Here is a 72,089-nt window from a genome sequence, read left to right as displayed (position 1 = left end):
GTACTGGACTGGCAGAAAGAGGACTAGATGATTATTTTTCTCTTTCACACATGCATTTTACAAACAGACAATATACAATCACTGAATGGTATACTACCATACTCTCAGCAACCCAAAGAGTTCTGCAAACCCACGCTCCATGATAATTCAGCAGTTCTATGCATGACTCAGCGCTCATCACGATAAGTGTACTCCTTAATCCCCTTCACCTTTTTCACCCATTCTCCCACCCACTTATCCTCTGGTAACTATCAATTTGTTTTCTATAGTTAAGAGTCTATGTTTTGGTTTGTCTCTCTCTTTTTTCCTTTGTTTGTTTTGTTTCTTAAATTCTACATATGAATGAAATCATGTGGTATATGGCCTTCTCTGAAGGACTTATTTTGCTTAGCATTATACTCTCTAGATCCATCCATATTGTTGCAAATGGTGAGATCTCATTCTTTTTTATGGCTGAATAACATTCTATATATATATATATATATATGTGTGTGTGTGTGTGTGTGTGTGTGTGTGTGTATGTATATATATACCACTTCTTTTCCATTCATCTATCAATGGACACTTGGGCTGCTTCCATGGTTTGGCTATTATAAATAATGCTGCAATAAATATAGAGTTGCATGTATCGTTTTGAATTATGTTTTGAATTACACTTTGAATTGTTTTTGTATTCTTTGGGTAAATATCTAGTAGTGCAACTGCTGGATCATAGGGTAGTTCTATTTTCAATTTTTGAGGAAACTCCATACTGTTTTCCACAGTGGCTGCACCAGTTTGTATCCCCACCAACGGGGCATGGGGCACAAGGGTTCCTTTTTTTCTGCATCCTCACCCACACCCTTTGTTTTTTGTGTTTTTGATTTTAGCCATTCTGATGGGTGTGAGGTGATATTGTGGTTTTGATTTGCATTTCCCTGATGAAGGGTGAGGTTGAGCATCTTTTCATGTGCTGTTTACCATCTGGGTATCTTCTTTAGAGAAATGTCTGTTCATGCTTCTGTCCATTTTTTAAATTGCATTATTTTCTGGGGTGTTGAGTTTTATAAGTTCCTTATGTATTTTGGAAACTATCTCCTTATCAGATATGTCACTGCAAATACCTTCTCCCATTCAGTAGGTTGTCTTTTAGTTATGTTGATTGTTTTCTTTGTTGTGCAGAAGTTTTCGTTTTTTGTTTTTTTTTTTTTTAATTTAATGTAGTCCCAATAGTTGATTTTTGCTTTAATTTCCCTTGCCCCAGGAGACATCTAGAAAGAAGTTGCTACAGTTGATGTCAGAGAAATTACTACCTATGATCTCTTCTATGGTTTTTATGGTTTCAAGGCCTCACATTTAGGTCTCTCATCTATTTTGAATTTATTTTTGTGTATAGTATAAGAAAGCGGTCCAGTTTCATTCTTTTGCATTTTGCTGTTAGTTTTGGACATTTTGTTGTCCATTTCTTGAGGAGGCTGTGTTTTCCCATTGTATATTCTTGTCTCCTTTGTCGAAAATTAATTGACCATATAAGTGTGGGCTTATTTCTGGACTCTCTGTTCTGTTCAGTTGATGCACGTGTCTATTTTTGTGTTACACGTACCATACTGGTTTGATTACTACAGCTTTATAGCATATCTTTAAATGTGGGATTGTGATATCTCCAGTTTTGTTCTTTTTTAAGATTGCTTTAGCTATTCAGGATCTTTTGTGGTTTCATACACATTTTAGGAATATTAGTTCTAGTTCTGTGAAAAGTGCTGTTGGTGTTTTGATAGGGATTGCATTAAATCTTTAGATTGTTTTCTTCCCATTAACTCTTTATTCTGTAGAGCATGGAATTCTTGTCAAAGCTGTCACTTACTAGCTATTTAACTTCTGGTTTTTGAGTCTCAGTTTCTTCATCTGTACAATGAAGAGAAAAATTTCTGCCCCCAAAGGCCATGAAGATTAAATCAAATGACATAGATGAGAGAGATTTGCCATCTAGAAGACATTGTGAAAATATAAAATAAGCTTATTATTAATAAGAGGCCAGGTTGAGGAACCAGGGAAAGCTTTCAAGCAGATTTTCAACATGCTTTATTTAAAAAATTTTTTTTAAATAAATGTGATTCATTTACTTATTTTGAGAAAGAGAGTGTAAGAGAGAGAGAGCGAGAGAGAGCAGGGGAGGGGCAGAAGGAGAGAGAGAATCCCAAGCAGGCTCTATGCTGTCAGAGCAGAGCCCAATACAGGATTTGATTCCATGAACTGTGAGATTGTGACCTGAGCCAAAATCAAGAGTGGGATGCTTAACTGATGAAGCTACCCGGGCGGCCCTCAACATGCTTTAGAAAGAGCTCTCTGGTAGCACATAAAACATGCCCGAGAAAGGGAACGCTGGGATAGAGAGACCAATGTGGTTTGTTGGATCAGTGGAGGTGAATGGTCACAAAGGACATTGGCACTGGCTATGGACCAAAGGATTCTCCATGTGAGAGAGTGTGGAGAAGAAGGCAGAAATGGTGACCCTGAAATTGTAGTCTGAGTGGCTGGGAAGACAAGGATGACATTAACCACAGCGGGTAATTTGTGTATTTGTTTGTCAGTGTTTATTGAGTGCACGTTTCTTCGCAGGCATTGGTCTCGGGGCCTGGGGTATATCCATGAACACTGCACCAACGTTCCCTGTTCTCATGGGCGTACATTCTGGAGGGGTGTCGTGGATCTTTGCCAGCTGCTAAAATGAGGTATCCATAGCCCAATCCAAGGATGAGCTTGAGTCAACATGATCTGAAATGCAGACTGTGTGTCTGTCTATATGAAAGAGGCTTCATGTCTAGGAAAGGTCTCTGAAACTATAAGAAATTTTTTCTTTCTTACTTTTCATTACAGGACATTTCAAACATTGGCCCTGGGGATTAGTATAATGAACTCTCATGTACCTATCATTCAGGTTTAATAATTATCAACCTACAGCCAATTCATCAACTCTCATGCAATTTCCTTCCCCCATTGCTCTGCCCCGATTTATTTTAAAGTAATTTTCAGATATTGTTTCTTTTTATTCATAAATATTAAGTATTCTAATACGTATCTCCAAAAGATTAGGATTTTAAAGGGGCACCTGGGTGGCTCGGTTGATTGAGTGGCCGACTTTGGCTCAGGTCATGATCTCGTGGTCCATGGCTTCGAGCCCCGCATCAGGCTCTGCGCTGACAGCTCAGAGCCTGCTTCAGACTCTGTGTCTCCCTCTCTGTCTGCCCTTCCCCTGCTCACAGTGTGTCTGTCTCTCTCTCTCTCTCAAAAATAAACATTAAAGAAATTTTTTTAGAAAGACTTTAGATACATAATCACCATACCATTGTTATACAAAAAAAATGAACAATAATTCTTCAGTGTGCTAAGATGAACTACTCTGAGGTTGCTGATGTGAATATTTAGAGGAAAGAGTTTGTGTAATCGACTATACCTTTTAGGAGTCCTCCCACCAAAAGCAAGGATCAACTCAAAACAATGTAGCTGGAACCCTGTGTGCTGTTTATATCTTGCTGCAGGGAAGAGGCTGATCAACAAGTAAAGGAATAAGTGGGTAGATCATTGCAGTTACTAGTAAGTGCCAGGAGGAAAATGAAGCAGGGTGGTGTGGTGGTGCTCGCGGGAAGGGGTGTGCTCCTCTCCTAGGAATGTGGCATCCATTGATTCAGGGAGAAGGATCGGTGAGAGCAAAGACCCTGCCAATTAGAGGGCTGGTGAGGCTGGAATGTGGGAAGAGATGGGGATACTGGTAGGAAATGTGAGGTCAGATCATGCAGTCACGGGAAGGAGCGTGGGGTTTTTATCCTGGGTGGGAAAGACCCTGAGGGCTCTGAGTGAAGAGTTAGCTGATTTGTTAAGAAAATCTAGCCCAGGCCGTTGTATGGAAAACGGATTGGAAGCAGGCCATGGGGGCTGCCAGGTGGAAAAACGATGGCAGCAGGGAGACAAATCAAAGGCACCTGCAGCTGTCATCCTATATCTTGTAGGGTAGTAGAAACAAACGGAAGAATTGGATGAATATGGGAGAGATTCTTAGAAGGAGATGAAAGAGAACCAGCAGGTTTGGAGATGGCAAAGCTCATTTTTAAAGCATTCAGGATAAGGTGCCGATGCACTGGTTTGAGATATGGTGTGAAGATATTTGAGGGCACCCATCAGAATGGCTGGGTTCACCCTGCACAGTTGCACTCAGGGACCTGGCCTCCAGCCAGCCTTTCCGGTGAGCTCACACACACAGCACAATGTGCCAGGCAGTAATGATGCAGTGAGGCCCGTCCATCCCCCACCCCCTTCATAGAAAAAAAAAAAAAAAAAGAAAAAGAAAAAACTTCCTTCATGAAAAAAAAAAATCTGACCCAACTACTGCCTCAAGGAAGGTCTTCCTCCTCGATTTGGGGGGAAGTTTTTATGCATCTTGTAGATTTTGGATAAAATGAGCAGAAATAAAAGTGGGGAACACTGGAGGCAGGTTTGGTTCTAGTTTATTCCTTCCAATGTCCCCATCCTACCCAGAGTCTCCCTCGGTGTTGAGGAGGGGGCAGTGAGGGATGGCGATGAGACGAGAAGGGGAGCGTGATGGTAGCTGTTTCAGTATTTCACTGTAGTTAGTCATTTCCATTATGAGGTCAAATCATTGTCCTGGGTTCCATTTTTGTTCCTGCTGCCTCAGTTCTACTTGGTCTCAATTCCCTCTTCCTATCATTTGTTTATCTCCTAAAACACTAAAACAATTTTTTTTCTAATCTCTAGTTTCTCATTTCTGTGTTGTATAACACTTGTCCTTTTTAGAGTCGATATTCAACATTTTTCTTGACTTTGGTTCTGTATTCCTTGAAACAACTGTTAGTGTCAGGTGTTTTCGTTTAGAATATCCTAAAGCTGTACACTTAGACAAAAGATTGCATCTGTATCTACCATTCCAACTCTTTGCTCTATTAACAGTGACTAAGTGCAAAGCTGTATTGTGTTTTAGGAAAAAAAGATCCTCATAACTTCATCTTTAGGTTTCCTCACGTTTGAGGTAAACACACAGTAGATCATTTGTATATACCAGTTTCTTGAAGAACACAAAACATTTGTTTCCCCCCTAGGGAAACCATTTAAGAGCCAATTAAATTATGAAACAGTTATTTTTTAATGTAATTATATATTCTTAAGCAAATGTAAACTGATGTAGCTGTTGCACGCTCAATGTAATTTAATGATAAACAGTGCTAATTAGCACAGAGCCTGATGCAGGTCTCAAACCCACAAACCGGGAGATCATGACCCGAGCAGAAACCAAGAGTGGACAGACGCTCAACCGAGTGAGCCACCCAGGCACGTTCAAGGAGCAATTTAAACACTTACTGTATGTTCCATTCTAGTTAAGACACTAAAGGGGCTAAAAGAGGAAGAAGAAGGTACAGTCCATTATCAAACTGTTTCAGTCTAACAGAGGGAGAAAGTATGTATTTATTAGAAACTAATATGGAGCCAAAAAAGGTATAAAAGAAAGGTGGAGTGGAGTATAGAGAGAGGCAGATGTAAATGAGAAAGAAAGTCAACCCCCTGTAAGGACACTTGAGGAGTAGCCCCTTACTCCCCCAGCCCTAACATCTCACCTTCACCTTAGCCACAGGATTCTGTCTTTTTCAGGAAGCATCCGTTTTATTGGGAAAGGAGCGGTATAGTTTTAGCCACCATATTTCCTAAAGCAAAGAATTTGGACAGATGGTGTGACAATGAATGTTTTCTCCTGAATCCTTGAAAGTATTCATACAAAGGGGCGCCTGGGTGGCTCAGTCGGTTAAGTGTCCAGCTTCAGCTCAGGTCATGATCTCGCGGTCCGTGAGTTCAAGCCCTGCGTCGGTCTCTGTGCTGACAGCTCAGAGCCCAGAGCCTGTTTCGGATTCTGTGTCTCCCTCTCTCTCTGACCCTCCTCCATTCGAGCTCTGTCTCTCTCTGTCTCAAAAATAATTAAACGTTTAAAAAAATTTTTTTAAAGTATTCATACGAAAAGATTTACAAAGCCATAACAATTAGATCACATTTGAGTATCCAATTAACAAATTTTCTTTACTGACAAAAGATATAATTAGGTGTACTGGAAAATCTGGGACGGATGTTTTCTCATATATTTGCTGCATCCCTAATCCTAGGCCTTGGCAAGACTGGCAAAATTTGGCCTGTTCTCTTGAGAAAGGGGACCTAAACTGAGTCCCCTAAAAATTATCATTGGGGGTGCCTGGGTGGCTCAGTCCTCAGCCGTTTAAGCGTCCGACTCCTGATTTAGGCTCAAGCCATGGTCTCATGGTTTGTGAATTCGAGCCCCACATCAGGCTGTGCACTGATGGTGGAGAGCCTGTTTGGGATTCTCTCTCTCCCTCTCTCTCTGCCCCTGCCCCGCTGGCATGCTCTCTTAAAATAAGTAAACATAAACACTTAATTTTTTTTTTTAATTTGAAAATTATAAATGAGTTTCCGGACTAAATTGGCTGATTCACAGAACTGTGGGCTGTTCGTTTCTAACGTAGACTTGGCTTAGAACAACCTGTAATTGGGAACTCTCTGCCATGGTTTACTGATACAGACCTACTAAGGTATTTTTGAAATATTTCCTCTACTTTCATGGCCATTGGTATTTCAGAAGATTGAGGACCAGCCAGGGCCCCAGGAGGCCCTCCAGGATTTGTCCAGGCCTTGGGGAGGGGTTACTTCGCCTGGACAATAGCAGGGAATGGGGAGGGAAAGAGCATTAGAATGGACTTTAAACAGCGAGGCTTCCTATAGGATTTATTCCATTCATTCCAGTCCATTGGAATGAGGGGACACCTGCCCCACTTTGGCACCAGTGCCACCAAGAGCTAAGAAAGAAGAACTCAGTGAAGTGGGCTCCCAGATGCAAATGCTTACGGGGAGCAGGCAGATAAGACCCAGAATTCGTGGACAGGTGCAAGGAGCACATGACATCTTGTCTCTTTTACCTACCTTCGTTTGGGTGTTTAATTAATTAATTAATTAATTTCTGTTTTAAGGTTTATTTATTTTTGAGAGAAGCCGGGGGGAGGGTCAGAGAGAGAGGGAGACACAGAATCGGAAGCAGGCTCCAGGCTCAGAGCCGTCAGCACAGAGCCTGATGCGGGACTCAAACTCATGGACCGTGAGATCGTGACCTGAGCCCAAGTTGGACACTTAACCCACTGAGCCACCCAGGCACCCCTAATTTTATATTTATTATAAGGAAACAGTAACAAGAAGAGTTGCCGATGACACTTAGTTTACTTTGGTATCAAGAACACAAAAGACAGTGGTGATCCCCTGCAGAGAGCAGGCCTGATGTGAGGTACAACCAGGGTGGCGCCCCAATAAGCTCTCACCAGAGTCAGGCCAGGCAATGACGACTCTCCATTTTTTCAAGAGAAGTCGGACGTCAATATTTTTATTCATATTTCCAACTTCGGGCATTCCATTAAAATATTTAGAAAATACCTTCTGAGCCATAATTCTGCAGTCAGTTAAAACCGGTTTCATTCCGGGGCACCTGGGTGGCTCAGTTGGCGAAGCGGGGGACTGTAGCTCAGGTCATCATCTTGCAGTTTGTGGGTTTGAGCCCTGTGTCGCATTCTGTACTGACAGCATGGAGCCTGCTTTGGATTCTCTGTCTCCCCCTCTCTCTGCCCATCCCCTGCTCTCACTATCTCTCTCTCTCTCTCTCATTAATGATAATAATAATAATAATAATAATAATAAATACATTAAAAAAAATAATAAAATAAAATAATAATAATAAATACATTTATAAAAATAATAAAATTTATTATAAATTTTATTTATTATAAATTTATTATAAATATAATAAAAATAATATTAAAAAAATAATAATAAATACATTTTTAAAAAACCTGGTTTGGGGGTGCCTGGGTGGCTCAATCAGTTAAGTGTCTGACTTCGGCTCAGGTTGTGATCTCGCGGCTTGTGAGTTCGAGCCCCGCATCAGGCTCTGTGCTGACAGCTCAGAACCTGGAGCCTGCTTCGGATTCTGTGTCTTTCTCTCTTTGTCCCTTCCCAGCTCACACTCTGTCTCTCTCTCTCTAAAAAACAAATAAACATTAAAAAAATTAAAAAACAAAACAAACCTGGGTTCATTCCCTGAAGAAATGGACCCTACCTCTTAGTAAGCTGCCATATTCCTGGATGGATAAAACACACTAACTTGAGCATGAAATGAGAATATCTGTGGTATATAAAGGGTATTTAATATGTGTCCAACCCCTTCCTCTCCTTCCCATTATAAAACAATATTTGTGTGGTAGAAAAAAAAAAAAACCATGATAGGGTTTCCATCTCTTTCTTACTCCTTTCTGAGAAGGGTGAATCCCTTCCTCCAGTTGGAGAACAGGCAAGAAAAAAAAAAAACACTTGAGTCTTTGCTGATGAGGGGGATGGGAGGAAAGTGAGCAGAGGCCTACATCTCTGTGCTTCCAGAATGGACTCACAGACAGAAGAGTCTGGAGAAGAAGAGAAAGGTTGGAGCAAAGGGGAAAGAAAGACTATAGAGAGAGATTCAGGGCATTTGCTTAAGGGAAAGCAACTTTAGGAAAAGAGAAGGGAAGAATTTAAAGGAACCTTAAAATATTCCACCATGTAGTATATATATAACCCTCTGCTCTGTACACACGAGACCTAAAACAAAGACAAAAACATAAGTCAGAACCAAGAGTGCCCCTCAACGTATTTGTAGTCAGATCTGTGTTTGCTCTGAGAAGAGAATGAGGCAGTCAGGTTGGGTCACCTTAGGCTGTGCCACAAAGAACAGTCATGACTAAAGGTGACAAAGGTGTGCTGACCTCATTTTACCAACCGAGGACAGGTCTGACAACGGGGATAAGGTATTTTGACCATAAAGGAATGTCATGGAAAATCCAGATCTTAAGACCGGCTATTATGGCAAGAAAAAAAGGCTCACTGAAAAGTGGGGAGGTGAGGGCAGAGGCGGTGGCCAGTGGTGGGGGAGGAGGTAAGGGTGCATGGTGCCTCCAGGCCCAGGCCAGCAGGTGCATGGTGGGGGGGTCAGCAGAGGCTTTATGCCGGGAATATATCTTCTTTTCAAGTTAGAAGTGGGACCTGGGTTGTCATTAGCCGTAATTTATCTTTAGAGCTACTCGAGGCTACAAGCTTTTCCTTCACTCTTAGTGTGTCAAAGCAGGTAAGACCCTGAACATCACATCCAACATAATCGCTCCAAGGTTTGGAATTTAGAAGCATTTTTATGTGTGCAGTGGGCAGCATTTTTATGTGTACCAGTGAATTTGTAACTTCACTGGTTATCCTTTTTCGTGCTTGTAGAATGTGGGTCTGGACATTCAATGCAGGAGCTAGCCTGCTCTGCTGAGTCTGTTATCTTGTGAGCTTGGCTCATCCCAAACTCACAAGGTTGGATCCTGAGGAGATGTTTTTGAACTCGGGTTGGGTCACCTATCTCAGTGTGCTCATAAAGGTGAGGAAGGGGAGGAAGAGCGGAGGGCTCTGGAAATCTGGTTTCGCTCCTGGTGTCCCCACTGGCTCTCAATTCCTAATCTCCAGGGCAGGTCAACTAATCTTCAGGGACCTCAGTGTCAAATGAGAATGTTCCTGTCTTTGCATCTGAGGATAGAATGAGACATAGATGTAAAAGCCCTCGAAAATGTAATAATACCCCCAGTTTACTTAGTGCTAACTTACGAGCCAGGCACTATATTGCTTCATTTCATCCTCTGATGGAAGCAATATTAGCCCTATTTTACACATGAGGAAACTGAGTAACAGGGAGATTAAGCAGCTTGCCCAGGGCCACACGTCTGATAGTCTGACTTCAGAGTTAACTACCTCATGGTAGATCTCAGAGATATTATCCACAGGCAGACGGTCATGGTCAGGAGGAATCAGACTAACCTGGTTCTTAGCTCTCTGGCCTTGGCAAAGTTAGTTAATGTCTATGTGCCTCAGTTTCCTCATCTGTAAAATATGGATAATGAATTTCTCCACCTCAGAGGACTGTTTTTAGGTAATGCATAGGAAGTCATCACACATTATCCAGATATGTCCAACAAATAACTGTTATTAGATGAAGCCCTGGCCAGGGAACATGGATGCAGAGGGAAAAAGAAGAGGTGTGGTAGAGGGTGACCATGGGAGGTCTGGGGACCCCACAAAAGCGCCAAACTTGTCTTGATTTCTCCTAATGCCGAAGGTAGGTGCTGGGTGCCAGAAGGATCCTGTGTAAAGGAATGGAGTCCGGGACTGATGGGCCACAGGCATGTGTTAGATGAAAGAGCAGGCAATGAATTCTCAGGAACTTCAGCCAAGTGCTCATGTACTTCTCTGATGCCTGGGCCCTGGACGGAGAGTCCAGCCTCCTCCGAGGATAGACCATTTTGCACATCTAGCCGTCCATGCCCTCAGTGATGGAGTCTGAGGGAGTCAACTAATTGACTGGTGAGTGGCAGTCCTCTGTCTCCTGCTTTTGATGGAACAGGTGATGACAGGCCCTTACAAACAAGCTGGATATCCATGTTCAATCTGTATCTTCAGTGACTCACAAAGCTTGGCTGGGATGGGTGGCTTTGGGGCCAAAGATATAGACGTTCTCACAGGGCACTATTGAGAACTTCTTCTCCAAGCATAGAAACCGACTCTAATCCACAATAAAGAAGCTTCAGCATGGCTGTGGACATTAATTTAGGGACAAGTCCAAGCCAGGCCCTGGCAAATTAACTTGGGAGGAAAAAAAAAACAAAAAAAAACCTCAATTCTAGTTAAACGACCGTAAGAAGAACCTAGAATGGATCACTCATATTTAAAATTCTGCCCTAGGCTGAGATTACTACTCACTGGCATTGGAGACAAAAGTACAACATTACTGGCTGAGGCCCTTGTGGGCTGATAGCGGCCAGTCTCTGGGGAAGAGGCCTGGGCTGATAACATCATCTCTGCAGGGCAGAATATTCTTTGGTAATGAAAGTGCTCCCAGGACACAGGAGGCCGGTTACACATCCCAGCCAGCTGAGGCTCCGGGACCATCTGGTAGCACCTTTTCCCTGAGAGACAGAGTCGGCATTGGTCCCCGGGCCCTATTTTTCTTTCCAGTGTCCCCCTTCCCAAATAGCTTGTCTTTGGACTGATTTCCCTATGACTAGGTCCCCTTGTCCCCAGCTTTTAAGAACAAGCATGAAGATCCCCAAATAAATTTCCTTCTGTAACAGTTAAAACCATCAACATTGGTGTAGCTCTTCCCCTTGAAGCTTTCTGCTTATGATTTGTAGCTTATAGTTATTTATCTTTTCTAGGAAAGTAATACTGTTCTGGTAAACATTAATCCATAAACAAAGAACTTCTAATAGAGCCAAAAATTAAACAACTTTAACTCTATGTATTTTTCCCCATAAATAACCTATTCTGGACAGTGTACGATAATAGAGAGGCACTGACCTGGTGTTCAGCAGACTCTGAGGGAAGGGTCAGCCCCTTCTGCTTGAACATTGAACTGTTAGGTTAGATTCAAGTCTGAAATGACCAGGGCAATAACTCTCGCTCTGAGGTTTGCCCTGAAGGGAACAGAAAAGTCAGAAAAGGTAAAGATCATGCAACCATCAGTGGAGACAGAGCATTTGCATCTTTGACCCTGCCCTGCCCCACTAGGTCATTGGATCCCCCTACTGGTCTCTGCCGTGGGGGTGTGCTGGGTACCAGGAGGAAGACTGGCTGGAAGGTGGGGTTTTTTGTTGTTCGTTTTTACTCTTTTGTGGTACAATATCTCTCTTTCCAGACTATTCTTCACTTCAGGAAAAGAGTAGGACATCTTCCCATTGCTAGGCAGCGGTATATATATCTTGTAAGTGATCTATATAAAACCCATCTTTTTTAAAACTGACAGAACCATTTTCTCCCAGAGTTCACCCTGCGTGACATCATCAAGCTTTCCCATCCTTCTCTTGGGGTGGAGAAGGATTCAGAGGTTGTAATACTCCCTATGCCAGAGCAAGACCACCTGCACCAGGTGTTGGAATAAGCCTAGATTCTAATTTTAGCTCTGAGATCCACTAGCTGGGCAACATCAGGCAGATTTCTTAACCTCTCTGGATCTCAGTTCCTTCACCATGCACAGTAATAGTATCCATCTCATAGAGATGTGAGGGTTCAATGAAAAGTCCATATGTCTCATGTGTCTAGCACACAATAAACACTCACTTTTGGCTGTGGCTGCTGTTCTTGTTTACAGTAATATTAAAAGGGCAAGTGGCTGTTTCAGCCATGTTGCAAACTGATTACCTACAGAAAATTTTGATTATGTTCTTTGTATATTTCATACTGTGGGAGCAAAAACCGTTATGCATTCAATAAAAGAAATGGATTCTGTCAGACAGCTGGTTTACAGACGCATCTTGGCCACTCATCAGCCACCAACCTTGGCAAGTGACTTATCTCTGAGAGCCCGTTCCTGTCTTTTCCAGCTGGACCAATCATACCTGCCTCCCGGGCCTCACGGAGCTTTACAAAGGGGACATGAGATGGTGTTTGTAAAGTGGTTTGGAAAAGGTTTCAAGTACTATCCAGATTGAAAGGTATTATTGTTGGGATGTGAGATGCTGAGCTCCTGTGAGCATATTCTGATTTGCATTTGGACCTGGGGGCAAGTGTAGGGAACACCAGTCCTGCTCATTTTTGTCATACTAGGACTCTCGGTAGGTGTCAACATGTTGATTTATTTTGTTGAGAAACCAGCTAGGAATCTTGAACCTCTCTCCTTTGTTTCTCTCCCCTTCCTCCTCCAGGGTTTGATTTTTCTTCCCATATAGTTTCATTTCACTGTTGGCAGCCACTGTTGGTTTCACCTATTGTGAATCGAATCCTCTCACATTAAGAGGCCATCAGCGGGGCGCCTGGGTGGCTCAGTCGGTTAAGTGTCCGACTTCAGCTCAGGTCACGATCTCACGGTCCGTGAGTTTGAGCCCCGCGTCGGGCTCTGGGCTGATGGCCCAGAGCCTGGAGCCTGCTTCCGGTTCTGTGTCTCCCTCTCTCTCTGCCCCTCCCCTGTTCATGCTCTGTCTCTCTCTGTCTCAAAAATAAATAAACGTTAAAAAAAAATTAAAAAAAAAAAAAAAAGAGGCCATCAGCTTGGAACACCGAAGCCATCTCTTCTATGCTTGAAACAGTCAGCGTGGGAACTGCTTTCTGTGGCAGACATCCTCTCTGTATTAGAAGGGAAGCCTGCAAAGTAGGGCAGGGTGCAGATGTCCGACAAACCCCTCCATGGATTTCACCACATGGGGACAAGTCCAGAGTCCTCAAGGTGGCTTTGAGGCCTACCTAGACCAGTTCCTGCCCACTTCTCTGGCCCAGCCTAGCCTCCCAGCCCTGAGTTCACTCCTTCTGGGATGTCTTCTTAGTTTCTGGAATGTAATAACCCTCTCTCTCTTTTTTTTTTTTTTTTATTAATTTTTTTTAAGTTTATTTATTTTTGAGAGAGACAGCACTAGCAGGGGAGGGGAAGAGAGAGAGGAGGAGAGAGACGTAGAATCTGAAACAGGCTCCAGCCTCTGAGCTGTCAGCACAGAGCCTGACGTGGGGCTTGAACTCATGAGCTGTGAGATCATGACCTGAGCTGAGGTCAGAGATTTAACCGACTGAGCCACCCAGTTGCCCATAACCCTCTCTCTTAAATCAGGGACCCCACTCCATCCCTTGGGCGTCCTAGCTTCAACCTCTGCACCATCATGACCTCTCTCTCTAGATTTGCTGTAGTCTGTCTTGTTGATAGTGGGGTGGATTCTGTTTTGGCTGAGGATGTGTGAGTCCTGGGGCATTTTTACCCTCCCTGGCAACAACCCTCCTTCTTCCCTTTCCCTCCCCTTTTAAGTAGACTATTTTTAATTTTTATTTATTTATTTATTTATTTATTTATTTATTTATTATTTTAGAAGGTGGGGAAGAGGAGCAGAGGGAGAGAGAGAGAGAGAATCCTAAGCAAAATCTTCTTAGGGAAAATCCTTAGAGAATCCTAAGCCCCAACAAGGGGCTCCATCCAACAACCCTGGGAACATGACCTGAGCAGAAATCAAGAGTCAGACACTCAGCTGACTGAGCCACCCAGGCACCTCATAAGTAGACTATTTTTTAGACCAGTTTAAGTTTCACAGCAAAATTCAGGGGAAAGTACAAAGAGTTCCCATACATCTCCTGCACATACATAGCCTCCCTCGTTACCAATATCCCCTGCCCCCCAAAAGTGGTACATTTGTTGCAGTTGATGAACCGACATTGATACCTGATTATCACTCAAAGTCCATGCTTTACATTAGGGTTCACTCTTGGTGTTGTATGCGTTTGAGCAAAAGTGCAATGACACCAATTCACCACTGTAGTATCATACAGAATAGATTCACTGCCCTAAACATCCTTTGTGCTCTGCCTATTCTATCTCCCCGAATCCCTGGCAACCACTGATCTTTTTATTATTGCCATAGTTTTGCATTTTGCAGACTATAGAATATTCTATATTATATGGTTGGAATCAAATAGTATGTAACCTTGTTAGACTGACTTCTTTCACTTAGGAATATGCATTGAAGTTTCTTCCATGTCTTTTTGTGGCTTGATAACTCTTTTCTTTTTAGTGAGGAATAATATTCCATTGTCCCTATATAACGAAGCTTATTTATCCATTAAGCTACTGAAGGATACCTTGTTGCTTTCAATTTCTGAAATTATGAATAAAGCTGCTATAAATATCCATGCACAGGTTTTAGTATAGAGATAACTTTTCAACTCCTTTGGGTAAATACCTAACAGTGTGATTGCTTTATTGTATGGCAATAACGTGCTTAGTTTTGTAAGAAACCATCAAACTGTCTTCCAAAGTAGCAGTACCTTCCCCTGCCTTCTAAGTACCAGCCCGGTCAGCTGTGCCAGGATATAATACTGACTTCTTAAGCAGAGAGCACCCCAATTCCTGGTGCCCAGAGATCTCTGATACACTGTTGTGGATATGTGCATAATCACATCCCAGGGCAGTCCAGGGTCATTTCCCGTTTCAGACTCAATTAACCAAATGTGTGTTATTGATGTGCTGAACTGGGGCAGTTTATCTTGTATTCAACTCATCTATTGTCGTGAGGGCTGCTCAAAGCTGAAGTGCCACGTTATGTTTGCTCCCTATGCGTCTGTAAGAACAAGGAGAGCTTGGTTATCCTCTCTTTGGAAATGGCTGGTGACATTCACACCATCCGGCTGTCTCTTCTTTTTCCTCTTTCCCGCAGCTCTCTTGCCCACTGGTCATTCCTCTTCATTCACTGGGATTTGCTCCCTGACTCAGTTTCCCTTTTCTCTCACTGCCACAATACCCACCCTTGACCTTGCCATTTCCAGTGAACTTTCCCTCGCATTCTTCCAGCCACCAACTCCAATCATCACACTCGGAGCCCTCACTTCAAACAGAATCTGTACTCTTAAGAAATCTCAAGCAAGTGTCAGTCAAGCCCAACACCACAAGCTGTTTTCTTTTTCAGATTCACCTACAATTCTTTGAATTCCCTCCACTTCCTTGATCCCCTCTTTCTCAGCCTCCTCCTGTTTTCTCAGCATCTCTCATTTAATGTAGATCCTAGGCTTTGTCTTCCTGTCATGACTTGAACTTCCTTCAGTTATTTACTCTGGCTGGCCAACCCCAATCCCTGCTGAAATTCCCCCTGCCCCTTCCTTGCCTGTCCCCAGCAGATCCAGGTTGCTGATGGACAATCTACCCCACGAGGCTGACTGGCTTCATTTAAAGCCATGATCTTAAGCTGCACAGGAGTTTACTCTCTCTCCTGACACATTTGCCATGCTCCTAGTTAGTGTACCTATTTTCTGAAATGACATTTCATACCTTCTCCTGTCTTCAAACCTCTCATATTCTCCCCGCCCTCCCCCGGTCCTGCCTAATGAGGTAGCCTCATACTCCTTGAGATTAGAGCAGCCAGAGTGCAACTCCCTCACTTGCTCACAGCAGTCTAGAAACACTTGGGAACTTACCCCTGGCTTCTGCTTCCTTTCTACCACAGGGGAGGGGCCTCTCCATGCTAGCAAGAATATTCATTCATTCCTTGGGCTCTGGCTGTTCTCCAACTATCACATCCTTCTCCTGAATCATCATACCAGCACTGCCTCCCTCTTCACTGAATTCTCCCTTTTGTTTTTGGTTCTTGGAGGTCGGGACAGGATGCAAGTGGGAGAGTATGATTTACAGAAAATAACACATTTTTTTAAATTAAGGTTTTTTATTTATTTTTGGGACAGAGAGAGACAGACTGTGAGGAGGGGAAGGGCAGAGAGAGAGGGAGACACAGAATCCGAAGCAGGCTCCAGGCTCCGAGCTGACAGCACAGAGCCCGATGCGGGGCTCGAACCCATGAACCATGAGATCATGGCCTGAGCCGAAGTCGATGCTTAACCGACTGAGCCACCCAGGCGCCCCACAGAAAATAACACATATTGTATTCACATGAAATACCACGCACATGACATCCCAGAAATTTATTCTACGCTCTGTCCCAGTCGATCCTCACCCCCCACCCCGCCATAGGCAACCATTGCTCTAATTTCTATCACCATAGATTAATGTTTCCCATATTTTGACTTCATATAAATGAATTGTAGAGTGTGTACTCCTTTGTGTCTGGCTTCTTTTGCTTCATAGAGTATTTCTGAGATTAATCCATGTTGTGTATATCCGTAGTTTTTATTGCGGAGTGGTAGGCTATGTATGAATATACAATGTGTTGACCCATTCACGGGCATTTGGGCTGTTTCCAGGTTTGGGCTACTATAAATAAGGCTGCTCTGGACATTCTGGCACAAGTCTTTTTTGCGGACATATGTTTTATTCTCATTTCGTTTCTGGTCAGAGGATGGATTACGTCTAACTCCATAAGGAGCCACCAAACAGCTCTTCCAGGTGGCTGTACCATTTTGTATTCTCGTGGAAGCAGTGTGTCCAGGCACATCGCCTCCTCCTCATATTTAAAATTCTCATTTTGGTTTTAATGATTCTGACGATGTGAAAAGTGCTTAGGACAGCACTTGGCATAAAATGTACCCTCAGAGAGGGTACCGTTTCACTACTGTTATTATCAGAGTAAGTGCTCAAACGTTTTAAATAAAGAGCATCTAAGTTCCTTGTTTCCAGGAGTCACCTTTCACTCTATGTTGTCGTTGTTATTCTAAACCCTCCCAAACCACATAATAATAACCTCCAGTATTGACCATACATCCGTGTAAGTATTGCCATAATTAAATAAATGTTCATACATCAATAGATGTCTTGGTTTATAAAAAGGACAGGGCAGAGACATCATCAATATCTCCCAGGATAAACAACAAGTGCTCAATAAATAGCACAGGTTTGTTTTTCTCCTGTAGCTGCCTGGAGCAACCCTCTACCCTACTCTGTCCTGGGATCTGTCCCCATACGCTGGGGAGGGACTATGTTCTCTTTGGAGCTGTACAGCCCCATGGGGACTGCAAACCTTGCCCTTCTGACAACAGGTGGGCAGGTCCCCACCACCAGCACCTTCTCCAGTCTGCAAGCCTAGGTGTCCCTTCCTGGGCACAGCTTCTCTTGGGGGTTGAGGGAGGAAGGAATCTGGGATCTGGGAGTGGAGGTGCACTCAGGGACTGAGACCTGGGCTGGGCCAGGCACAGTTGGGCTCTGGGTCTCAGTTGCTCCGGAGCCAGCCACCGAGGAAGGCGCTCCTTTGGGCAAGCCTGCACCCTAAGTCGTCCTCCAGTTCCTACATTCTCTCCGCCCCCTGCCCACGCTTAATGATTTCCTCTGGGTCCCTCCCTAACAGGCCTCCTCCCTCGCCCGCGCAGCCTGGACACAGAGGGGAGGGCGAGAACTGCAGGCGCGGCACCGCGCTCCCTGAGGCGACGGCGGGTGGCGCGGTGGCTGGCGCGCGCGGCGCGGGAGGGTCCAGGATGCCTGAGAACGTCTCCTACGCCAACTGCTGCGAGGCGGGCGAGCTGGCCATGCGCCCGGACTGGCCGGGGACGGGCCGCGCGCGGCCCTCGGGGACCGCCCGTCCTCTCTGGGAGGCGCCCGCACTGTCTACCGTGCTCATCGTCACTACCGCGGTGGACGTTGTGGGCAACCTCCTGGTCATCCTCTCCGTGCTCAGGAACCGCAGGCTCCGGAACGCAGGTGAGCGCCACGCCCGCTGCTGGGGCTGGCGTCTGGTCTCGACCCTGACCCCGCCATCCGCCTCTTTGCGCGTCCTCAGTCCCGGGCGCCCCGTTCCCTATTCTCTAACCTAGTCCCCAAGTTTGCTCCTCGGCTCAAAAGTTAGGGTGAGTTCCTGCCCTTCCCCGACTCGAGGCGCTGGCGTCCGCCTCTCGCAGCTGCCGGAGGGCACTTGGCGGACCTGTGCCAGCGTGAATTGCACAAAGTTTTTCTGGCGCACTTGTTGGCACGGCGCCGGCGCTGTGGGAACGCACGTGTCTGGAGGCTGCTGTCATCCGGGGTGCTCCAATTTGTGCGGCTCCAGATGGTGCCCCTATCTGGCCACAGAAATCTCAGGATCTTTGACACCTCTCTCCCTCCCCTGCGGAGCACAGGGGTTCACAAAGCAGGTGCCAAGAAGATGAATGAATTCAGGGAAGCGCTCGGGTGAGCTTTGGGTTAGAAACTTCTCTCCAGTTCGCCGAAGACCCATTTCCAGCCAAGAGAGTGCAGATGCAGAAATCTGCAGGGTCTGCTTGGGTGGGAACTACTTTGCTTTTGAGATAATGGGGTCCTTTCTGAAGACAGAGAATTCGTGGGATTCGGTGAAGATTAAAACGATGATTTGGCAAAATAGGGTTGCAGTCCTGAAAGTATTTTTCCCTTCTACCCACTCTCATTTCAGTGTTTCCACTCCGGGGCTCTACAAGGGCAGGGGTGAGGGAGGGAGTCTCTGAACTCTGATCCTGAGAGATCATTGGAGCATGCTGAGCACCTCAGCCTACGAAGAAGTTCAAAGCCCTGTTTGTCAATTTGTAACTTCCTAGTTTGGGCTTAAGCACCTTCAAATATTAGAGTGAATTAAAATTAAAAAGCAACAGCAAGAAAGCCAAGTATGTAGTTTAACTGTGCTTTTCTAAGGAGCCAGACCATTCAGAAAGGCCAGTTGTAAATGGGTATATATATTTTGTGCGGATCTGTGACTCCAGTGTTTTTACCTAAAGAACAAACAAAAAATAAAATTAGGAGCTACTGTTCATAATATGGGAAACAACACAGTTAAGTAGAAACACGCTTTCTAACGCCATCATTTCAGTAGTGGTGGTTAGTATTATCTGGAATACCTTTTTCAAGACATTATTACGTGCTCTGAGTAAAAGCTATATATTATGAAAGGGCAGGTTGTGGTTAGAAAGTGGTATTTGAAATTTTTTGATCACATTGTCCCTTTGCGGGAACCACAAACATGCTTCCCCGGCACAGAGGGGCAGGAGGGAGGTGGGGCTGGGTCCTCCAGGTTCCGACACAGGCGACTTCTCTCCCTGACTAACCAGGTGTTTAGAGATAGCCTGGAGGGCTGTGCTTCCCTGGTGAATAATCTGCGGAAGCCCACTGAGGAAAAGGAGACTTGGGGGGGAGCGGGGGAACTGCTTTTTTTCTTAACCTGAAGCAGACAGGCATCTTCTCCCCTCCTCCATCCCGAGGGGCAGGGGTGGGGGGTGTGGGGGGGTGGGGGGGTGGGAGGGGGCGCTCCCAGAAGCCTTACTGATTTGGGAGTGTGGCCGGGGTGTGTAATGAGCTTGTGACTTGCTGGCACATCCCCTGTTCCTACTTCCTGTTGAGTTCACTACAGCCCAACACCAGGAACAAATTTTGACACTATAGCTAAATGACGTTAATTCCTGACACACTGGTGGCTGCTCTAGTCATGCAATTCAACCAGCTTTGATTTGACCATTGCATTTATTGATGAGGGTCATGAAAAAGCATACCATTGACTTCAGTTAAACCCTAGCAGGGTGAGATCTGAAAAGGTGCTTAAAGACTGTCAGCACTTGGGGCGCCTGGGTGGCTCAGTCGGTTGAGCATCCGACTTCGGCTCAGGTCATGATCTCACAGTTTGTGGGTTCAAGCCCCGCATCAGGCTCTGTGCTGACTGCTTGCTCAGAGCCTGGAGCCTGCTTCAGATTCTGTCTCCTTCTCTCTCTGCCCCTCCCCCACTCACGCTTTGTCTCACTCTGTTTCTCAAAAATAAATAAAATGTAAAAAAAAAAAAAAAAATCTTAAAAAAAACTGTCAGCACTTGGAATTTGCACTCATTCCACTAGGAATCAAGTCTCCTCTACTGAGAGTTTGGAGTGACCTTACGAAACACTCATGTCAGACCTTTCTGTAATTAAGTTTGGTTCCTTAATTCACTGGTGTTGAGAAGATAGGACTGTGGCAATGAGAACACTCAGAGGTCCCATAACCAAGGCACACAGCCCATATTAAGATCATAGAACCTTTCTTAGCAGACAGACGCCAGTATCCTTTACTTGACTATTACAGATGCAGTTACTCTTTCCATTCCTTTTGTAAAAAATGTTTATTTATTTATTTTTGAGAGAGCCAGAGAGAGAGCCTGAGTGGGGGAGGAGCAGAGAGAGGGGGACAGAGAATCCCAAGCAGACTTTGCACCATCAGCATCAGCGCAGAGCTGGGTTGTGGGGCTTGAACTCAGGAGTTGTGAGATCATGACTTGAGCTGAAACCATGAGTCGGATGCTTAACCGACTCAGCCACTCAGGTGCCCCAGTTCCTCTTGTCATTCCCAACAGGGATGATCCTGGTGGCAGGTAAGTGGTTAGATTAATTGTCCTTTTTTCCTGGAACTACCCTATCTGTGGCTTCTGTTGCTGCATGCATTGGGTCGATCTTTTCAGAGACAGCAGTAAAGAGAGGGAGGGATGGAGGGAAGATGGGAGACAGATGTGGGGCATAGACCCACCTTGGAAGGGAAGACCAGGTGTTTGGTTCACTCTTTTTTTTTTTTTTTTTTTTTTTTTACATGGCACTGGGTTGGCAGTTGACAATTCTCAGTGTGTGCTTCCTGGGGATCTACCATATTTGGGGCTTTCCTGACAGCATCTGAGGACATGTTCTGTGCCTGCCACGGCCATGCTTGCCCTGGTCTAGACTTAGCCAACAATAATCTCTGCATTTTTGATTTTTATCTCTTCCTTTCCCTGCTTTTCTGGAACCTTCCCCCATCAAGTTCTTTCTCTCTTATTTGTGTTTTCAATGTCTATCATAGACATACACACACACACACACACACACACACAGGCACACAGGTATACACACAAATAGGCACACATACCCAAGGGTCTCTGGTGTTTAAAAAAAAGTGGCTCCTGGGTGACTCAGTCAGTGAAGCATCTGACTCTTGATCTCAGCTCAGGTCATGATTTCACCGTTCATGAGATCAAGCCCCGTGTCCAGCTCTACACTGACGTGTAGAGCCTGCTTGGGATTCTCTCTCTCTCTCTCTCTCTCTCTCTCTCTCTCTCTCCCCCCCTCTGTCAAAATAAATAAATAAAATAATAAGATAAAACAGAATTTCCAAAAAAAGAAAAAGAAAAGAATCTTCCCTTGATTGTATGTCTGCTTCTAAGTTCATTGCTATTCTCTGTCCCGTCACAACCAGACATCAATTTCCACCCGCTGACTACCTCACTGCTCCCCATCTCCTCCTCAGTGTTCTGCAGCCTGGCCTCAGAAATGCCCCTCTGTGCAAATATCTGTCATCGAGGCCTACTGCCTCCTTGAAAACCTTCTTTCCTTGGCTTACCAGATGCCAGTGTTTGGACCTCCTTCTCTTCTCCCAGACACCTGATCCCTGGGAGTCATTCCTTCATTCCCCAAGTCCCCATGAGTTTTGCCTTATAATATCTCTCAATATTCCCCTTTCCTGCCCTCCCTACTCCTACTGCCCTACCTTACACACTCACCATCGCTTGAGGAAACTATATCCATAGGGTCCAGTCAACCTTCCCTGCTCAGTCCTGCAGTGGCTCTTGCCACCAGTGGAGTCACTGCCATCCGTTACTGCCTTGGGTCTATACCACAGGTGACTCGGGAGCGCGGCTCACACAGCCCTTCTCCAGGGGCTAGCCCCCGCTAATGCAACAGCCTCTTCTCTCCTCTCATCGCACTTGTGAACTACAACCATTCCCACACAGTCCACGCGTGCTATGCACTGCCTCATCTCGGGGAGCTCCCTGCCTCTTTCTGCTAGTGAATGTCCCGGTGCGGTTGTTGACGTTGCTTATTAATAGCAAGAAAGGCGTGGGGAGCAGACTCTGGACAAGGACCTGTGTGTTCGGCAACCAAGTCCTCCATGGAGAGGGAGTGGGGACTCTGTCTCCCTCTTCGGGCTTCCACGGGCCCTCCCCAGACAGCTCCTGCCTCGCTGTCCTGTTGTTGGTCTTTCTCTCTCCCTGTGGGACTATGAGTTTGTTGAAGGCTGAGACTTTTAGTCCATTTCTGTCCACAGAGCTGAGGGCATACTAAGGACTGACTACGGGTGTTGAAACAAGTTGAAAATGGACACGGCAACAGAAGGCAATGGGTCGGAAGGAATTAATCGTGCTTCACGAGGTGGGGCAGGCTCATTACGGCATTCAGAACTGCACATGCAATCAGTGGAATTCTTACGGAACTGAATTGCTTTGAACACTAAAAGGGTACAGTACACCTCACTCTTGTCCTTGAAAGCTGAGTGGCACCTCTACACAAAGGTGTGCCTGCTCCACTTGCTCCTGTGTGGCCGGCCGCCTCCAGCCATGCCTGGGCTGCCCCAAACTGTGCCTCAGTGGCTCCTTAGGGAGTTTGCCCCTTGCTGGTCTGGGCTGCCTGTGGAATGTGAGCCTCCTGCCGTTACCTTCACTGTCCAGTCGGCCACACGGAAGAGAGCTGAGAGACTCATGTCCTTAGTGTCATGTTAAGATGATCTCCATTAAGAGAGGTGAAAGCATGACAAGCATCAGTTACTCCTGGCCCGTAGGCACAGTAGCTGATTTCCCAGGTGACAGTCAGCAGCCGTGGGCTGACAATGGATTCTTGTGCTGCGTCTAAGTTAGAGGCTGTTGGGGAAGACAGTTTGGTGATATGTAAGGAGAAAGGATGTGAAATGTTTGACGTTGGGATTGCCCAGGAAAACATGGAGGACTTGGTTGCCGAACACACAGGTCCTTGTCCAGAGTCTGCTCTGTCCTCCAGGCACCCAGTGATGCTCAGCCTGTACCATCTTTTGTCCAGGGACAGAGACCGCATTGCAGGCTTCCTGATGGGAATTTCCAGCCCGGCAGGGGTTTTGCATGCCCAGTTAGAGCCCGCCTTCTCCTCCCACTTGTTGACTGAGGGTGTAAATGATGAATGAATAGATAGGCTGGCTTCACGCAAAGGCTCTTGGGAGGCTTGGAGGAAATGCTTAGTAGACCCACAGTCCCTGTGCACTCCAGGTGTTATAGGTGAGGTGGATTCCACTCGGTCCAGGCATCATCCTACCACCACCAACCACTCATGGAGACGCGCCACTTGGTGACAGGTGTCCTTTGACCTGCTCAGCCCGTGGGGTTTGCAGTGCTTATCCGCTGAAGACCAAACTGGGCTAGTTTGGACTCTCCCTGATGTTGCCTGAGCTCTCCAACTTCAGGTTTCTGCTCTGAATACTTTCTTATCTCTTCACCAAGCAAAGACAAACACATTTTAAATCCCATAATTATGTCTTTAGCTGAACAATCAAGAAAGCTCATAATCCTCTTTAATTCCCTCTCTGTAGCTCTCAGTAGCCCAGGGGCATGGAGACTTCTGTGTTTGACTGACTTTTTATTTTTTTCCCCGTAAGTTGGGTTCTGTGTTTAGCATGATATATCACAAAATTCTGAAGATACCAGTGCCACTATTAGGTCTTACAATTTAAAATACTTATTGCTGAAAGAGTAGAATTTGGGGAGTTGAGAAGTAGAGTCCCCAGTGCTGAGGGAGTTTTCATCCTGGGGTCAGTGTCCTACCTTCTATGCTGTCCTTCCTGAGCTGTGACTTCTCATATCTTATCTCCAGGAATTATAGTCCAAGATTGTAGTTGAGAATCTCTTTCTTGTTTTTTTCTATGCAACTAATAATAATATAAAACAACAGTAATAAATTAGAGCTAATATTACTGTGTGCTTATTATATGCCAGATAAAAGTCTCTCCCATTTAAAAGAGACAGAAAAGGAAAAAGACTCTGTACATCCCCCCATCAAGGGGATATCCCTTGGCAAGGACCCTTCCATTTCTTTCCTTGTGTTGAAGCCAGAGCTGATTGGGAGAGCCAGCTACAGTGCAAAAGTTTATTCTCCAACATTTGACAGAATTTGCCCTTGCTAATGTCACCTCCTAATGGCCAGGTTAAATGGGCACACTTTCCTGTTCTTTCTCACCTTGGTGGATGACCAAGAAACTACACCATTGCCCTTGACATTTCTTTTTCCTGATTCCCTCCAGTGCCCCTTCTTTGTCACTCTTTCTCTGTTAGGGCTATTGGCAGTTCACATAATCTTAGTGTCAGTTTCTTGAAATGGAAACCATGCTGTCAACTTTAAAGGATTCTTGTGATAGACAATTCAGCCAATTTATGTAAAGGCACATTATAAACTCCAAGGTGCTATACAAATTTTTGCTTTGTTGTTAGTATTAAGTGTAAGTGAAGTAATAAAATGGTACCATAAGAGTCTCCAGATATCTCTATTGATGATTATGGAAGAATATTTTGTAACAAGAATCTCATTTTTTAAAAAATAGATGTTTATGCTCTTGGCATAAGAAGAAAAGGAAAAAGAATACATTTTCTTCTTTTAAGTGGTTGAAGTACCCCCATCATGTTTTTGTTTACACTATTAGCTTGCCTAACAGTCCTTTTCTTTTTTAATTAAACCAAAGTTACATTTCAACTTAGCCCTTAGACGCATCCACACTCTCTAAGATTTTCGTAAATAATGTCATTTTAGTGGAAAACAATCTCTGCCACCAAAGAATTTGGGAACCAAATTAGGAGCTTACATTAATGTAAAAGCCATTTGTTTTAGTGTTTGTAAGGAAATCAAGTTTTTTGTTTTTTTTTTAAGATTTTATTTTTAAGTAATCTCTACACCCAATGAAGGGCATGAACCCACAACTCCTCGAGCAAGAGTCACATGCTTTACTGACTGAGCCAGCCAGGTGCCCGAGGAAATCAAGTTTTTGATAAATGATCTGCTCAGTGATTTCAGATGCTTATCCCCAGAAAGGAACTGATAAAAATAGTTCAGTTTAGTTTAGAGATGATTATTATTTCCTCTGCCCTTTCCCGTACAAATCCCATTGGAAGAAAACAGCCATTCTAGGAAGGAGGCAGGCCTGTTGCAAGGGTCTTTGTAATTTTATTCAACTCCTTGGTGAACTTTCCTTTCTGACCAGCCCCATCTCCTGCCACTGCCCCCGTCCTCAGGCCACCTGAGTACTTCCTCACTGCTCCCTTAGCCTGGCCTCCCTCCCAGCTCTCACCACACTGATTGGCTGCTGTTTTTGTGTCTGTTTCCCCAATAGCCCTGTTGGCCTCTCAACAGCAGGGGCCATGTCTTTGACCCACACACGGTAGTACTCAATAGACGTATTGTATGTTTGAATAAGTAAGGGATAGAAGATGACCCCGAGGCACAAAAGTTTAACCCTGTTAGAAATGATAGACGATCTGTTTATTTCCCTATTTTAACCTTTCTACGTCTCGGTTTTTTATTTATTTAATTGGCTTCTCTGAGACCATGAGCTTTGTGTGGGGAGGGAATGTGTCTCTCTTGTTCACCATGCCTCCCTCGGCCCTGGCAAAGGCAGAGCTGGTGCCTGGTAGATACTCAGAAATATTTACTGAGAAAATGATTCCATGACTATTTGTTTCTACATTGGCTTTTAGCTCAATGACCGAGGACAATTTAAATCCAACAAACTCTTTTTTCGGGCATGCAGGGTGGGCACAGGGAGGAGGGATGCAGGGGGCGCACAGGAGGAGGGGCAAGGGATGGAGATAGCTTTACCTTCTGGAATTTTCCTATCTGATGAAGACTAGATAGCTCGACGACGTCTGCTGGCTTTCTTTCCCCCCCCTGGATTACCAGATCCTTGTTAAGTAGATTTCCCAGAAAAAAGGACAGAGGAAGCGAGGAGGGAGGGGATTGTGGTGGTTGTGTGTGAGGGATGTGCTCTGTGTATGAATATGAAAAGGGAATCCCGTATTAGTGAGCAAAGCCCTGTTGTTGAAGGCTGTCTCCACTAATACACCCTGTCTGATGGAGCCAGATGGAAATAAATCACGCCAGGACTTGTGATGTAAATATTCATTAGAAGCCCGTGCACTGGGGGATGAGCAGTGTTGTGTGCACCCTGATTGATTTCTCACCTGTCTAGGGGAAAAAATGGATAGAGAACTAGATCTCCCTTGAGTATCCTCCAGAGAGGACCTGGCTTCCTACAGATGGGAGACAAAACAAGAATTTCATTTGCCTAATTTGGAATTGTGTCAAGAAATCTGGGAGATAGTCTGATGTCTGGGCAGATGAACCTACAGCGGGAACTGGTTGATTTCAGCCTTTTAGGAACAGCCGGAGCAATAGGGGAGAGTAATTGAATCACTGTCTACGTGGAGTTGAATGTGTTCTTCCCACTATTTACAAGCTGTTTGCCAGCCTCTGGGGCATTATTAGGGGATGAGCCACATTAACACGGCAGAGCTTCACTGGTTTTCGGGGAAAACAGCTGGCTGAGCTGGCACCAGCTCCCAGCAGCCCTTGACTTTCTCCGCACGTGCTTGCAAGTGCCAAAAGCTTGTTTGCTGCTCAATCAGGAGCCCAGAGGGCCCTGCAGAGACCAATATTCCTATGTTGGAAAGAAGTGATTTTCTTCACAGAAACAGCCAAGTGGAATGCATGGGAAGAGAAGGAAGGAGGGCCTCAGAAGAAAAGGAGAGAGCCCATGAAGGAACAGTCACGGAGAGAGAAATTCAGTAACTTGCCCAACCTCAAAGCGACAGAGCTGAAATTACCCATGTCATTCCGGCTTCCAGCACCACCTCCAAGTGTCAAAAAGACACTTAAAATTCTGGGAAGAGACAAGGGCTCCTGATTCAGCTGAGAACAAGAACTTTGAGAGAAGAAATACCTCGCCGTCTTGGAGCCAGGTGAGGTTTGAGCAGGAGAGCCAGAGACTGAAATCCACCAGTGGAGACAGCAAACATGACTGGGAATTGAATGGAAAAGCAGGAGACCCACTCCACACCTCAAGCAGGTCCTCAGATGTGCATTTCCTGCCTGGCCATACCCAGCAGGAAGAATGTGACAGGGTTTTATCCCAATTTTATCCCATTAAGATGCCTAATTGTCCAAACGATGTTACATCAGTTACATCCTATCTCCCTTGGGCCCTCACATAGGTCTGACTCAGGAGTGGTTAGGTCCTGACGAGTCCCAGGAAGCTAACAGGCTTCTTTTCTATTGGTTCTGAGTGAGGTTGACTACATGCCTCTAAGGCCAGAATAGGCACTTCAAGAAGACTGCCTGGGGGCACCTGGGTGACTCAGGCATCTGACTTCGGCTCAGGTCAAGATCTCACCATTCCTGAGTTTGAGCCCAGTGTCAGGCTCTGTGCTGACACCTCAGAGCCTGGAGCCTGTTTCAGATTCTGTCTCCCTCTCTCTCTGCCCCTCCCCCACTCGTGTTCTCTCTCTCTCTCTCTCTCTCTCTCTCTCTCAAAAATAAATAAACGTTAAAAAAATTAAAAAAAAAAAAGGCTGCCTGGGGGTCTTCTGTGTTCCCACCCCCATCTGGAGCGCATCCTGTGGAAACTTCTTTGAGACGTGGTAAATGTGCACGGGGAACGGGCTGGAAACAGCCCTTTCTCTACCTTGGGGGTTTGTAACTGTAATTGTGGAGTCTACCTTACCTGAGGGTCTGACTCATAAGGATCCCCAGCCAGATGACTCTGAGCCTCCCTTTTTCTGTACCCCCTTGAAGCCAGACCACAGCCAGACCTTTCTCTGATGGCTGCACCTTTTGGACCCTGCCTGATGCTTTGGACCCCTGAGGTGGTCACAGCAGCCTCTGCCACATACAGAACACATTCATGGTGGCACTGGAGCCAGTGTCCTTGCCTCCTTGGGGAGTCCCTCCTGCACACGTATTCCATCTGCCCTCTGTGTTCAGCTGCTCTAGGGCCGGCAGCTTGCACTCCACCATGTGGTAAGAGGCTAGAAGGCTTGAAAGATGACATCTAATGCCCACTGCATTCCCAAGGGTCTCTATGGCTGGAGAGGATATCATCTTCTGAGCATGTAGTTGGTGCTCCAACAGTGCACCCGGTGAATGAAACAAGTGGCATCAGGGATCGAGCCTCTCATGTTCTGAGCTTCATGTCGGCCCAACTTTCAGATTCTTGGTGTTTTATTCGTGAGTCAGTGTTTGTTTTAGAATGCAAATGTTTTAGCCATAGAAATGAGTTCTTTTGGATGTAGCCCCGTCTCTTCCCTAGGATTCTGGCCCAGAACACGTCCAAAGCATATTAATCAATGGCTGCTGTAGTTTCCAGAGGTTCTCTCTGGCTACGGAGCTTGGTGACGCCAGAGAACACTCCATTCAGCAAAGGGAGGCGGCTCAGGCTACTTTCTAAGTGTCTTTAATTCAGTTTTCTAAATGTGAACTGCATTTGGCAGGTGGGATAGAAGAAAGGTTGCAAGAGGAAGAACCATGTATTCTGGTATTCCCCTGTGTTGCCTCGCCTGGGGCCTACGCTCCCAGCCACGTGGCCATGTCGGCAGACGCCCGGCCTGGTGGCATGGAGTCCAGTCCTTTCTTCTTTTGCATATAAAAGCCAGGGAAGTGGATTCACTACCACCCCTCCCTGCCCACACGCCACCTTCCTATAAATCTCTCTGATAGTCTCCTTTTGCGTCTTCTCCCGACTGGTCAACAGGCTACTCTCTAAATGTCGTTAATTCAATTTTCCTGATGTTTGGATCCTCGTCCCTGGGAATCCTTGTTGGAGTTTAAACGATGCCAAGCCCCCGAGCATCTGTGCCTCTCATGAAAATTGTCATCGTTTGTGAGCACCCACTGTGTCCCCAAGCACTTGGCACCATTATTTAATTCTACAGCTATAGTGGAAAGTAGGTATCATTATTCCCATTCTGCGAATGAGAAAGATGAGGCCTGGAGCACCGGTGTAACTTGCCTCAGTCACACAGTGAGCAGCAGAGATGCTGTGTGAGCCCTGAACGCCGTGCCTCCAAAAGCCACTGTTCCATCCCCAGTACTAATAGTTAGCTCAGTAGCTTTTAAGTAACTGTTTAAGGTAACTGGATAAAGGGTAGGATATTCGACAGAAGAGAAATTGTGGGGTCTCTTGCTGACTCTTGCTCCCTATTTCCTGTTCCAGGTAATCTGTTCTTGGTGAGCCTGGCATCAGCTGACCTGGTGGTGGCCTTGTACCCCTACCCGCTAATCCTCGTGGCCATCTTCCATGACGGCTGGGCCCTGGGGGAGGTGCACTGCAAGGCCAGTGGCTTCGTGCTGGGCCTGAGTGTCATCGGCTCTGTCTTCAACATCACTGCCATCGCCATTAACCGCTACTGCTACATCTGTCACAGCATGGCCTACCACCGGATCTACCGGCACTGGCACACCGCCGTCTACATCTGCCTCATCTGGCTGCTCACTCTGGTGGCCTTGGTGCCCAACTTTTTCGTGGGGTCCCTGGAGTACGACCCACGCATCTACTCCTGCACCTTCATCCAGACGGCCAGCACACAGTACACAGTGGCAGTGGTAGTCATTCACTTCCTCCTTCCCATTGCTGTTGTGTCCTTCTGCTACCTGCGCATCTGGGTGCTGGTGCTCCAGTCCCACAGGAAGGCCAAGCTGGAGACCAAGCTGCGCCTGAGGCCCAGCGATGTCCGGAGCTTCCTAACCATGTTCGTGGTGTTTGTGATCTTTGCTATCTGCTGGGCCCCGCTGAACTGCATTGGCCTTGCTGTGGCCATCAACCCAGAAGGAATAGCTCCCCAGCTCCCAGAGGGGCTCTTTGTCACCAGCTACTACCTGGCTTACTTCAACAGCTGCCTTAATGCCATAGTCTACGGGCTCCTGAACCAGAACTTCCGTAGGGAATACAAGAAGATTGTCTCAGCCCTCTGGAACCCTGGGCGCTGCTTCCAGGATGCTTCCAAGGGCAGCCAGTCCACAGGGCCTCAGAGCCAAACTCCACCTGTCGTTAATGCCCAGCATCCTGTCCAGGTAGACACTCTCTAGACTGGATCACTGACCGGGCGACAGGTTCATTAAATGGTGGGAGTGGATCTGCTCCGTGGATGAGATCAGGCAGCCTGCTGGGCTATGCCGTCCTGTTCACGTGACAGCACATGGCTTGTGGAACTTCATCCTGTGGACAAGAAGACCATCGGCACCCTTGGTTCGGGCTAGTCAGAGGATGCCTATAGGCACTGGGGGCCACATCCAAGTGAGCTCGGCATCGGCCCTGGCAGACACTCTCACTGCACCGGAGGCTTGAGGCACACATCAACCAAGGAAGGGACAGAATGAGGATGGGCTTGGGACAGAAGAAGCCAATTGCTTCCTATGAGCTGTCCTCTTCTCCCACTTTGGCCTCCTTTCTGGTTTCTCTCTGTTCCCCAAAGGGCAGTAAGAATGGATACCTTCCTGTTGGCATTGAGGAGGGCACCTGTCGGGATGAGCACTAGGTGTTGTGTGGAAACCAGTTTGACAATAAATTATATATATATGCATGTGTATATATATATACACACACACACACATATATATGTGACATATATACTGATATATATACACACACAAACACACACACACACATATGGGAACATACCTCAACATAGTAAAGGCCATCTATGACCCACCCCCCCCCCCCCCGCAATAAAAAAGAAAAGAAAAAGCTCTGTAGTGCTAGGAGCTAGGTAGCTCTGCAGGGCTGCAGGGGGCTGGCGCGTCCAGGGGGCAAGTGTTCTGCACGCGCCCCCACTGACTCCCTGCGTATACGTGCACGTGCACACACACATACACACCACCGTGTATACACCGCACGCACCACCACCTCAGCCACACCATGCACATACCTCAAGCACACACACACCCCCTCCTCAGGCATCTGGAGCATGTAGCCGGCCTGGCTTCCTTTCCCGGTTCCACCGGGCTCAAGTTGTGTGACTTGGGGCAAGCTCCTGACCTCTGTATTCCTCGGTTTATTCACCGGACAATGGAGATCGTGCCAGTACCTGTCTCCCAGGGCTGTTGTGAGGGTTCCTTGGGATAATACAGCCAAAGAGCTGAGGACAGTGCCTGACGCATGGCGATCATTCAGTAAACACTAACTATTATTATTATTATTACTACTACTACTACCTGAAATGAAAGATAATCTTGAAGGAGAGGAGAGGAGACAAAGACCGGAAGTGGAGGCAAGTGAGTGGGGGAGGCGTGAATGGAGGTGGGGCAAGGGCTCCTCACTTCCTGTTTTAGCATGTCTGCCTACAGGCTTTGTATTTGCAGACACTTCAGGTCTTAGCACCAATTTGGCTTCCTTCCTTTGAATTTGGCCTCCTTCTTCGGTTCCACAAACATGACCGACTACTCTGGGGCCAGGTCCAGCAGGAGAAAAAAAAGGCGTGTTGCCTGCCCTCTTGGAGGTCACAGTCTGCTAATGAACAGTATCAGCTGGCACTTAGCGGGTGCTTGCTTTGTATCAGGCACTATATGCACTCTCTCACTGAATCCTTAGAAAATTCTTTGAGGACATATCATTATCTATATTTAGTAAGCGACTAAAAAAGAAGTGAAATGATTTCCTGAGTTTCCTTGGACAGAGTCCAAGTCTGTCTGACAGCAGTATCCCGTTTCCTTCCCCACCGCTGCCCATACCTTAGAAGGTGTGGCAGGAAAAAGTGGGGTAAGTACCCCAAGGACATAAGTTGCGCGGGGGGGTTCCAAGGAGAGAGAAAAGTTACCTCAACCAGCTGGCAGCTTTGCAGACCAAAGAGCCCAGAATGCTGACGTCTCAGCATTATTCTGGATGCTTTGCCTTCCCTTGTCATGTGAGGAATCAGTTTGGGTGCTGTGGCTACTCATCTAGTTACCTGGGAGCTTGTGAAACATTCAAGTGCTCTTAGCTCCACCAAAACCATTTTGAGTGTGGGGTGTGGGGAAGAGCCCCGTAATCTGATTCGGACCCGGGAGGTCCTCTACCAAACTGTTAGGAATGCAGGTGTTTCAGCCCCGGTTGCCTACCTATTGGGATCCCGTTGCTGGGTGCGGAGAGTCCTGTCCAGGGAGGCCTCCCAGTTCAGACCTCAGTCTGAGAGTGAAACACAAGGGACCTACGGCTTCTCGCTGAGCTGCAGCCACTCTTCTTGGTTCTGTGCAGAGCCTGAGCTCATCAGACCAGGCATGTGTTCTGTTCTCTCTGCCTCCTCTCCCCAGGCACCAACTATAGGGATTTGCCCTTCGCTCTTGACTTAGAGGCAATGGGTGTCCCCCACTGCTCCTCTTATTTCTATCTTTTAACTCTGAGCTGAATGCATGGTAAAGTCTCAATAAATACGGATTGAAGAAACAAAAGTTCTCTTCAGTTTTCTGGGCCCACAGATGTTACCTGATTTGCCAGTTCTGACAGTTTGCTAACCGGGACCTTTTCTTGTTTCCATAGGTTTTGGTGATGATCCAGGAACCAAGAGAATGAAAGGGTATAGAGAAAACCCAGGATACTGGGGCCATCTGTGTGCTCATGTGGAATGGCCTCAAGCTACACACCCTGATCTTAAATAAAGACAATTTTGCTGCAAAAGTGTGGGAACTCTATCCATCCTCCACCACCTTGCTGTAAATGTCTATTTAGGAACTTGGATTTATTTTTTAAAAAATCTTTCCATAAAGATAACTATTGGCCCACGTAATTTAACTTGTGAATTTTATCAAATATTTAATAAAGAAATAATACTAACCTTACATATACTCAGAAAATAGAGGAAGAAAAAACATTTCTCAGTGTATTTTGTGAAATCAGCATAACACTTCCTTATAGCATTGCAATTTCATTTAAACAAAAGAAAAATTACATACAAGAAAAGAAAAATTATGTCCCTCCTGAACAGAGATGCAAAAATTCGTAATGATATATTAGCAAATTGGTTCAAAAAATATACAAGAAGGATTCTGCATCATGACCAAGGTGGTCCCCCAAGAATATAAGGTTAATTTTACATTTGAAAATCAATGTAATTTGTAATTTTAACAGAATAAGAGAGAAAATTATGTCAATACATGCAAAAAAAATCATTTTACACAATTGAACATTCATTCATGACAAAAATTTTTTTTTTGGAAAACCAGGAATAGGAGTAAATTTCCTCAAGCTGGTAAAGAGTATCTTTGAAAAAACTACAAATGATAACATATTTAATAGTGAAATAATTTAATGTTTTTTCCCTGAATTGAAACAAAGATGTATGCTCCCACCATTTCTTTCAATATTTTACTGGAAGCCTTAGCTTTATAATAAGTTAGAAAAAGAAACAAAGGACACACATGTTATTAAGAAAAAATAAAAAGTAAAACTCTCATTCTCAGATTACATGATCCTATATGTAGAAAACCGTATAAAATCTTTAAAACAAACAAACAAACAAACAAACAAACAAGGGACACCTGGGTAATTCAGTAGATTAAGCAGCTGACTCTTGATTTCAGCTCAGGTCATGATCTCATGGTTCATGAGATCAAGCCCTCTGACGGGCTCTGCACTGACCGTGCAGAACCTGCTTAGGATTCCCTCTCTCCCACTTTGCCCTTCCCCACTCATGCTTTCTGTCTCTCTGTCTCTCTCAAAATAAAGTTAAAAAAAATAAACAAAACAAAATAAAGCTACCAGAATTAGTAAGTGAATTTAGTAAGGTCACAGGATGCAGGGTAAATTTTTAAAAACCTATAGCTGATCTTAAAGTGAAAAAAATAAATAAAAACAATACCACAAAAATGATCAAATATAGAATTAACCAAAAGATGTACAAAGTCCTTATGCTGAAAACTCCAAAAGACTGCAGAGAGAAAGTAAAGAAGACCAAAATCAATGGAGAGATATACCATATTCGTGGATTCGAAAAATATTAAAATATCTACTTTCCTAAATTCATCTATGGAGTCAATGAAATCCTAATCAAAATTCTAGCAAGATTTTTCTTTTTAAAAATTTTTATTACATTTATTTATCTTTGAGAGACAGAGTGAGACAGAGCCCAAGTGGGGGAGGGCAGAGAGAGAAGAAACAGAATCCAAAGCAGGCTCCAGGCTCTGAGCAAGCATTCAGCACAGAACCCAACGTGGGGCTCGAACCCACACCACCAACTGTGAGATCATGACCTGAGCCAAAGTCAGACACCTAACCGACTGAGCCACCCAGGCAAGATTTTTTGAAGATTTTGGCAATCTGATTATAGAAAACCTATATAAATGCAAGTGATGTGGAATAACCAAAATAATCTTGAAGAGAACAGATTTGGAGAACTAACAAGATCTGATTTCAAGATGTATTCTAAAGCTACATTATAAGAAGCAGTGTGGTTTTGGCGTAAGGATAAGCAAATAAATCAATACGACAGAATAGAGTCAAGAAATAAATCCATACATATATGGTAAACTGATTTTTAACCAAATCACCAAGCCAACTCAATAGGAAAGTAGACTAGTTTTAACAAATGGTGCTGGAAAAACTGGATATCAAAAGGAGGGAGGCAAAAAACCTCTTCAATCCCTCCCTTAGTTCATACACATAAATAATTCAAAATAGATTATAGCCTTAAATATAGAAGACATAATGATAGATATTCTAGAAGACTACACAGGAGAATGTCTTCATGCCCTTGTAGTAAGCAAAGATTTCTTAGCTGAGATATAAAAGCACTAACAAGGGGTGCCTGGGTAGATCAGTTGGTTAAGTGTCTGAGTCTTGATTTTAGCTCAAGGTCGTGAGATCAAGCCCTGCAATGGACTCTATGCTGGGCATAGAGCCTGCTTGAGATTCTCTTCCTCTCCCTTTGCCCCTCCCATGCTTGTACTCTCTCTCTCTCAAAAATAAAATAAAATGACATAAAATTAAATTAAATTTTAATTTAATTTAATTTAATTTAATTTAATTTAATTTAATTTTTTTATGGTAAAGGGAAGATTTTGTTTGGTTGATTAAGTCTTGCAGTAGATAGGATTCAAACCTCTTGGAAAAGTCAAATGTCTCCATGAAAATGTAATCAACAATCTCCTACATCAAGTGTCTGGATATGATGTATAGGATGTTTTAACTTACTAATATTCACAGATAGGACATAACAGTAGAAAGAAAGATTTTTTTCATAAAGGCATTTTAAGAGTAAATGTGTAAATAAAAGGCTGATCACTAGACTATACAGTATATGAATTTTTGGAAGGTTTCACAGACATACATCATGATTTGATTTGTGGCTTGGATTGCATAATTTAATTTAATTTAATTTAAAAAGGAACCATAGTCTTCATCATGTTACATAAGACCTTATTGAAATTAATTTTTTCTTTTCATCAAAAGATACTGTTAAAAAAAATAAATAGCTTGGGAAATATATCCACAATACATTTATCTGACAGAGGAGTTGTATCCAGAATACATAAAGAATAGATACAATTCAACAACAAAAAGATGATCAACTCAAAAAAAATGGACAAAATAATGAATCTTGACTTGAACCTCATTACTTACACAAAAATTAAGTCAAAATTGATGACTGATTTAAATATAAAATGTAAAACTATTTTTGGAAAACAATAGAAAATATTTGAGATGTAGAGCTAAGTAACAAGTTCTTAGACTTGACAACAAAAGCACAATCCACAAAAGAAAAAAAATGGATAAATTGGACCCATCAACATGAAAAAGGTTTGCTCTATAACAGATCTTGTTAAGAGGATAAAAAGATAAGCTATGGACTGGGACAAAATATTTGCAAACCACACACCTGACAAAGGATTAGTATTGAGAACATACAGGAAGAACTTTCAAAACTGAAGAGCAAAAGACTAAACATTTCAATTGAAACATAGAAAAAAACCAGAAAATTCACTGAAGAGGATATACAGATGGCATATAAGCACCTGAAAAAAAAAAGTTCAACATCATTAGCCATCAGAGCAATGAAACTGAAGCCACAATTATATATCAGCACATACCTATCAGAATAGTAACTAGTGAACACCCAATGTCGGTGAATGTGCAGAGAAACTGGATCCCTTATAAACTGCTAGTGGGAATGTAAAATGATACCACCACTCTGGAAAACAGATTACATTTCCTTAGAAACAAGCCACGCAATTACCATATGACCCAGAAAAAAACCTATACGAGAATGATCATTTAGCTTTAGTCATAATAATGAAAAATGGTAAACAACCCAGATGTCTTTCAGCAGGTAAACTGTTAAACAAACTATCGTACATCCACACCATGGAATACCACTTATTTAAAAAAAAGAAGAAGAAACAAACTATTGATACAAGCAACAACTTAGATGACTCTCCAGGGAATTATGAGTGAAAAAAATCATCCCAAAAGATTATGGACTCTATAATTCCATTTCTAGAATATTTTTCAAATGACAAGGTTTATAATTGGAGATAGGTTAGCGGTTGCAGAGTTTAGGGATGGGTGGATATGGTTATGAAAGAGCCACACAAGGGCTCCTTGTGATGATGGAACTGTTCCGGATCTTGACTGATGGTGAACACGGAAATACGGTATATACGTGTTATAAAATCATGTATAACTAATACATATGCACAAATGAGTATATGGACAAAGGGGTAAATCTGAATGTGATGACGGTAGCAATGGTGGTAACTGGCTGTGATATTGTACTACGGTTTTAATTTTTTTTTTAATGTTTATTTATTTTTGAGAAAGACAGAGACTGAATGTGAGTGGGTTAGGGGCAGAGAGAAAGGGAGACACAGAATCCAAAGCAGGCTCCAGGCTCTGAGCTGTCGGTGCAGAGCCCGACGTGGGGCTCAAACCCACGAGCTATGAGATCATGTCCTGAGCCGAAGTTGGACACTCAACCGACTGAGCCACCCAGGCGCCCCATGTACTACAGTTTTACAAGGTGTTACCCGTTGGGGTACACTAGGTGAAAGGTACACAGAATGTCTGTATTATTTCTTACAACTGCATGTGAGTCTACAATTATCTCAAAATAAAAAGTTTACCTAAAAAAATGGGTGAAAGATTTGAATAGTCACTTTGCAATCGAAGATATGTGAATGGCCTACAAAAACAAGAAAAAATGGGGATGCCTGGGTGGCTCAGTTGGTTAAGTGTCCAACTCTTGATTTCAGCTCAGTTCATGATCTCACAGTCATGGGATTGAGCCCTGCCATCAGGCTCTGTGCTGAGCCTGGAGCCTGCTTAGGATTCTCTCTCTCTCCCTCTCTCTCTGCCCCTCCCCCACTTGTGCTGTCTCTCTCCTGTTCTCTCTCTCTCAAAATAAATCAAAACATTTTAAAAAAACAAGAAAAAAAAGGTCAGTATTAATCATGATGGCAATGTAAATTTAAGCCATAATTACGTCAATGTTTATACTTTTGAGAGTGGCTAAAATCCAAAAGCCTGGAAGTGTCTAAAGTCGATAAGGAAGTAGAGCTCCTGAAACTCTCATATATTATAGGATGGAGTGTGAAATTAAATATTGGAGGACATGTTGACAGTTTCTTGCAAGCATACATTATTATACATAGCTTTCATTACAAACATTTTTTTTTAAATGTCTATTTAATTTTGAGAGACAGAGAGAGTGTGAGCAGGAAGCACAGAATCCGAAGCAGGCTCCAGGCTCTGAGCTGTCAGCACAGAGCCAGACGTGGAGCTCGAGCCCACGAACCATGAGATCGTGACCCAAGCCGAAGTCAGACGCTTAACCGACTGAGCCACCCAGGTGCCCCCTTTCATTTTTTATTATAAATAGTCTTATGACTCAGCTATTCTCCTAGGTATTTATGCAAAATAAATGAAAGCTTACATCTGTACAAAGACTTGCGCATAAATGTCTACAGCAGCTTTATTTACAATTACCAAAAACATAGCAGCCCAAAAGTTCATTGATAGAAGATGAATGAGCAAGTGACAAGTTTTATATTTTTCTAAATGGTCTCCTAAGAAGGTACATGTTTATTCTAATAAGAATGGTTCAAAACAATTCGGGAGTTGCTTTGGGAAACTGTAGCACTTTGTTTTTTCTTTCTTTTGGTGAGTGTTTTCAAAGTTGTTACATTTCTGTCTTTTGATGATCGATTGAAATTTCGGAAGCAGTGAAAAAAAAATCATTCAAAGAGAAATAGGGTGTGTCTGTTTGTTAAAAGAAGAGGAGTAATTTTCAATCCTTGCTGCACATTAGCATCACCCGAGAAGTTAGAAAAACTTGTGAATGCCCAGCTATGCTGATTTAATTGCCTTATGGTGAGCTAGGCATTGGTTTGGGTTTTTAAGCTCCCCAGCGAATCTAAAGTGCAGACAGAGTTGAAAACTAAGGCTGGAATTGAAGTTGATTTTGTTATAAACTTACAGCCTGACTTCTAATGATAGATCCCAAAGAGGAATTTGCACACATCCCTGAGACCACAGGCTTGTAGGAGCAAGTATACAGTGTCTCAAGAGCACCAATGTGAAGAATAACGCACATTTGAATGTCTACGTTTTAGTAGTTTCCTAACAAATGAAGACATGGCAGAGGGACAGTAAATGTGAAAGATGTATCGACTCGCCAATTACCTTAGCAATAAGTTCAGATGGTTAAATATAAAACTTTCAAGAATGCATTTCCGTTCTAGAACAGATTAAGGATTACAATTCTTCATCTTTCCAGTTTGGGACACTGAAAAAGCCTATAACTATAATACAGTTCTCTGCTTCTCTTTGGAAAATCTTATGGTGACAAGTTATAATCTGAAATCTGAAAAATGATCTGAAATATACTCATAGAGCATCAGTGCACTTTCTTTTATAGCAGTAAGGTATAAGCTTGGTGATCAGCAAGCCACTTGAAATGCTCTTGGAGGAGACCAAACTGTACATGATGGCTGACCCCACCCTGAAGCTAGGTCAACGAAGAGTCTGGCTAAACAAAGCGGTCTGCCAATGACCTACTTCAGGTGGCCAGTGTGCACGGCCAAGGCACAGGCCGGGCCAGAGAGAGGGACGGTGGCATTGATTTGCCACATGCCAAGTCAGCTACACTCAGAGATTTTTTCACAGACTGCTTTACCTTTTTTTGAAGAAGGAGGTACAGATGGGAGTCACACGTGGTCCCTGCCCTCTGAGAAGCTCAAGGTCCTGGGGAAGAGACATCAAAACAAGGAAAAAACTCTTCTAGGTTTGCCTGCTAAACCCCTAATAACTTGGTTTCTAACACATCTGTGGTAGAGAGAGTCAGTGATGGTGAGGGAGAGGAGGAAGAAGACCACAGCAATAGATGCAAAGTCAATTATCATTGTTTGAGTTCCGGCTGAAGGGTAGATCCTATGGGAGGGCTTTAAACTCATCATCACCTTTATTATTTCCATGGGTTAGGGGTTGTTATTGCCATTTTATGGATGCAGAAACAGAAGCTCAAGTTCAGTAACTTGCTTAAATGTCTACTTGAATCCAGGCTAACTGAATTCATGTGGGAGAATCTGGGACTCTCTCCAAGTCTCAGTTTCCCCATCTATGAAACAAGAACAATTACATCTGCCCAATACCACGGGAGCTGGTGTAAGACTAGACTCATTAGCCGTCAATCCATTAAGAGGTGACTCCTGAAAATAAACTCTGTATCGTGGGAAGCCCCACTGTGTAAATGTTTCCTAATATACCTATTTGTTTGACAGGTACACCAATACTGGTATTCATTTAGATTGCCTCCAGGCAAGCATTTTTTCCTTCAAAATATTCTTAACTTTGCTTTATTATCAAATCAGAGTATCTCTATGGGACCTCTTTCTTCCCAGGAACCCCCAATCAGGGACTAATTGCTTTTCAATAGCACAGTAACACATTTTTCTAATTGCATATGGAAGCTTAAAAACAGAAACTTCTTTTTGGAGAGAGAGGGGGGAACAGAGAGAGAAGAAGAGGGACAGAGTGGGAGGAAAAGAGAGAATCCCAAGCAGGCTCCATGCTTAGTGCAGAGCTGGATGCAGGGCCCAATCCCAAGACCCTAAGATCATGACCTGAGCCAAAACCAAAAGTCGGACGCCCAACCAAGTGAGCCACCAGGTCCCCCCAAAAGCAGAATCTTCCTAATGCTTGCCCAAACTGCAATTTCCAAATCAAGTTCTGTATCTCCATTGCCCCACAGGCTGAGCCTGCACACTGCTGTTGATGAACACATTCTAAGGAAGGCTTTACTTCAGTAGGGAAATCCATCTTGACATGGGGCAAGAAAATTCCCATGTTTCTTTGGCTATTTCTCTTCCTTAGGATGGATTGCAAATCACATCATTTTCTTCTTTACTTGCAAAAAGAAACTATAGCTCACTCCAGGGCTGGCATGACCCACTAGGTATGGCGATAGCAATTCAGCATACACAGCCAGCATCACTCATATGAACAAAGCCCCACCTGGGGAGAAGAAAATAAGTGAGTTTTACTTTCAGGTCTCAAAGATGCCTGCCTGCCAAGGTTCTTTCCCCCTCCCCTCCCCTCCCTTCCCTTCCCCTCCCCTCCCCTTCTCTTCCCCTCCCCTTCCCTTCCTCTCCATTCCCTTCCCTTCCTCTCCATTCCCTTCCCTTCCCCTCCCCTCCCCTCCCCTGCCCTCCCTTCCCTTCCCTTCCCCTCCCCTCCCTTCCCCTCCCCTCCCTTCCCCTCCCCTCCCCTCCCCTGCCCTCCCTTCCCTTCCCTTCCCCTCCCCTCCCTTCCCCTGCCCTCCCTTTCCTTCCCTTCCCCTCCCCTCCCCTTTCCTTCCTTTTCTTTTCTTAAGTAGGTTCCGTGCCCAGCACAGAGCCCAGTGTGGGGCATGTACTCAGGGCCACGAGAGATTGTGACCCTGAGGTCAAGAGACAGATGCACACAGGCACTCCCGGGACAAGGCTTTCTGAGAGCAGCCCTGGTTTGCAGGCTCAGTAAGTCTTACCACCTTGCAAAACACATGCTCTTTCTCCTTAGCTGCGATGGCCGGTTTCAGTAGGATGACCATGTATTTTTGGTGATGAAAGAAGGAACCGTTAAGGATTGTGTAAAGATTATGTCCAAATCAGACTATCCAAGGCAAAGTGGGCCTTCCCTAGGTTTAGGGAAGACCTGCTGATAGGAGGAAAGGCAGCAAGAAAATGAGATGACAGGTCTGTCAGAACCAGAAACGGTCACATTAGCTTCTGTGTACAGGAAGTCCAATGCCTGCAAGAGAAATGGAAGAGTTCAGCCCATTGATGGTTTAAACTGAAGTACTTCTCTAAATGCCTACCACAACCCCCCACACACCCGGCGAGGCTTGCTGTGAACCTTCAATGCAGTAATGTTTGTCGAGTGCTTAGTTGAGCCTGACCCAGAGAAAGTGTTCATCATGGTGGCCAAAGGCAGTGGAAGAGAAAGGACAGCCTGAGTAGCTGCGGGAGTGGTAGGACGGTGGTGTTGCTGTGCCGTGTGGGAGGAAGTGTGAATGCAAGGCCTCTCCAAGGGGCTAGAAGGTCAGCATGAGCAACCTGGTCCCCTGAGGAAGGAGCAGGAACAAAAGGATGGGGGCGAGTTGCTATGGAGTAAGGTGGAGGTACATGGGACCCTCTGCGGTTTGGGTTTGCAAATTTAGCTCCCCATGGGCAGCATGGGATGTGGATCAAACACACCTGAAATTAAATGCTGACCTGCTGCTTCCTAGCTGTGAGAACTTAGCATCATTATCTAAATTTTCTGACACCACGACTGCCCCCCCCTCCAGGGGCTCCTTATTTGTGACACGCAGAGGATAGAAGCCACCTCTAATGGTCCCGGGGAGGACTGAATGACTGCATGTGGTTAAGTGGCTGGCACAAAGTACTTGCTCAGCAAAGTAGTTGTCGCAACCCCAGGATTTCACATATAATGAGGGGGAAACTGCAGTAGGCAAGATTGAAAGAAAACACACATGCTTCATATTCTTTCTTGAAACCAGGTTGTTGTTGGTTTGTTTTTTAATGTTTATTTTTGAGAGAGAGAGAGAGCACACAAGCTGGGGAGGGGCAGAGAGAGTGGGGGGCAGGGCACAGATGATCTGAAGCAGGCTCTGTGCTGACAGCAGCGAGTACCCACAAACTGTGAGATCATGACCTAAGCAGAGGTCTGACGCTTGACCAACCAAGCCACCGGGCACCGCTGTTGTTTTCAATACATTGAGCACAATGCTTAGAAAGCCACTTGTAAAGAAAACAACATCAAAAGTACACTAAACCCTAAGCATCATGCATTGATCTCTATTTTAGACTTATTCACACAGAGTGTGCCTTTGTAACTTACACCCTTCAACTTGAAGGCCAGGCCCTGTCCATGGTGTCCTCGAGCTCTGCAGTTTCACTACATGTGAAGGCCTGTGGCCAAACCCCAGGGTGACGTCTGAAGGCGTGATGGGTCCTCGTGGACACACAGGACAGTGCAGGAGCTGGAAGTGTGGGGAGGGTCAGGCCCTAGCAGAGGCTACTTCCTGGAGTCCAACAGTTGTGTGATGGGGGGGGTGACGTGACCCAAGTTATATGTTGACAAGATTACTCTGGATGCAGCAGGTAGGAAGCGTGGCAGGGAGAGCCCAGAGGATGGGGGTCATTTAAAGACTTTAATTCCAGGGTGGCTGGAATTCTACCTGGGTGGCTCAGTCGGTTGAGTGTCGGACTTTGGCTCAGGTCGTGATCTTGCGGTTTGTGCAGAACCCGCTTTGGATCCTCTGTCCCCCTCTCGCGGCCCTTCCCCCACTCGTGCTCTCCACCCCCCCAAAAATATGAAAATAAAAAGACTTTAATTTCAGGAAAAATACAGAGAAAACTCTACTTGCAGTGGTAGCAGTATAAAGAGAAAGCAGGTGGTCAAAGCCAGCAACATGGCAGTGATAAAAGCTACAGATTTCAAATAGGTTATATCAACTTAATAGTTCATTCTCCCACCTGGCTGTGTCACCATGGCTCGGGACAACCCACCTTCAGGCTTCAGGTCCTGTTATCTCCCACCCTGTCCCAAGTGCCAACCCGGAAAACTGATGTACCTGCCTCCTTTTGGCTTCCCTGTAGAACAGTGAACTGAGACCACCCACGTCTACACAGCCTCATCGTTTGTTCTGTGAAAATGTTTGCCCAGGAAGACAAGGGCTTACGTCAATATCTCATTTCACTGTGTGCCTCAGGAAATCCCAATCAACTGATAAAACGGTTGGTCTTATCTAGGCAAACGGCTCCGCTATGGGAACAATACGCTTTGCTCATCTGCTCAGACAGCTTCTTCGTAGACAAGTTTCCTTGTCAGGAATTGCTCATTCCTATAACGTCACAAAATTTGTCACCCCAAATTAGTTACCCATCATCAAAGCCTACCCTAAACCACTTAAACCCAGACCCCCAAACCTTGCAGATGCCCTCCCCGACCTCCCCCTTCTGAGTTACTTCCAAGACTGTCAATAGGAACTCTCCCTTCCAGCGGCCAGCCTAATGAACCTAACTTGGGCCAAGAGGCTTTGTGGGAACCTTCTGCAGCACCGTGGGGCATCAAGCCAAACCGAGCAACTTGGGGGCCACAACCACACACCATTCCTCCTGTTTTGGCTGCACTGCCTGCTTGAACCCCGCCATTTTCAGAGGCTGTGGTCACGCATGTTCATATATGTTTCCCTCGAGCTGTGAGACTTCTCCCTTCTCCAAACACCCCCTCCCCCGGCCCCACACACATGCTCTTCGTGTTACTTACTTTCCTCTTTCTCAATTTTGAGCTGTTCGTGAATTTTTTTTTTCTGTTTGTTTGTGGTACCATCTGTATTTCAGGTGAGGATGCCAATACTGTGCCTTGCACGTGACTGGGACACAACAAGCTCATTCTAAAACTGTTCTTAAAGATTCCCAAAGCACTTAAGGTGAACAAGTCAAAGGAAATGTAAAATCTAAATTTTTCCCCCTTAAAGCAAAATTCAAAGAGTAAGATCTCTCTTATAATTTAGAGTTGTATTTGACCTTACAAAACAGGCTCCTTCTAGTTCTTTTCAGAGTGCTTGACGATTATGTTTTGGTCTCTTTCGTGCTGTTCACACACACAGTCTCGCGCACACACACCCTCACATCAAAGCGTGTCAGCTGCCGTGCACCGGGATTGTCCTTTCTTGTTGTGACAACCGTCTTCTTTCTCTCTTGTCTTCTGTACCTTCTATTGGGTGTTTTGAGATATTTATCTGCTTCTTTCCCTTATCATAAATCCTACTAGAAACATGTCCCAGGCACTGTGCTGGGTCCTCTATGCATGTAGTGGGGATCCTGCCCGAGGGGAGCCCAGGTCTGGATGTGCTGCTGAGGGAGAACAGGTGTCAGCACACCACCAGTATCTAGACAGATTCCTTATTTTTCACAAGCACCCTGTTTCTCATTACAGCTTAGTTATAAACAGATGAAGACTGATGGATCAGTTCGTGATGGAAGCAAGATAGCATTACGGGACGACAAACCTGGAGAGAAAAGTCATCGAAAGGAAGTACAATGAGTCAGACACGGTGGGACAGACTCAGTAAGAGTGCCTGTGTGCCGGTGACAGGGAGGAGGGGAACCAACCCTAGATATCCTTGGCCTCGTGGTGGCAGCCGGCTATGTACATCTTAAGACCTGAGTAAGATAAATACGAACAAACAAACATGCCCAAAGCTCTCTTACCTTGCCACATTTCACTCTAGTGACAAGGTTCCCCTCTTCCACGTTGTCACCATAACAACCACATCCTATAACAAGTGACAGAACCATCATCAGGAAAGACGGAAGAACCAAATGCACCCAATGACTCCCGTTCAATTTAGCCTCGAATTTCCTGTGTCATTCTGTTTCTGTGAGCGTTAGTATCCTGAGATACATGATAACCTGCCTGTGAATCACTGACAACTTTCCAGCTGAATATGAGCTTTATTCTACATGTTACCACAAGATCAGGGGAGTTTCTTTGACCCTCTGCAAATATTAACTGATCAACTTGATATTAAGTGAATATAAAATATAAATTTGGATGAAGACAAAGTGAAAATTTCTAAGACAATAGGAAATGCAGAGGGACAGTGGGTATATCCCAGGGGAAATAGGGATGAACGCTTTCTTTCTCTCTCTCTCTTTTTTAATGTTCATTTATTTTTGAGAGAGAGAGAGAGAGTGCATGAGCTGGGGAGGGGCAGAGAGAGAGAAGGGGACAGAGGATCCGGTGGAGGCTCTGCATTGATAGCAGCAAGCCTGATGCGGGGCTCAAACTCACGAACTGTGAGATCATGACCTGAGATGAAGTTGGAGGCTCAACCAACTGAGCCACCCAGGCACCCCAGTAAGAACTCTTTCCAAGCATCTTGGCTTCCAGACTTCTGCTGTAGGGAACACCCTCTACCCCAGTCTAATTGGAAACCCTTTACAAGAGTACTTGAAGAGTACTGTTGACCTGACCAGTTACCCTCATACCACAATTAGAGTCATTGCTTGGAACTGGTTGGACCTAAAATTATGTTTTGGATCTCAACAGGGTGGATGGCCCCTCTCAAAATTTTAGTCGGGAGAAGATTAAGTTGGACTCTTGATTTTGACTCAGGTCACAATCCCAGGGTCGAGGGATCTAGCCCCACATCGGGCTCCACACTTAGCATGGAGCCGGCTCGGGATTCTCCCTCTCTCTCTCGCTCTGTCTCTCCCCCTCTGTCCCTCTCCCCCTCTTACTCTATCTCTCAAATAAAAAATAAAAAATAAAAACAAATGAAATGTAACCCAAGATTAAGTCTCCCTTATCTTAATGACTCAAAAAATATTCTTTAGAAATTTATTTGTAAGCAACTTTTACTGCCCAATGTTCTGTTTATGCACATACTGTTGCCTGGTCCACCCCATTATCAATAAAAATCTCTTAATAGGCTGCCAGTGCATGTGTGGGTTAATTATTTTGTCTTTTTAAAATAATGAATCATTATTAATGTGACTTGAAGGGACAACAACATGGCTATTTAACCCATTACATGACCTGCAAACACCTCTTTCTCAATCTATCTACAGATCATATCAGTAAATACAGATAAATACAGTATAGATTCACTGTATACATAGATACATCACTTTATACATAGATATATCACTACATATATCTACCCATCTCACAATAGCCCAGATGTTGTAACAACCTCTCGAATGTCTCCGTGATTCTCCCCTCATTCTCTTTTTCTCTGTTTTTCATACTCCAACCAAAGTGATTTTCTGAAAATGTAAAAACGGTAATTTCATCTTCCTGTGAAAATCATTCTTGTGACTCTTTATTGATGAAGTTCAAGACAGCTTCCTGATTTTTTTGTTTTCTTGTCTCTCCAACGGGCATCATCTGCTGCTCCGTCTCCCTCTTCCTCTCTCCCCCAGCCCATGGGAGTCCTCGCCGTTGCCTCAGTGCTCCAGGCTGACTCATGGCCTGCACCCATGTCCGTGCTGGCTGTGCTGGACCACCTGGCCTGCCGTCTGCTACCTGGTGAGCTCCTGTCCACCCTTTAGAACCCATTCTGTGTCCCCTAATGAGGTTGTAAATTGTTTGGGGACAGGGTGTGCGTCTAGTTTTATCTTTCTTGTGCTTAGTACAGTATACATGGTATATAATAATTGTGCAATATGTGTAAACTGATGAGTGAATGAGTGGAACTCTTGAGGATCTTTCAATAGACTATAGGGAACCTGGAGAACAAACCCTTTAGGTTGTCCTCAAATTTTAGATTCACGTAATTTCTTTTCCTTATGAACTCCTAAAGCTAATGTAGAACCCAAAGGACCAGTGTTAAAGAAAGCCACTTCCAAAGCCTCTTTTAAAAATTTTTGTCGAACACTAAACTTGTATTCATTAGTATGAAGCAAATATAAATTAAGAGCAACCATTCTCTCTTAATAGAGTGTGAGCCATTTAATCTTGGGTTCACATAAAGCTCACTGCAGTCATATGTAAGTAGATCAATGGACCAGAAACAAGTCCAAGGACAGAGGCATATATATTTAGAATTTAGAATACAAAATCTCTTATTACAAGTAAGGAAACAACAGTGTATTTAGTAAATTGTAAGTAAGTAAGATTTCTCACTCATACCATGTACAAATATGAATTACAGAACTAAACATACAACAAAACTATACCTAGAGGAAATGAACATTTTTTATAATTTGGGATGGGGAAGGCTTTTCTAAGAATAACATGAAATCCAGAAGCCTTAGAGGAAAATCTTGGCAGATTTAACTACATAAAAATTTAAAACCATTGTTTGGTTAAAATGTATTACGAATAAAGTTTAAAAAGCAAACAACAGATTGGGAGAAAATATTTGCAACACATTTAAAAAAAGAATAATATCTAAATTATGGTTTATAAGAAAGTTACAATATAAAAATGTAAAAAAAAAGGTCAAATAGACAATGCACAGAGGAAGAAATAGAAATGACTATTAAGCATTTGGAACAATATTCAGTCAAAAGTTAAAAAAAAAATACCAATTAATGAGATACCATTTTCACTCACTAAATTGGTGAACTGATAAAGGTGGAAAGTACTCAATATTGGCAAGGATATGGACATTGTCATTCACTATTGTAAAATGCAAGTTTTTATAAAATATTTGTGAAATAATTTTTTTACTGCTTATTAAAATTTTATACATGTATGCCTAATGATTTAACTTGTGGAAGTATCTGTAGCATTTGATGTAATAATGTATACTACCTTCTTATTTGGAGTGCTGGAAAATTGGATTCAGGTTTAGTATATATCAACAGAATTATGGTAACATAGAAAACTGTACCTACAAACTATGGGATACTGTGTTGGCGTTCAAAAGCATAGATAGATTTATATACTAACGTGGATTGTTACATAGAATGAAGTGAAAACAACAGACTGAAGATCCCCCCATATTATATCTTCTATGTACATATGTATGTTCATCTATTTATAATGTGTATATACATAATACAAAGTCTAAAGAGACATTTACCCAATTTTTACCTTTGCAGAAAGGGATGGATTGTAATTGTGGGGAGATTCTTCATGTTTGACTTTATCTACTTCTTTATTATTTTTTTTCTTTCCAACGTGAACATGTCTTATTTGCAAGAATAACAGTTAAAGATAAAAAACTTTTGTAAGTGTACCACTAGCTAGGACTCTTGTGATCTATCATGATATCACTGAACAAAGATGGCTTAACCACAGCGAAAGAAGGCGGACAGAACAGGGTCTGGATGAACTCTTCAAGGCTACTGGTGCTCACGGGGGGGCAGGGCGAGGCAGACTTTGTTGCATCAATAAGACTGGGAAGAAGTACACTCAATACCTAGAACCAAGTATTCAGGGACAATGGTGAGAGGAATAGGTCATGGCTAAGAGCCAGTGTCCACAATCCCAGAGGTTTACAGGATAGCCTCACCCCAGGTGGCAGACTAGGACAGGAAACTCGAATGTGGTTGGCGGTATGAATCAGAGGACCAGGCAAAGGCCTCGAGTGCAGGGGATGGACCTCAGCCCCTAGGCTGGACCACGGGAAATAGCAAGAACAAAAGAGAACCTCCAGAGCACTCATCAACCTGAGTCAGAGGGCATGACAAGGCCACAGCTACAGACCCATCAAGAGAAAGGAAGGGGCGCCTGGGTTGTTCAGTCGGTTAAGCCTCTGACTTCAGCTCAGGTCATCATCTCATGGTTCATGGCTTTGAGCCCCATGTCCGGCTCTGTGCTGACAGCTCGGAGCCTGGAGTCTGCTTCAGATTCTGTATCTCCATCTCTCTCTGCCCCTCCCACACTCACGCTCTGTCTCTATCTCTCAAAAATGAATAAACATTAAAAAATTAAAAAAAAAAAAAAAAGAAAGAAAGGCAGGCCCCAGTTTTAGAACAGTGGTAATTTTACATTTTAGAACAGTATCCATTTTACATAATAAATCATGACCACTGACCAGTGTGTGGGGCAGGCATGGCCAGGCCTACATCTGAGTGTCACATGTTCTGAACTCTGGGAAAGAAGGCTGTGGAGAGGGCACACAGGCAAGTGTTGGTGCCATTCAGGGTAACTGAGAAAGTGCTGCAGACCTTGGCCTCTTAGGTGGCTCTCTTAAGTTGTACAGTCAGTCAGAATGTGTTGGTCTAGATTGTGGATCAAACACAGGACTCTGCAACACGATCTGAAGAAATATGAGAAATAGTGCTGACTCAAACTGAGGGTTTCTAGAATTCCTGATAAATATTCCTCAGAAAAGTCTTCTTATTTTGTGAGCCGTTAGGACTTGAGAGATGGGTCACACATCTCCACTTGAGGTCTAAGCCCGTCGATCTTGACGGTTCTCTCTCCTGAACTTTCTGGAAGCCAGTATTTACCTGTAATTGATGGAGTAGCAAGCAAAAGGAAGAGACATCAGTGCTGTCTTAGATTTATGACCTCTTTTTTCACTCAAGGTAAGGACTCCAGAATTCAGAATACTATATTCTTATCTGATGCACAGGACTAGATTAAATGTTGAACTACATGATCGATGAAGCTGAATTAATTAACGTCAGCCCTCAAATAAATTGCTTATGATGAGAAACAATGAAATTTAGGGAAGTAGATGTGATACATCATTATTCCTCTTCATTTAACCCAGCTGAGAGGTGGGCCAGAGGAAGACACATCACATCAATGAGAAAAATGGGCAGACCTGGTGATCCATTTACCTTCATTTCCTTCTCAGAGTTGTGAGAAATTGTTCTCATGAACCTAAAGTTCATATTTAGTGTACAAACAATCTCCATGCTTTCATTTAAAGGCAATCTGGCTTGTTCTGTCTGGCAATAATATACCCTTCATTTTAGCAACACAAATTTGCATGGAAAATTGGGGAAAGTTTTCAATGGCTGGAATGTTAAAGCTTTAACATATATCTGGTTAAGTCCTGGATGAGATAAGCTCCCCTGAAACCTGGAACACATGACAGCACGGGATTCAGTTTTCTTCCAACTTGGCTCACGTGCATTCAGAAGTCAAAGCCAGACCATCCCCAGGAAGCAGAGTCTTGTCTGATGATCAAGTCCTCGGTTCTTTCCTAGTCACCATCTCCCTGTTCTCTGCGAGGAATGGGTGCTCAGTGGCCAAGCAGAGAAACATCCTGACTTAGAGAGATTCCAGGGTGCAAGGCATCACCCAGGTATGTCAGAGAGGAGAAATTCCTTCAGAATGCAAAATTGTAGTTTGCCGATCCTGTCACCAACTGATATGCAACCAAAATATTTTTTAAATTCATTAAACGAATACACATGTGCTAGGTTGGGTGTTGAGAGGACACCATAGTGAGTAAGTCAGGATTCCAGTCCTGGAGAGATTAATGGTCAGGACGGTAGACACCTGAACAAATAATGGAGAAGGTGCAATAACAGAGAAAAATCAAAGTGCTGTGGGAACATTTCATATGCTTGTGGGAGGTGGAGATGTCCTCCCAGAAAGAATGCCTTCAGGCAGTGCTCAGATTAGATAGGTCACTGATCAGAGGGAGAAGGGTGTGTGAGACAGATGGAAATGCAAAGGAAAGCCATAGAAGCCTGGAATATATAGGCCGATTCTAGGCCTATCAGATTGTCAATGATTAAAAAATGTATATGATACTGTGTGGGCAATAGTGTTGGAAACAAGCCCCTTCACATTTGCTGGTACAAGCCCTAGTGAGGACAACTGGGCAGATCGCTCACGACCACGAATGCACCTATGCGTAATTTAGCAATTTCTCCTTTAGGAAATTGTCCTAGGGATACACTCATGCAAACTGTAACAGGTCAATCACTGTAGCATAGTTTGTGATAGCAAACTATGGGAAACAGTTTAAGTGTATGTCACAGGGAACCGGGGAAATAAACTTCGGCATAGTTTCACAATGCTACACTACGGTGTCATAAAAGAATGAGAAGGCTCTTGGGGTTCCTGAGTGGTTCAGTTGGTTAAGCAAATGACTCGATCTCAGCTCAGGTCATGATGTCATGATTTGTGAGACGGAGCCCTGTGTCGGGCTCTGTGCTGACAATGCAGAGTCTGCTTGGGATCCTCTCTCTCCCTCTATCTCGGCCCCTCCCCCACTTGTGCATGCTCTCTCTCTCTCTCTCTCTCTCTCTCTCTCAATAAAAATAAATAAACATCAAAAAAATAAAAATTAATAAAAATTAAAGAGAAGGCTCTTTATAATTTGTGTTGGAATGATCTCTAAGACATATTACTAAGGAAAAGCACAAACTATAGAACAGCAGGTATGGAAGACTACTATTTATATAAATAAAGTGGACAAAATAAATAATAAATATAAACATTCAGTAATGTATGCATATAATATTTCTGAAAAGGCATAGGAAACTTATAAATGTGTTGCCTCAGAGAGAAACTGGGAGGAATGCTCCTCTCCCTCCTCCTTCTCCTTCTTTGTGTGTGTGGTGAGAACACTTAAGATCTATCCTCTTAGCAAATTTCATGTGTGTAAAACAGGATTGTTAATTATAGTCACATTTATGTATGAGAGATTTCCAGAAGTATTCATTGTGCATAACTGAAACTCTGTACCCTATGACCAACATGTCCCCATTTCCTCCTCCCCTTAACCACCATCCTACTCTCTATTTCAATGAGTTTGATTATTTTAGGTTCCATATAGAAGTGAGATTGTGCAATATTTGTCTCCCTGTGTCTGGTTTACTACACCTAGATTCATCATTGTTATCCCAAATGGTAAGGTTTCCTTCTTTTTTTTAGGCCAAATAATATCCTGTTGTGTATGTATACCATATTTTCCTCATCTATTAATCCATCAACAGACATTTACATTGTTTCGATATCTTGACTGGTATGAGTAGGCTGCTGTGAATGTGAGAATACAGCTATATCCTTGATGCCCTGATTTCATTTTCTTTATATATATATATATATATATATATATATATATATATATCCTTCCATGGCTTTAAAGTGTATGGTTTATTTAGCAAGTAGTCTACTGCAGGTGAGGCTGTGGGAGATGAGCCCAAAAAGGTTGGAAGTAAAGGGCTTGTTACCCCAACTTAAGAAGAGAGGCCTACTGGAGCGGCGTGTAGTGTTCAGGACATTGGCCTTGGTGGCAGACAGACCTAGCTTTAGAATCCCACCCAGCACTTCCTGGCTGCCTGTGGAACAGCACCTGGCCCAGTTCTGGCCACAGTAGGCTCTCGATAAATCCCTCTCTTCCCTTCTTTTTCCTTTCTTCTTTCTACTACGTCCTGGTTTAGCTGGATAGTAGGGTGTTCACTGAGGCCGATTTGAAGAGGGGGGCATTTACCTCTATGGCGCCCAGTGCTTTTCCAAGCCCTTTTTCTATATTAGAAGAGGCAGTTAAAAAACGAGAACTGTTGTTTTAATTATTTGTTCACCAGGGGACACATTACCACAGTTTCATGCATCTCAGAGGGAGGTCTCATGAATCAATATGGCACAGAGAAAACAAAGTGAAAATGGAATTAAATGTGAGAGGGTAATTCTGAACACAGAAGTGCACTCAGATTAGCTCAGGCAATTCCATTTCCCACGGCCCTCACCATCAGGAAAATATCATTACTCTGTACTTGACTTCCTTCCCGGAATGACTAAGTGGATGAACAAGGCTCAGGTTGTCATGCAAGCAGTTTATCATCATGGTAGAAAAGAGGACAATTTGGTTCAGAATAGTGTGCTTTCTAAGGGACAAGGAGACCGGAGCCAGGTGTCAGGAGCCAGAGCCCTTGGTGGCAGGACCTGAGGACAACAGGAACAGAAGCCCCTAACACCACCCTGAGAGGGGAATGACAAGGGGTGAGAGTCCCCAGGATTTACTCATTTATTCTGGCAGGAAGTAATAGTTTGGTGTCTACATTTTTATAAATTAGAAAGTGCCTCTCTACTTCTCTGATTTTCTTTCCCTTTTGGTTTGTTCTTTCATTTACACAACATATATTCATTAAATGCCTATTATTTGTTCAACATTGTGTAAGGCAATCAGAAGACATAGAAAAATAAGACAGTTCCCATCCTCAAGGGACACTTGAGAGTCCAGAATATCTCTCAGTATCAGCATCAAATATGCACACACAAGCAGACACACACACATAGCTGTTGTTGCTAGGAGCTTGCTAGTGTAAAAATACAATAAAACCTTCAGTTTTTCTCTGGAGAAATCATCCCGGGCCTTGACATGTGATAATAGTGAATCCAAGACTTGGTATGTATACCAGACTACCTGAACTAAGTGGCCAAACTTAGCATGACCGATGACAGAACAAACTGACAGGATGCACCTCTTCGTACAATTCAATAGGAAATACACCTTGTCTGCATCTAGTTAGAAGGAAACAGCCAGACAAACCCAGAACGTGGGCATCCCACAAGACAACTGGCCTGGTCTTTCCAAAAATGGCAATGTCAAATGTGGTAGCTAGCTTCCAAGATGGCCCCCAATAATCCTAGCCTCCTTGTGCTCATGCTCTTGTGTAGTTCCCTCCCACATTGGACAGAGTATTGCAGAATTAACTGTGCATGGCTTCTGAGGGTAGGTCATAAAAGACACTGTGGCTTCTGATTTATACCTTCCTAGATCAGTTGCTCTGGAGGAAGCTAATCATCATGACCTGAAAAGAATGCATAGATATTCCTATGGAGAGGTCTTTTGGCAAGGAACTGTCCTACCAGCCATTAGAACCATCTTGTCCGCCATGTGAGTAAGCCATCTTGGAAGTGATACCCCAGCCTCAAACAAACCTTCAGATAATTGAATTCTCAAGTGAAATATTGACCACCACATGTCAGACCCCAAATCCGAAGTGTACAACTAAGTCATTTTCAAAACCCCAATCCATAGCAACTACAAGATAACAAATGTTTGGAGTTGTTTTCAGCCACTAAGTTTTGTGGTTATACAGCAATTTATTTTTTTATTATACATTAATAGATGACTAATACAGCACGAAAGAAAATAAAAGGCAAAGAATTAAAGGAGACTAAAGGAATAAGACAACCAAAGATAAGACATAGCTTTTCACTGAATCCTGGAAAGGTGGCGGGGTACAGCTAGCAAGATATTTGGAGGATGATTGGGGAAATTTGGATAACATTGAATCAATGTTAAAGTTTTGGGGTGTGATAATCACATTGTGGTTAAGCAGGTTAATGATTTTGTTCTTAGGAAATGTAAGCTAGAATAGTTAGGTGAATTGTCATGACCTTTGTAGTATTCAATACTTTCCAATAGAAATTTATAGAAAGCGGGACGCCTGGGTGGCTCAGTCAGTTGAGCGTCCAACTTTGGCTCAGGTCAGGATCTTGCAGTTTGTGAGTTCGAGCCCTGTGTCGGGCTCTGTGCTGACAGCTCAGCGCCTGATCTGTGTCTCCCTCTCTCTACCCCTTCCCTGCTCATGCTCCGTCTCTGTCTCTCAAAAATGAATAAACATTAAAAAAATTTAAAAAAAAAGAAATTTATAGAAAGGGATAAAGCAAATGTGATGAAATGAATTTTGGTGAAGGTTATGTATTTATTGTTCTATATCTTTGATTTTTTAATACATTTTAATATGTTCAAGATAAAAATTTGGGAGGAGATGTACATACAACTTAAGCCAGTAATTACCTTCCAAGAAATCATCCTAGTGATGTAACTAGAGATAAGCACAAAGATGTAACTGTAAGAATTTTTATTATCTTTTTTATAGTAGTCAAAATGTAATTTTCACATGCATATTTTTGTGCTATTCTTTACATGTTTAGCTCTACTTTAAATATGCCCCCCCCAAATTAAGAAATTCATTTATCAATTCTCTAAATATTCACCAATAGAAGACTCATTAAGTTACATCAATAGTATGGAATACTATCTCACCATCAAAAATAATGTTGGAAATTAACATTATCAATATTTTTTAAGAACCCGGTCAAGTGAATAAAAAGCACAATAAATCAGCAGGAGTAGCATGATATTTTTAGAAAATGTGTGTGTTGAAAAATATGTAGAAGGATAATTCCACAAGAAATTCCACCAGGGGGCTATTTCTGGGTCATGCAATAGTGCATATTTTTTCCTTCTTCTACTTGTCTGCATTTCCTAATTTTCTTCAACATGCACTGACTTTGTTATAAGGCAAAAAAAAAAAAAAAAAAAAGAATTATTGTTGTTTTGAAAAGATGGAAGTTCTGTTTCATTTTGGTGTCCTATCCTCGTACACAAACTGGCTGCTACTCTCACAAGAAAGAAGGTTAACTTCTTTCATGTCAAGGACGCAAAGCGTAGACCTAAAGGGAACCTTGATGAAGTTAAAAAGAAAAGTCCAGTTTCCCCAACAAATTGACATACAGGTGAGTCCACCAACCCTAATGAGTAGAGTTTCTTTTCCATAGTTAAGCTGGACAGTTCAATCCAAGGGTGACCCTGTGCCCTTGCCCCAGACACTGCTGTCTCAAGGGTCCCCTTTTTGGGATTCCTAGTGAGGTCACTACATTTATCCTACTTTCACCCCCTCTGTAGCTCCTCCTGGAAGGCCCTCATCCTGGCGACCCCTCTCCAGGTCCGCTGTAATTCCTGGCTCCTCCTCGATTGCACACTGTCCTTGTCAGTGCCATTGGCTTTCACTGCTGCTACTGCCCTCTCCCGAAGACTACAGGGTCCTCTCTCCCCCTTTCTCAGAAAGGAAAAAAAAATCACTGTCCCCAAGGCTCAGAGTCAGACCTCATTCACACCAGCTATTTCCCAGCTACTTCTCAGCCCAGGAGCTGAGACAAGAAGGGCTCTGAATCACTGAGACCCCCAGGCCTCGTGCTGAGATACATCCGTAGCAGGTTGCAAAGGCTGCAAAACTGACAATGCCCCTCACTTTGCCCAGTCCATGGGGAACTTGCCTCTCAATTCTAAGTTGTGGTCCAAGTTTCCAGCCACTGGAGGCACACGCAGATTCCCTGGGGTTAACATCCCTGACCTCCTGTGTGTAGTTCAGGCCTGAGAGCTTTGGAGTTGTCAAAATGCCTTCACATACACTGTCACATTTGGTCATCACAACTACTATGAGATCAGGTACTCCCATTTGAGAGAGGAGGCACTCTGGGCTCAGCAAGTGATGGTAATGAGACCCTCCTTGAAGGAGCCTGCAGGTACAGAAGGAGTATGGACTTTTCAGGTGGACCTGGGTGCGAATCCTGACTTTGACATCTATTCACCACTGGGCACTGGGTAAGCTGTTTCATCATCTAAGTCTCAGAGTTTCCCGAGCAGTCAAATGAAGATAAAAGTATTTGGCTAATGGGGTTGTGATGAAGATTACTGGAAAAGGGTAGGTGCTCAGTAACTTTTAGCTTTCACCCTGCAGGTCAGAGTTCTGGCTACACCATACAGTTTCTCTTAACAGAAACATTCCAGCCCCTTCCAGCCCAGGGAATACCACTCTCATTTTTTATGAGATATGTTAATGACAGAACAGTTCATTGCTGGGAAATGCAGTCACAGTTTGAATTCCTATGAACGGCTCCTTAATTCTAGCACAAGCATATGCTGCTGCGGCTTGTTCGCAGCAGAAGTCACCTGGAAGCCGGGGGCCCAGCTGTGTGGACCATTAGTTAGCCGAGCTGCCAAGCTGTGGGATGTCAAGAGCAGAGGCAAGGCTGACTTTGAAGCGGGCAGGCGCAGGCTTGTCATCCATCAGAGAGCAGCTGAAGGAAGACAAGCAGGGCTCCAACAGGTTCTCTGTCTCACTCAGGTCCTGGAATACTGCTCATGCCACCATTAAATTACTGTGCATTTGCATAGGTTATTTCCCAAGGGGAATTCAGAGACACCACCTACTCTGCACTTGGGGGTCCTGGGAGGTCTGTGAGGAGGCCTTCTGCGGGATGGGCAGGTGATGGGAGGGCCTTGCAAGTGGACACATCCCCCAAGGTTTGCTCCTCGTCCCTTCCTGGTGGTGAGGGGGAGGGGGAGGCCGCTGGCTGGGCCTGCAATGACCCAGGTCTGGGTTCAACTGGCCTGTAGAACAGCATGTGGGGTGGAGAGGCGACCAGTAGATGCAACCTTCTGCAGGCTTCCGGGTCAGAGCCCACTTGCAGTCTGAGCCTAATCTATAAATCAGATGAGAATGGATAAGGGGTTAAAAAGCAAGCAGGTGGGGAATTTCAGAGAGCTGATGTGTGATGGCTCAGTGGATAGAGGGAAGAGAAGCTTGGGGAAATTGAGCCAGAATTCAGAGATGAGCTGTAACTTTTTAAGGGTCAAGACTGAGCCATGACCAGTTAAGGAATCCAAAAGAAAGAGCATTATTTATTTTTATGATTCCAGTGTGGTTTCTGATACATGGTTGCTACTCACCAAATTCTGGTAATGAATGGATTCGTTTAGTGAAGCCAAAGAAGAAACATTATGTTTCTCCTGAGACCTGGTGAAAGGAGCTGCTGTGGGAAACTCTCGTCCCTCCTAGCCTCTGCAGGTATAAAGAAAGAAAGTCAAGAGGTTATTTTTAGTCTTTTCTCTACACATTGGGGGCTGTCATTAATCTTCCCAGATAAAAGAATAATCTAAAATATCTCTAGTCCTCACCAAAGATAAGTTCTCACTTCTTTAAAGTAGCGCCAGAATTCTCCTAAGATACGCTCCAAGCAGTGAAGAGCTGGATTTAGGAAAAACAGAATACTTCCCACTTGCTGCCTGGGGGCTGTAAATTACTGTGTAGGATCATGGGCTCTGCCACGGGAACGTTGCCATGCAACCGCTGCTAGAGGAGAAAAACCACCAGCTCATGTTGTTGGGGCGGTGTAAGGTCATACGGGGGATTTTGCTTTTGACCAAAACCTCCCAGTTTCCTCATGGGATCTGCTTTGGCTAAAAAGGTGTGCACAAAGTCAACCGTCAAAGTCCGGCACAGACAGATTTGTAGAGAAAGCTATTCCCAAGGCTTTTCCTCCCTGAATTTTTGCAGTTGATTTTTGTTTATTTGTTATTTGTTTTAACCAAGTTCAAAATCAAAAAATAAAACCACATCATGTTATTGTATTAGATCTGACTCATCTCCAGCCTGCCTAATCTTTTGTGATCCAAAGTATGCAATAAAATATGCAACATTTATTGAGTGTCTACTCCATGCCAGGTGCTTTGTGGATTGGCTTTAATTTCATACCAAGCCTGAAAGTGAGTGTTCTTAACATCTTCATTTTACAGGTTATGAAAGCAAGGCTCATCAATGGCTCGCCCAAGATAACATGCTAGTACGTGGGTGGAGAGAGGGAATTTGACACCAGTATATTTCACTCCCAGCCCATGCCTTGTCCAGATTATAATATACCGCATTAGCCACTTTGATGTAGATGCCTTTGAGGTCTTCACTGAAGCCCCTAAGGGAGATGCTGAGCCTGGGGCCAGGGCCTGGGACTGAGCACAGCCCTGCCACTCTGAAATTTTCTCTGGGTCACCGTCTTGGCCTAAGGCACAGTCTGAATGTCCCTGGTGCTTTGCTATTAGTACAGATTTCTCCATGCTGACTCCAAAGGGTATCATGGCACTTCATGTAGGGTCTTGCCCAAACAGAGGTCCCTATGCCACCTACCTTCCTTATCCATTGATTCAAATATTAGATTTGTTCACCATGACTTGTTACTTAAAGAAACCCTGCTAAAACCTATCATCAGGTTTCCTCTTCCAGGTTTATATCCCCTGCTTCTCTCTCTCTTCCTTATCTTGTTTCACTAAGGATTTGAGGTGTCTTATAGGGAAAACCAATAACATAACAGTAAAGCACAAATAAGCACTGTTAAGCAGGACCATGGAGTTTTAAATCAGAATGGGAAGACCTACCGGGGTAGAAAATACAATCCAATTATGCAGACTGTAAAGGTTTTCATACTTGATCTGGTTGAGCCTGAAGCTATTTGAGACAGGCCATGACAAAATTCTTATCACAGTGGGAAAAAAAGGTTCTTTCTGGGTACTCAGGAGGGAAAAAAGCTTTGTTTAGTATTTAGTTTTACAAGAAAATGTTCACACTCTTGTTTTGTTCAGAGTACTAAAAGCAAATATGCTTTCATTCGACTCTTTCCAGGATCTCGCTTGGAATTGACCTCATCCTTACCTGTTGGAGGCTTGCATAATCTATTTTCTTCCTCTTTATAAAAAAAAAATGGAATTAATTCATCTGGTGTCTCGTGCTTTAAACAACTTCTCCAAGTCTGCAAAGAGGCTTCAGGTGCTCCTTAAAATCAAGGGGGACATTTCCTATAAAAGAAAAGACATTGGTTCTTCTTACTGAAAAGGATTGTATGCGTGGGTTATACATGCATTCTACAAATCTGAGCACCTACTATGTGTGGAATTAAAGGATAAGCACAAACTTTGTATTAGTCTTTGAAAATACTGAAGGAAATTATGTGACCTTCATATTTTATAGAGGAAATAATTTATTGCTTAGATTGGAAACTGCAAACTCTGCTTCTCTTTCAGTTGTGAAATGTAACACATGTGACAGAGTGCATAAAGTATACAGGCAGGACTGAGTTATAATTATGAGGCAAATATCCATGTAACTACTACTCTAGTCAAGAAAAAAAATCTTGGGGCGCCGGGGTGGCTCAGTCAGCTGAGTGTTCAGCTCTTGATTTCGGCTCAGGTCATGGTCTTAAAATTCATGAGTTCAAGACCCCGCATCTGGCTCTGCGTTGACAGCAGGGAGACTGCTTGGGGTTCTCCCTCTCCCACTCTCTCTCTGCTCCTTCCTTGCTCATGCATGCACGAGCTCTCTCTCCCTCCCTCTCTCTCTCTCAAAATAAATTTAACGTTTTTAAAAAAGGAAAAAAAATTTGTCAACACTCCAGAAGCTCCCCGCGTGCCCATTCTCCATCACAGATATCTCCACCCAAAAAGTTAACTACTACATTAGATTGTGTAATAATTATTTCCTTGCTTTTATCATTTTTTGACCAATGTTTATAACCTAAATAACATTACTCAGCTTTGCCTCTTTGAATCTACTATAAAGGAATCATGCTGTGTGTCTTCTTTCATGCCATGATCATCCGTACATCCTGGTGCCCAAGTGTGCATATTTTGCTAGAGTTTATGGCCAGAAGCAGAGCTGTGGGGTCTTAGGTTACGTGCATCTTCAAATTTGCTGAATAGTATCCAGTTGTTTTCAAAGAAGTGATGCCAGTTTTTACTTCCTCGCCTGGCCACCGTTTGGTAGTGTGAGATATTTTAATTTTGCCAGTCAGGAAGATAGGCAATGTTATCTCCTTAGTTTGCATTTCCCTAATAACTAACATGTTGAGTGCTTTTTTTTTTTTTTTTTAACGTTTATTTATTTTTGAGACAGAGAGAGACAGAGCATGAACGGGGGAGGGTCAGAGAGAGAGGGAGACACAGAATCTCAAACAGGCTCCAGGCTCTGAGTGGTCAGCACAGAGCCCGACGCGGGGCTCGAACTCACGGACTGCGAGATCATGACCAGAGCCAAAGTCGGACGCTTAACCGACTGAACCACCCAGGCGCCCTTGTTGAGTGTTTTTTTATATGCTTATTATGCATTTGGATCTTCTCTTTTGTAAACTACCTTTTGAGGATTTTTATCTAGTCTTTTCTCTTTTCTTATTGATTTGTAGGAGTTTGCCATATATTCTGCATGCTAGTATGTTATTGGTTTTATGTGATAAGAATATCTTTTTCCTCTCTTTGGTTTACCTTTTTATTCTCTTTATGGTGTGTCGTGTTTTTGGCTTTTTTTTTTTTTTCCTGTTTGTTGTTGTTCTTGTGGTGGTGGTGGTTTGTTGTGTTTGCCTTTGGAGGAATAGAAGTTCTTCATTTGATGTGGTTCAATTTTTCAAACTTTTCCTTTATTATTACTTTTTTCACCTCTTGAAAGAATCATCCTATATTCTTTAGAATCTTGCTTTCCCTGTGGAATCAACTTTGCGCAGGGTATAAGGAAGGAGTGCAACCCCATTTTTATTCATATCAATATCTTGTTGTCTCAGCAGCATTTATCGTACAGACTGGCCTTGCCCTTTGAACCTTCAGTGCCTCTTCTGTGGTGTCAATGTTGTTCTGCCCACATATTAATAGATTTATTTCAGAGCTCTGTACTCTGTTTTACCGTTCGATTTATCTATCGCTGCACTAAACCACATTTTCTTAAATATTGTAGCTTTAAAATTAGCCTTGATTTCTGGTAGATCAAATTCCCTACACTGTTCTTGACCATTTTGGGCTCTCAGCAGTTTCCATAAAAATCTTAGAATCATCTTGTTGAATCCTACAAAAATCTTGTTAGGACTTTGGAATTACAAAAATCTCTAGACAAATTTATGGAAAAATTTACATGGTAGCAATACTGAGTCTTTGAATGTATGATTATTCAATGTACTTAGGTTTATTTTCTTTCAGTAACATTCATTTTTTCCTCTGTAAGTTCTTGAACATAACTTATTAGCTGTTTTTATTTTTTCAAGACATTTCACTTTTCTGAATAAGGAAACCCAGAAAGTTCTGCTCCATGTGTCCTTTGTACCTGGGACAGACACACATGAGCTGGGCCACCCACCAGACTTACTTACATGAGATTTCAATTTATTTATTTATTTTTAGTTTTTTAAGGTTTATTTATTTTTGAGAGAGAGAGACAGAGACAGAGTGAGAGCAGGGGAGGGGCAGAGAGAGAAGGAGACACAGAATCTGAATCAGACTCCAGGCTCTGAGCTGTCAGCACAGAGGCCGGTGCTGGGCTCAGACTCAAGAACCGTGAGATCATGATCTGAGCCAAAGTCAGACGCTTAACCAGCTGAGCCACCCAGGCACCCCACAGTATCATTAACTACAGTCACCATGCTATACATTATATCCTTATGATTTATTTATTTTATAACTGGAAATTTGTGCTTTTTTGCCCCCATTTAGGCATTTCACCCACTCCTATCCCCTGCTTCCGGCAACCACCAATCTATTCTTCCTATCTATGAGTTTGGTTTGGTTGATTGGTTTGTTTTTTGATTTCACATATCAGTGAAGATCATATGCTATTTGCCTTTTTCTGTCTGACTTGCTTCACTTAGTACAATACCTCACTGTCTATCCATGTTGTTGCAAATGGCAAGATTTCCTTCTTTTGTATCTTCTCTCTTTTTTACTTTATGAATCTTGTTAAGAATTTGTTGGTTCTATTAGTTTACAAAAAATCTTTCTGTTATATGTGTGTTTTCTATTTTATTAGAATTTTTGCTGTCTCCTTTTAAAATTTCTTTCGGTTTATCTTGCTGTTTTTTATTTATTTATTTTTAATGTTTATTTACTTTTGAGAGAGAGCAGGGAGGGGCAGAGAGAGGGAGACCCAGAATCTGAAGCAGGATTCGTGCTGATGGCAGAGAGCTCGATGCGGGGCTCAAACTCACAAACCACACGATCATGACCTGAGTCGAAGTCAGACGCTTAACCAACTGAGTCACCCAGGTGCTCCTATTTTGCTGTTTGAACACTTAGAGCTTTAATTTTTCATCTTCCCTTCTCTTCTGAAATTCACACAAAAAGGATAAGTTTTCCTTTGAGTCTCTCTTTAGCTGCATCTCAAGTTTGATTTGTTGTATTCTGTTAATTTTCAGTGTAAAATATTTTCTGATTTTTGTTATGATTTCTTCTTTGACTCATGAGTTATATGAAGTATTTACAATTAGAAGGAATGTTGGCCCACAAAATCCTTTGTCCATATTATATTCCCTTTTTTAATGCCTTCTGATATCCAACAAGTATTGGTTATCTCTCTCTTGATAAAGGATCTTTCTCAGTCTCACCAATAGTCCCAGGGTGTTGAAAAGGAAATTGTTGATTCTCCAAGATATTTAGTTATTTAACTACAAAAATTTCATTTACTTTCATAGGACTGCAAAACTTAACCATGTATTTGTTATAACTACAAAACTTGTTTAGTATTTATTTTAGGTAACATTATTTGTTTACTTAGATTGTTGAATATATTTGTTAAGAAAACTGATTGGGGGGGGCGTGGCGACTGGGTGGCTCAGTCGGTTAAGCATCGAACTCTGGCTTAGGTCATGATCTTGTGGTTCACGAATTCGAGGTCCATGTTGGGCTCTGTGCTGACAGCTCTGAGCCTGGAGCCTGCTTTGGATTCTATGTCTCCCTCTCTCTCTCTCCTTGTTCCCCCCACCCCCTTCTCTCAAAAATAAATAAATGCTAAAAAATTAAAAAAAAAAAAAAGAAACTTGATTTTGCCCCAAGACTTAAATGCACTCACCAAGTCTACTACTAATTAACTCACTATTTTATATATACTGAGTGGTTTCTTTCATTAGCAAGAAAACAGCAGATTCCAGTGAAGACCTTTCTCTCTGCATCCTGCTTGAAATAAAGAGCACTGGCAGCAGATTATAGTTCAAACACAATATTAAGGCTCTCTCTTCCCCAAGAAGGTCAGTACGTTGAACACAGGAGATACAGAGTGAACAAGACAGGGAAGACTCTTGATTTTGCAGAGCTGACATTCTCCAGCAAGGGTTGGCAAACTACAGGCTGCAGGCCAAATCTGCTCTCTCTGCCCTTGTCAGCTGCCCGGACATGCACGCACAGAGTGACCTTGGAAGTCCCATGTGAACATGGCGTCTCTCTGCTTGGACCCTTGGTTAACAGAAAGGAGACACCCCCCGTGAAGGCAAAGCAAAATTCTATTCTGTTATGTTGTTTACATTTTAGTAGTGTGGACACACACAGTTTGTGGGTTCCAGATGGCAGATGATATCATGATACACTGCGTGGGACAGATGCAGGGGAGGGGGGCAGCAGCAAGCAACAGTTTTTGGGGGGACACAGTGATGAACATGTGTGAGACACTGGAACTGGTGGACGACAGGGAGATCTGTCGGGAGCTCAGGTGAGAGTTTCTGGCTGGAGAAAATTGATCCAGAGCTGTCGTTATTCTGGAGATAATTAAAGCCATTGGCAAGCAGGAAGGCCCACAAAGCAGGTGAATGTTTCCTCTCCAGACACAGAGCTGACGTGCAGCGTCCTATTGTGCTGTCCTGGTACTTTAATTCTGCAAGGGCTATCTATTCCGGAAAATGCTTTTTGCTGCCCTCTGAACTGTACTCGAAGGTACGTATCTCCTTTGGAAACGTGGAGTGACTCTTCCCTTTCCTTAGCAGGGCCTGAGCAAGCAGGTGCAGTGATAGCCTCTGACTCACATCGCAGCTGGTGAGCACCAATGAAAACAGCTGCCTTCAAACACGAGGAGACGCATAACCCGGCATTTAGCTGTGCTGCCCGGTGGAGAGAGGGAATCGGGCTCGGACGTCAACCAAACTCGTGGAGATATTCTTCTTCCCAGGGGGGCCGGGGCGGCGGGGGAGTTCTGCTGTTGGGCGGTTGGGCTGAGTGACACTGTGAGGGAAACACTTTTCTGATGGATAAACGCGGTTAACCTGCAAATGGGTTTATACCATATTGTTAATACTGAAGTATTTGGAAACAAATCACCGTGTCGAAAAAATATACTGGATTTTCTAGAAGTATAAAGTTTTCACAAAGTCAAACTCAAAGTTCTCAGCACTGACCTGTGATGATTCCGGCCCCTGCTGGCGGTACAAATACGTTCCTCCCTGTTCCTATACCACTACAAAATTTAAGTGTTCCAAAAGAGAGAATAGTCCTTAAACCCAACAAAACATCCCATCAGCATACTTATCAGTCATTTTAGACATGATTTTTAGAATGAAAGGCCTTGTGTCTATAGATCCTGACATAGAAATCCATGAATGAGATTACTGTGGGAAGGCTTCTAATAACCCCCAAGAGTCATTTCTGCTACTCTAAGTACTGTTTTCATCAGCTTTTGGGGGGAAGGAGTAGTGATTTTTATTAATATGTTTTGTCAACAGTATGTAGGGGTAACTCAACAGGAGAGGGTAGCATCCTTTGATTCAAAAATAAATAAATAAATAAACGGATAAAGGTTTGCCGGCACTACCATGGGTAGAGTAGTTCTAAGGGTGCATCCTAGGGGAATGACCTTGTTATCAGGATCATAAGTTGCATCAAAAGTCAGATAGTGCAATGTCAGTCTCCCCTGCAGCATTTAAGAAAGAAGCTCTCTGCATGGGCTGTGTCTCTGGACCTTAGAGCACAACTCCAATAGGATTCAAATCTTCAGAAAGAAAACTGAAGCCAAACAAACCCCTGGGCAGGGGGGGGGGGAATCTTATCTGGGGACATTAGAATGAGGGGCACTTTGCGGCCTTCAACTTGCTCAGATGCTTCCTTATTCCTCAGGCCATGGTAGAGGAGTCCTTTTCTGACAACCTAAGCAAGACTCACAAAGCTATAGATGGTTTGGGTGGTAACTAACCTGGTGTTTGGAAGGAGAGATGTGCCTCTCAATGTAGGTTTCATGTTTGCCTTCGTGGGGCTAACTGGAGCCCAATTCTTTTCTCTCCACTTTAGAGGCCACATGCCCATCTCATAACCCCACTGCATCCCCCCGATTGATTCCTGCACTTCACCTCACCTGGGCCTCACAGCAATCTGAAGCAAATATTCTGGGAGTGAATACGGTGATAGTTCTTACGTGGTTGAAAAATGCATGGTAGGAAAGAGTGGGAAGTTTTTCACTCCATCGGATTATACCTACCACACAAGGTTAAGTGAAAACATTTTGTGTTTGAAGGTCAGTAGGAAAATATGTTTACATTGGCTATGTATACTTAAAAACATTTTTTAAATGATTATTTATTTTTGAGAGAGAGACACAGTGTGAATGCGGGAGGGGCAGAGAGAGAGAGAGGGAGACACAGAATCCGAAGCAGGCTCCAGGCTGTGAGCTGTCAGCACAGAGCCCGATGTGGGGTCCGAACCCGTAAACTTTGAGATCATGAGCTGAGCCGAAGCCGGACGCTTAACCAACAGAGCCACCCAGGCGCCCGTGTATACTTTTACTTTTTTTAAAGAAAACATGTTTTTTGACTCATATTCCTGTCTTCTATATAATGCTGATGGTTAGTGTATGAATATACGAGAAGCTGTAATAAAAATGGGGAAACAGTTGCCAACACCACCTCTAATCCTTCCCTAGGTGCACAAAAATGTGTAAGTTGGCAAGCCTGCTAAGAGTTGGAAATTGTGACACAGGCATGTGTTTTTGGAAATTTATATATATAATGTATGTGTGTAGATTGTAAGATCGGTGTACTAGGACTGAAACAAAAAACAAAGAACCAAAAAAACCCAGCCACTTTACTGTTAACATAGCATGGCTGTCATCCGTCTTATTTATTTATTTATTTATTTATTTATTTATTTATTTATTTTGACAGAGAGAGAGAACAAGCATGTATGAGTGGGGGAGGGGCAGAAAGCGAGGGAGACAGAATCCCAAGCAGGCTCCACACTGTCAGCGCACAGCCTGAAACAGGGCTCAAACTCACAAACTGTGAGATCATGACTTGAGCTGAACCAAGAGTAGGACACTTAACTTCCTGAGCCACTCAGGTACCCCCTGTCTCGAAGGAAGTGTATAGGTGCTTAAAACAATAGAATTGAAGTTAGAAAGACAGATTTTTAGGAAGATGGCAGGTGATGTTAAAATGACAATGTTTACAATAGCCAAAGTATGGAAAGAGCCCAAATGTCCATCAACAGATGAATGGAAAAAGAAGATGTGATATATATATAGAGAAGATGTGTGTGTGTGTGTGTATATATATAGATAGATAGATAGATATAGATATATATAGATATATATACAGACAGTGTGTGTGTGTGTGTATATATATAGATATACACACATACACACACACACACACACACACACACACAATGAAATATTACTCGGCAATCAAAAAGAATGAAAGAATGAAGGGGCACCTGGGTGGTTCAGTTGGTTAAGGGTCCAATTTTGGCTCAGGTTATGTTCTCGTGGTTCATGGGTTCAAGCCCTACGTCAGGCCCTGTGCTGACAGCTCAGAGCCTGGAGCCTGTTTCAGATTCTGTGTCTCCCTCTCTCTCTGCCCCTCCCTGGCTCATACTCTCTTTCTCAAAAAATAAATAAACATTTAAAAAATGTAAAAAAAAAAAAAAAAAAGAATGAAATCTTGCCATTTGCAGCAACATGGATGGAACTAGAGGGTATTATGCTGCGTGAAATTAATCAGAGAAAGACAAATAGCATGACTTTACTTATATGTGGGATTTAAGAGACAAAACAGATGAACGTAGGGAAAGGAAGCAAAAATAATATAAAAACGGGGAATGAGACAAAACATTAAAGACTCTTAAATATAGAGAAGTAACTGAGGGTTGCTGGTGGGGGATGGGCTAAATGGGCAAGGGGCATTAAAGAAGACACTTGTTGGGATGAGCACTGGGTGTTATACGTGGGGGATGAGTCACTGGATTCTACTCCTAAAATCCTTATTGCACTATATGCTAACTAACTTGGATGAAAATTAAAAAATAAAAATAAATAATAATAAGGAAAGGACAACGTTTAGGAAGTGTGTGTCCAACAGCCCTGAGGATTTGGTTGAGGCCCAGCTGCTGGCTCCTTGATCTTATTTTATGTTTTGCTCCCCTAGAGCCCTCAGTTCCCAGAACAAAGAGGGTGTCTCTGAATCATACAGATCATTCTTCAGACCGATACAGCCTGTAGTGGCACCAACCGCCAGGGCTTGGCCAGCCTTCCTGAGACCCTGGGGACACGGTCTATACAGTCCCCATGGAGAAAGCAGCTGAAACACAGGGTGCTGAAAACATGCAGGAAGTGTGGCAGGGGGTCCAAAGTAGTGAAGAGTAATGATGGTGAAGCTCAAACGATTTTCCTTTTTAAAGAAACTGAGAATTCCTATGTGAAATTTTTATAGTGTTGAATATAATCAGGAATTCTGTTCTCTAAAGCAGATGCTGTCTTTTACGGAACCCGTCGGGAGTTTTCAGAGACTCGTTGGCAGAACAGAGCCTAGAAGTTTATACCCAACTCCAGTTGTCAAGAGAAGGTAAACAGCCACTGTCCTCTCAGAAGCCAGAACGCCGTGAGGTTCCTTGTTGCAGTCACATCTTGTTGGTTTTAGATTATGAAAATATCATGATGGTGGTTAAGAGTAAGAGGAGAAGGGGCATAGAAATTTTAAATCTGTTCTTTGTCCTCAGGTGAATCATTAAACGTAGCCGCAGAGACATGCATTAAAGTCATTAATAATCACACACAGGGGCGCCTGGGTGGTTCGGTCAGTTAAGCATCGACTCTTGATTTCGGCTCAGGCCATGATCTCACGATCCTGAGAACAAGCCCCTGCATCGGGCTCTGTGCTGACAGCACAGAGCCTGCTTGGATTCTCTCTCTCTCTCACTCTCTCTCTGCCCCTCCCTGAGCTTTCATGCTCTCTCTCTCTCTTTCAAAACAAGCATTAAAAAAATTTCTTTACATAATCGCACACATGTGGCCACTTTGAAATTTCTTTTCCACCTTTTTCTTTGCCCCCACAGTCTTCCTCACAAATAATGGCCCACTGCTGCACAGCAAACCTTGAGGGTTCATTTTCCCTTTTTGCAATAAGTAAACCTGGGTCCTCTTACCTGTCAAAATTAACTTTGCTGCTCTTCCCAGCATTCAGTGTCATACCATTATTTTGAACATTGTCATGTCTTAGAGCTGTAACACTTGGGGCCTGCAGAAATAAATGCTAAGTGTGATGCCCAGGCACCGCGTCACTACAATGTTCACCTGGGTCGAGTACCTACGGATGAATTCTCCTTGAGATGCTGAGGATCTCAGGGCCACATGTCAAAGCCATCTGCTCTCCAATTCCTGTCGCGGGAGAGCCAAGTCTAAAGATGATTTGCTCTAGTCCATGTGGGGCGTTTGGCATTCTTCCAACATCTCTGAATTTTCAAGGGGACACGCCTTGATAGTTACTGACCGCAGACTTCTCACTGAAATGGATATTGGAAGGATTGGGCCATCATTCAAATGTACCCCTCCAGCAGCAATCTTATTAATATGCTGGGGGTTCAAAGCAAATACTCTTTTTTTTTTTAATCTTTTTTTTTAACGTTTATTTATTTTTGAGACACAGAGAGACTGAGCATGAACGGGGGAGGGTCAGAGAGAGATAGGGAGACACAGAATCTGAAACAGGCTCCAGGCTCTGAGCTGTCAGCACAGAGCCTGACACGGGGCTTGAACTCACGAACTGCGAGATCATGACCTGAGCTGAAGTCGGACGCTTAACCGACTGAGCCACCCAGGCGCCCCAGCAAATACTCTTTAAAGCAACAGTCCTCAATATACTGTGTTTACTGTCTAATCATTTCACTCCAGCCTCCTGCTTATGGTGGAGATGGTGAACTCAATCGTCACAGAGCTCTGAGGGAATGCCTTATGCGTTGAAAATGGCAAACTTCAGGGGCGCCTGCGTGGTTCAGTCTGTTAAGTGACTAACTCTTAATTTCAGCTCAGGTCATGATCTCACGATTGTGAGATCGAGCCCCCTGTTGGGCTCTGTGCCTACAGAGCACAGTTGGCTTGGGATTCTCTCTGTCCCTTGCTCTCTGACCCTCCCCCCACCTCAAAATAAGTGAATAAACAAATATTTAAGAAATTTTAAAAAATGCCAAACTTCACAAATCTCGGGAGCTTTACCTGTCACTTCGAGCACTGCATTTACTCCAGCAGTATCCTACAGTACACCAAGTCCCTTCTATGGCTTTATATGCCTAGAGGGGTGGGTTGGTTGATCTTAGCCTGGGTGCAGTAAAGAGCAAATATTAGCTTTCCACCCCTCCTCAGGAGCAGGCTAGAAAAACATGTCCGTTACGGTAAATACGATTTGGCTTTTTTCAGATCAAAGTTTGATAGGCAGCGACACACTTTAATTCTGGGAAAAACTGTGTGTGTATGTGTGAGATAAAACTAGTGGGACAGAGAGTTAGGATGTTATCAGAAGTTTCTTAGCAAATTGTCTGGAGCTGGCAGTCTTTACATAGTAAGCATCTCACCTTTCCCACTCATCTGATCTATGGATCTGCAATATTAAATGTGGCAAGGCAGGGGCTCTGTGAGCACGTCGATATGGACCATAGTGAGCGTCAAAAAAGGCCTCACCAAATATGTCATGCTAGCTACCGTCACAATCCTTAAACTTACTTGAAGTGTGTTCTGACCAGGGCAAGAAAAACTACCTGTCAAAACCATCACAAGATACGTAGTTCTTTTTATCACCTGCCTAAGACAAATTACAGACACCTACATGGGCCAGATCGGTATACTCCAACCATGTGTGTTTCCTTCTGGAAGCTTCCATGGTGCTGCCTGGTTGTCCCTGCAGAGGCCTCTGGCTGAGGTAGATACACTTGAGACTCCTCAACATATTGATTCCTTGACAAAGTCCCACTGAGAGCAGGTGTCTGAACCCAGTTGGCTGCTTCTGAAGGTCTCAAGGAGGTGCTCATTCTGGGACGCCAAAAGGAAGGTAATCTTGCAGCAATCTGTGGTCACACACTTCTGCACTGTGCAGACTCAGCCATGCCTGATGGCATGCTATGGGATCTGAACCTATTGAAATTACTTACATGGGCATCCCCCAAACAAAGAAAAATACAAATAATTTAGTTCTGATCATCTTGGAAATTGCCCTGGATGCACTGAAGGATAAAATACTTCTATCAACCCGACCAGGTCTGCATTTTACTTATTTTTATTATTTTTAGTGTTTATTTATTTTTGAAAGAGCACAAGTCAGGGAGGGGCAGAGAGAAAGGGGGACAGAGGATTGGAAGCGGGTTCTAAGCTGACAGCAGCGAGCCTGATGTGGGGCTTGAACTCGCGAACCACAAGATCACGACCTGAGCTGAAGTCAGATGCCCAACCGACTGAGCCAACCAGGTGCCCCCAGATTTGCATTTTAAACAAAAGTGGGTGCTGACTGAAACTATAATAAATAAGATTCCTTAACTGTTAGCATGTTCTGTTATTTCCCTGGTTCTGAGAATTCTGACCAGTTGTTAGCAGAATATAATAAGAAGTTGTATCTGGTGAAATGCCATCAGATGGAACAAATGAAGAATATACTTCTACTTCCTCTTCAGAGGAAAATATGATTATTATCTGTGTCTACCATCTAGACATGTGCTGGTCAGTGCAGTAGCCACTAGCCACATAGGGCTACTGAGTGCTTGAAATGTGGCTGGTCCAAAGTGAGATGTGATGTAAGTGTAAAATACACACCAGATTTCAAAAATATAGATTTTTAAAAGTATAAAATGCCCCACTAATGAATTTTTATATTTATTGTATGTTCAACTAATATCTGGGGTATATTTTTAAATTAGACGATATCATTACACTTAATCACCTGTTTCTGCTTTAAACATTTGTTTTCTTCTTTTTGCTTTTAAAATATGACCCTTAGCAAATTTTAAATTACAAATATTGCTTGCATTTGCATCTCACATTAAATTTTGCTGCACAGCACCAATAAAGAAATTTCATCCTGCTCTGATTGAACAGCAGGGGGAAGAGACACTCAGAAGCTGTGTTCTAATACCTGGCTGGTCTAACAGTGTGGTCAGAAAGAGGAGACGCTTAGACTTGTCTTTCCCAAGGGCCAGTGTACCTCCTGCCCGGCTTTGCATGGCAGGAGCGCCACACACGGCTTACATGTGCAGAAACCTCGGACGATGTGAATTGATGCTGCAGAGAAAAGTCTGTGCTTCTGCTGAATTAGATGCAGCAGCGTAAGCAACGTGAACCAAGTACGC

The 72,089-nt window shown here is 43.6% G+C and overlaps 1 protein-coding gene across 1 annotated transcript; it reads left to right on the top strand.

Annotated features, from left to right (window-relative positions):
- Positions 1-17,973: 17,973 nt before the first annotated feature.
- MTNR1B (melatonin receptor 1B) lies at positions 17,974-33,013 on the top strand. The gene is made up of 3 exons (XM_042905895.1): positions 17,974-18,196; positions 29,480-30,336; positions 32,777-33,013. Exons 1-3 carry the CDS (start codon positions 17,974-17,976, stop codon positions 32,807-32,809), a joined length of 1,113 nt encoding a protein of 370 aa, XP_042761829.1. The 3' UTR covers positions 32,810-33,013.
- Positions 33,014-72,089: the final 39,076 nt, after the last annotated feature.

The sequence above is a fragment of the Panthera leo genome, chromosome D1 (genome assembly GCF_018350215.1).
Source record: "Panthera leo isolate Ple1 chromosome D1, P.leo_Ple1_pat1.1, whole genome shotgun sequence".
In the NCBI taxonomy this organism is placed as follows: Eukaryota; Metazoa; Chordata; class Mammalia; order Carnivora; family Felidae; genus Panthera; species Panthera leo.
Note: the sequence above shows the minus strand (reverse complement) of the source record. Positions and strands in the feature narration are given on the sequence as shown.

Bases quoted from the DNA above. Each gene is read 5' to 3' on its own strand.
- MTNR1B (XM_042905895.1), top strand. From the start codon at position 17,974: ATGCCTGAGAACGTCTCCTACGCCAACTGCTGCGAGGCGGGCGAGCTG. The intron at 18,197-29,479 runs GTGAGCGCCACG...TTCCTGTTCCAG, and splicing joins CCGCAGGCTCCGGAACGCAG to GTAATCTGTTCTTGGTGAGC. The intron at 30,337-32,776 runs GTAGACACTCTC...TTGTTTCCATAG, and splicing joins ATGCCCAGCATCCTGTCCAG to GTTTTGGTGATGATCCAGGA.